At 44.9% G+C, this 72,089-nt stretch overlaps 2 protein-coding genes across 3 annotated transcripts; both read left to right on the forward strand.

Moving 5' to 3' along the window:
- Positions 1-33,956: 33,956 nt before the first annotated feature.
- LOC123123265 (vacuolar protein sorting-associated protein 35B) lies at positions 33,957-42,768 on the forward strand. 2 transcript variants are annotated; one of them, XM_044543743.1, is made up of 22 exons: positions 33,957-34,261; positions 34,351-34,447; positions 34,543-34,669; positions 36,425-36,610; positions 37,341-37,428; positions 37,683-37,739; positions 37,822-37,911; positions 37,993-38,115; positions 38,642-38,716; positions 38,785-38,844; positions 39,201-39,317; positions 39,417-39,656; positions 39,739-39,804; positions 39,945-40,034; positions 40,547-40,636; positions 40,837-40,926; positions 41,009-41,077; positions 41,147-41,227; positions 41,376-41,483; positions 41,587-41,690; positions 41,932-42,045; positions 42,131-42,768. In XM_044543743.1, exons 1-22 carry the CDS (start codon positions 34,166-34,168, stop codon positions 42,342-42,344), a joined length of 2,382 nt encoding a protein of 793 aa, XP_044399678.1. In that variant the 5' UTR covers positions 33,957-34,165; the 3' UTR covers positions 42,345-42,768. The 2 variants fall into 2 exon arrangements, with proteins under 2 accessions (XP_044399678.1, XP_044399677.1); XM_044543742.1 differs by having other exon boundaries at positions 41,009-41,227.
- Positions 42,769-43,251: 483 nt separating this feature from the next.
- Positions 43,252-46,854, forward strand: LOC123123266 (probable metal-nicotianamine transporter YSL3). Its single transcript, XM_044543744.1, has 3 exons — positions 43,252-43,749; positions 44,011-44,177; positions 46,361-46,854. The coding sequence occupies exons 1-3, from the start codon at positions 43,410-43,412 to the stop codon at positions 46,394-46,396; spliced, it is 543 nt and encodes a 180-aa protein (XP_044399679.1). The 5' UTR covers positions 43,252-43,409; the 3' UTR covers positions 46,397-46,854.
- Positions 46,855-72,089: the final 25,235 nt, after the last annotated feature.

The raw sequence follows: 72,089 nt of genomic DNA on the forward strand, positions 1-72,089 counted from the left end.
TGCTCTATGGGACGTCGCGAGTGCAACGGACGCACGCGCGGGGCCATTTGGTCGCCGGAGCCACGGCGGCGACGAGCTCATGCGGCGGCGAGCTTCGGGCACGGTGGCTAGTCTAGCTAGAGCTCGAAATCGAGCACGGGAGTAGGGGGAAACGGTTCAGGGGCTCACAGTGATTCCGTAGGGTAGGTCAGTGGCCTCGGGGACGGCTTTGGACGAGGCGGATCGACGCCGGCGATCTCCGGCCAGAGGCGGCGGGGACGAGCTCGATGGCGACGCTTCCGGGCGTCGGCGCTTGCTTCCTTCGTCGAGGAGACGTAGGAGACGATGGCGGTGCTGCTGGACATCCTAGCTAGGCGAGGGGGGCTCGGTGGCCACGACGAACGGCGACGGCGACGGCGAACGCGCTCGGTGGTGCTGCGGGAGAGAGCAGAGGAGGGGGAGGGGGTCCAGGGAGAGAGCGAGGGGGTCGAGAGGGAGTGCGTGGCGTCTCCGGGGACGTCCAGGGGGAAGCGGCAAGCAGGAGGTGGCCGGGGCGCGTGCCGGCGTGCGGCGAACACACGCCTCGCGTCCTTCTGGCGCAGGGTGGGAGACGACTGGCAGATGGGCCTGGTGGGCTGCTACAGTGCCAGGCCAGCCAGGTAAGCGCCAGGTATTCTCTCTCTTTTTTTTATGTTAATGTTTTTCTATTTTTCTGTAACTTCGGGGCTTTATTAAAAATACCAAAACGTTTTCAAAAATCCTGAAAATTAATTGTGGGCTCTGTTTGGATTATTCCTAACAGCCCTCACTTAAGTTCAGAATTAATTGAGCACTTAAAATAATATACAACATTTAAATGCCCAATTGCAAATAGCATATGATTTAAATCAGAGCCCAAATATGTCATGGAAAAATGTGCATCACCTCTGGTTACTGTTTCCAGCATTTTCCAAGAATGATGAACATTTTTGAAAGCCATTTGGATTTACTGGAAATATTTTGGTTGAACCTAGTGAATTCCTTTAATGCCAGGGTTTAGGCAATCCCCATTTCAAGTTTCTTTCAAAGTTTAAACATGATGCACACATGAAGTTAGCCTAGTGCAATGTCAGAAGCTAGGGATGTGACACTCGCCAGGGTCTGGTGGTTTGCCTGGAGGTGGAGAAAGGGGGAGAGGAGGCCGGGGCTGCTCGAATTTGAGCCGAGCACCGCGGCGGCTACGGCGGCCCTGGAGGGGCAGGGGAGCAGGTCGAGCTCATTTGAGAGGGTGGGCGGGGCTAGTAGAGGTGCAGGAGACGAGTGGTGGGGTCAAGAGGCCTAGGAGTGGGCTTATATAGCCACGGGGCAAGGAGGCCGAGCTGTCGTCGCCGCGGACGCATGGCCGGCACCGCGAACGCGTGTGCACGCGCATGATCTCGGAAGCAGGCAACGAGGGAGGCACAGGGGAGAGCTCACGGGGAAGAGGAGGCCAAAGGAACGTAGGGAGGATGATGACGGCGATGAACCGAGCCAAATCGCCACTTTCGTCCGTGGGCACACGGCGGCTTGTGTCGGTGAGGAAGCGGACGGAGGGGGAGAGGGGTCCAGGGGAATGACGACGACGAGATGCAGCTACTGGACATGCTCACGAGCTCTAAGACGACGAGAGGGAGCGGTGCCAAAGCACAAACGGTGCTCTGGACACGACACAGCGCACAGAGCGTGTGCACAGGCACGCCATTGTCGTAGTCACCGCGTGCACTGGCATGTAGCGGGGGAGATGGGCTGGAAATTATTGTCTATGGGTAAGTTCTTCCAGGGTAGGTCTCAACTATGGTGGTAGTTTGGTGAAAACGGCTCTGGTTAAAAGGTAATCACCCTCTGAAGTTTACTGCAGTAAACTTGGGTGAGCACTGGTGATCAACAGGAAGGTGATTGGGAGAAATGGAGTTGTCTGGGAGGTTTAGGGTAAGAAGGACTTTCATCCTGGTAACTTTGAGGATATTTGAATCAAGATTTAATGTAGTTGCTTTGCAACTGACCAAAATGGTCCAGAAACTAGATTAGGATGATGCACTCACATGGTGATTCCACTTGAGCTCAAATTTGGCAAGGCTTGATGATTTAAACATATAGAGATGCTGTAAGAATTTCAAACCAATTGGATTCACCAAAATGGTACTTCCTTCACAGCTATTCTCTCTGTCCATAAACTTGCAAGAATTTTTGAGAAATATTGGCTAGGTGAAATGGTGCCAAATTTGGTGGAGAGAAGTTATATAGGTAGGAGGATGATCTGGTAATTTATCAGGATTTTTGAAGCAATATAAAATGCACTTGCTTCACAACCTGAAAATTTTGCCAGAATCTAAGATTTGCTCCTGTGCTCACATAGATGATTGGATGAGGCTGAAAATGGGTGGAGGGGGTTATATGAGCACATGAAGGAGTGTGCAAAAGTTTAACTCATTTGGATACTCCTAGCTAGTACTTCCTTCACAAAGCCTTCTGTCTGACAGAAACTTTGAAAATTCACTGAGGAAGATTGGCTAGGCAAATAAAGTTGAACTTGTGCATGAGGCAATGATTTGGACATAAAAGAATGCCCAAGGAGTTTGGGAGCAACTAGGAAAATATAAATGGCACTTCCTTCACAAAGTGCCATTTAGGGCAGAATAGAAGAATAATTATTGGGGAATTATTTTTGAGCTAGGATAGGAAAGTTTGGGCATATTTGAGGAACATATGACCCAAAGGAATTTTAAGAATTATATGGGAATTTTTGGATGGACAGAAATATAGGTTGCTTCACAACCTAGGGCAGTTGAGGTTATTCCTTTAATGAAAAAAGAATTTTCCCCAAGAAAAGAATATTGGGATTTGGGCTAGGATGGGAATGGCATGACCTTGGGAAAGATTCGAGGATGACGAGCCACTTGGGAGAAGAATTGAAGATGATTTCCCAAGTGACAAGGCCACAGAACCACTCCAAAAAAGAAAAACAGAGCAAAAACCAAATAAATCAAAAGAAAAAGAAAAGGGCCAAAATCCAAGCTGTTACATACTTGGTTGTAAGGGCTGCCAACCAACTCCATTGGGTCATGGGCCGAGTTAAAAGCCCGGTTTATCCAGAATTTTAAAGATACGTGCAAGCAGCCTATGTCAATTGTGGATTTGGCCTCCTGTGTCCAAGAAGAGGGTGAGTCTACAACCCATTGGGTGCGCCGGGTCTCAGCAATCCTGCACTCGATGGATCGCATCAATGCCGATTCAGCAGTCTTAATGTTGGAGAACAATTATCGTTTCACGCCCCTGAAGTAGAAATTAGGGCGGCTCAAATGCCACTGCAATGATATGGGGACACTCATGGCGGCTCTGGTTAAATATGCCGACTCTGATAGTACCAAGGATCCCGAGTCTGATGAGGAAAAGCCGGGTAAGGTAAAGAAGAGTAGCAGTGTGAAAGGGCAACAGGGTGGCAATGGTAAATGTAGAGCTGACGGGAATTTGGACTTCGTGGCTAACACTGGCGCGCGGAATTATAACCCAGCCCAGCGGCGCAAGGGAAGGCCGGCTCAGGCTGAAGGATCAAAAATCAACCTCGAAGCATTGTTGAATCAGCCGTGTCCGAAGCACGGATCACGTGAGAAGTCGTCCTCTCATCTATGGAAGGATTGCAACATCATGAAAGAATTCAAGAATTCCCATTTTTTCCGGGATAATCATGGGCCGGGCGGCGGCTCAGGTTCCGGCTCTCATGGTCCGGGTTATGGTGGTGGCGGTTCTAACTCCGGTTTTCAAGGCCAAGGTAATCAGGGTGGTTACAACCAACAGAGCAATCAGGGGAATCAGCAGCAGCAATCTGGCTATCAGAGTAACCTGAAGCAGTTGAATAGTGGGCAGTACCACATTTTCACCACAAGTTTATGCAAGCGAGATCAGAAGCTCCATAAGAGGGCAGTGAACGCCGTTGAGCCGGTGGTTCCCCGTTACTTGCGATGGTCTGAACAGTCCATTGTGTGGAGTCGTGAGGATCACCCGCCCCGGGTTGAAAATCCGGGTCACTTGGCGCTGGTGGTGGCGCCTCAAGTTGGAGGATACAAATTCACCAAGGTGCTCATGGATGGAGGCAGCAACATTAATATCCTTTACTATGAAACTTTCCGTCGCATGGGATTGACTGACAAAAATCTTAAGCCGTCGAATACTATTTTTCACGGTGTGGTGCCTGGCAAGTCGGCATATCCGGTTGGTAAAATATCTCTGGAGGTTGCTTTTGGAGATGATTATGATTCCAGATATGAGATGTTGATCTTTGAAGTGGTTAAAATCAAGAGCCCGTATCATGCTTTGTTTGGGCGGCCGGCTTATGCTAAGTTCATGGCAAGGCCTTGTTGTGTTTATTTGCAGCTAAAGATGCCGGGTCACAAGGGCACTATAACAGTACATGGGAGTCGCAAGGTAGCCTTGGAGTGTGAAGAAGGCGATGCTGCTTATGCTGAGTCTGTTTGTGCGACAGAGGAGTTGAAGTTTTACAAGGATAATGTTGACCCGACGGATATGACATCTTTAAAGAAGCCAACCACAGAGCATGACCCTTTGTTGAAGTTTAAGTCGGCAGATGACACCAAGCTGGTTGACTTTGTTCCTGGCGACTCATCCAAGCAGTTCAGTATCAGTGCTAATCTGGATTCAAAATAGGAAAGCGCGCTCATCGAGTTCATCCATGAGAACCGGGACATCTTTGCATGGAAACCTTCTGACATGCCAGGTATACCGAGGGAACTCGTTGAGCACACTCTTAATATTGATCCAAAGTTTAAACCAGTCAAGCAATTCCTTCGCCGTTTCTATGAAGAGAGGCGTAAGGCTATTGGTGAGGAGGTCGCCGGGCTCTTGGCGGTAGGATTCATCGTTGAAGTTTTTCATCCTGAGTGATTGGCTAACCCGGTGTTAGTACTTAAGAAGAATGGCACTTGGCGTATGTGTGTGGATTACACAGATTTAAACAAGGCTTGTCCGGCTGATCCTTTTGCTCTCCCTCGTATTGATCAGATTACTGATGCTACGGCGGGTTGTGAGCGTTTGAGCTTTTTGGATGCTTATTCTGGTTATCATCAGATCAAGATGGCAGTTAAGGACCAGGAGAAGACAGCTTTCATCACTCCGTTTGGAGCCTTGTGCTATGTGTCTATGCCTTTTCGACTCGAGAGCGCCCAGGCGACTTACCAGCGATGTGTGCAGAATTGTCTTCATGATCATATTGGGCGCAATGTTCATGCCTATGTGGATGATATTGTGGTGAAGTCCAAGAAGAAGGAGACCCTGATTGATGACTTGAAGGAAACCTTTGACAATCTCCGGGTTTATAAGATGATGCTTGATACGTCTCCAACGTATCTACAATTTTTTATTGTTCCATGCTATATTATATTCTGTTTTGGACATTATTGGGCTTTATTATACACTTTTATATAATTTTTGGGACTAACCTATTAACCGGAGGCCCAGCCCAGAATTGTTGTTTTTTGCCTATTTCAGAGTTCCGCAGAAAAAGAATATCAAACGCAGTCCAAACGGAATGAAACCTTCGGGAACGTGATTTCCGGAACGAACGTGATCCAGAGGACTTGGACCCTGCGTCAAGACATCAACCAGGAGGTCACGAGGTAGGGGGGCGCGCCCTCCACCCTCGTGGGCCCCCTGATGCTCCACCGACGTACTCCTTCCTCCTATATATACCTACGTACCCCCAAACTACCAGATACGGAGCCAAAAACCTAATTCCACCGCCGCAACCTTCTGTACCCGTGAGATCCCATCTTGGGGCCTGTTCCGGAGCTCCGCCAGAGGGGGCATCGATCACGGAGGGCTTCTACATCAACACCATAGCCTCTCCGATGATGTGTGAGTAGTTTACCTCAGACCTTCGGGTCCATAGTTATTAGCTAGATGGCTTCTTCTCTCTTTTTGGATCTCAATACAATGTTCTCCCCCTCTCTCGTGGAGATCTATTCGATGTAATCTTCTTTTGCGGTGTGTTTGTTGAGACCGATGAATTGTGGGTTTATGATCAAGTTTATCTATGAACAATATTTGAATCTTCTCTGAATTCTTTTATGTATGATTGGTTGTCTTTGCAAGTCTCTTCGAATTATCAGTCTGGTTCGGCCTACTAGATTGATCTTTCTTGCAATGGGAGAAGTGCTTAGCTTTGGGTTCAATCTTGCGGTGTCCTTTCCCAGTGACAGTAGGGGCAGCAAGGCACGTATTGTATTGTTGCCATCGAGGATAACAAGATGGGGTTTATATCATATTGCATGAGTTTATCCCTCTACATCATGTCATCTTGCTTAAAGCGTTACTCTATTCTTACGAACTTAATACTCTAGATGCATGCTGGACAGCGGTGGATGTGTGGAGTAATAGTATTAGATGCAGGCAGGAGTCGGTCTACTTGTTTCGGACGTGATGCCTATATACATGATCATACCTAGATATTCTCATAACTATCCTCAATTCTGTCAATTGCTCAACAGTAATTTGTTCACCCACCATAAATACTTATTCTCTTGAGAGAAGCCACTAGTGAAACCTATGGCCCCCGGGTCTATTTTCCATCATATTAATCTTCCAACACTTAGTTATTTTTATTGCCTTTTATTTTACTTTGCATCTTTATCATAAAAAATACCAAAAATATTATCTTATCATATCTATCAGATCTCACTCTCGTAAGTGACCGTGTAGGGATTGATAACCCCTTATCGCGTTGGTTGCGAGGATTTATTTGTTTGTGTAGGTGCGAGGGACTCGTGCGTGGCCTCCTACTGGATTGATACCTTGGTTCTCAAAAACTGAGGGAAATACTTATGCTACTTTGCTGCATCACCCTTTCCTCTTCAAGGGAAAACCAACGCAGTGCTCAAGAGGTAGCAAGAAGGATTTCTGGCGCCGTTGTCGGGGAGGTCTACGCAAAAGTCAACATACCAAGTACCCATCACAAACCCTTATCTCCCGCATTACATTATTTGCCATTTGCCTCTCGTTTTCCTCTCCCCCACTTCACCCTTGCCGTTTTATTCGCCCTCTCTTTTCCGTTCGCCTCTTTTTCGTTTGCTTGTCGTTATGGCTAGTCCCCTATCTGTTCCTTTGTCCCTTGAGTTTGAAGTTCTTCACGTTAAACAAAGACAAGGAGAAAATTCAAAAGATGCTTCGTATAGGATGATGGAATCTTATCGTAATTGCACCTTAGAGGTGAGTTTTAGAATTTTGCTTCGCAGTTTTTACGTTGGACTAAAAATGTCCAATAGACAACTCTTGGATTGTGTTGCCAAAGGAAATTTTATTGAAATTGATCCCAGTGTTGCGCATGAGATCATAGAGGGGGTAGTGGGAACACTGCCTCAACAAAAGGGGCCACAACATACCCAGGAAGAGACACAAGTTTTTGAAAAAATTTGTGAAGTAACTAAGATTTTACAAAAGTCTCTTGAACCTCTTAAGAGTGTTAGCGGAAATATTCACCGCATGAATATGTTGATTACCCTTTGCAACAAGCGGTTGGATTCTTTAGATCTAAAAATTTCCGAATATGAAGGGAAACGTAAAGAACCACCCAGATTCGAGCTTGATTCCGCTAAAAAATTGAAACCCAAAGATGGCAATACCTAGATCTATCCTTGCTTTTTATGTCTAGCTAGGGGCGTTAAACGATAGCGCTTGTTGGGAGGCAACCCAATTTTATTTTTAGTTTTTTTTGCTTTTTGCTTCTATTTAGGAATACATCTTTGATGTAGCCTCTGGTTAGATGTCTTTTTATGTTTTAATTAGTGTTTGTGCCAAGTTAAACCTATAGGATCTTCTTGGATGATAGTTATTTGATCTTGCTGAAAATTCCAGAAACTTTCTGTTCATGAAAATAATTGTTAAAAATCACCAGAACGTGATAAAATATTGATTCCAATTGCTTCTGATCAATAAACAAATTGTCTAGGTCTTCCCATTTTGGCTGAATTTTTGGAGTTTCAGAAGTTTGCGTTAGTTACAGATTACTACAGACTGTTCTGTTTTTGACAGATTCTGTTTTTCGTGTGTTGTTTGCTTATTTTGATGAATCTATGGCTAGTAAAATAGTTTATAAACCATAGAGAAGTTGGAATACAGTAGGTTTAACACCAAAATAAATAAAGAATGAGTTCATTACAGTACTTTGAAGTGGTGTTTTGTTTTGTTTTGCTAACGGAGCTCACGAGATTTTCTGTTAAGTTTTGTGTTGTGAAGTTTTCAAGTTTTGGGTGAAAGATTTGATGGATTATGGAACAAGGAGTGGCAAGAGCCTAAGGCTGGGGATGCCCAAGGCACCCCAATATAATCTAAGGACACCTAAAATCCAACGTTTGGGGATGCCCCGGAAGGCATCCCCTCTTTCGTCTACTTCCATCGGTAACTTTACTTGGAGCTATATTTTTATTCACCACATGATATGTGTTTTGCTTGGAGCGTCTTGTATTATTTGAGTCTTTGATTTTTAGTTTACCACAATCATCCTTGCTGTACACACCTTTTGAGAGAGACACACATGATTCAGAAATTATTAGAATACTCTATGTGCTTCACTTATATCTTTTGAGTTATATAGTTTTTGCTCTAGTACTTCACTTATATCTTTTAGAGCACGGTGGTGGTTTTGTTTTATAGAAACTATTATTCTCTCATGCTTCACTTAGATTATTTTGAGAGTCTTAAATAGCATGGTAATTTACTTAAATAATCCTAATGTGCTAGGTATTCAATACTAGTAAAAACTTTCTTATGAGTGTGTTGAATACTAAGAGAAGTTTGATGCTTGATGATTGTTTTGAGACATGGAGGTAGTGATATCAAAGTTGTGCTAGTTGAGTAGTTCTGAATTTGAAAAATACTTGTGTTGAAGTTTGCAAGTCTCGTAGCATGCACGTATGGTAAACGTTATGTAACAAATTTGAAACATGAGGTGTTCTTTGATTGTCCTCCTTATGAGTTGCGGTCGGGGACGAGCGATGGTCTTTTCCTACCAATCTATCCCCCATAGGAGCATGCGCGTAGTGCTTGGTTTTTGATGACTTGTAGATTTTTGCAATAAGTATGTGAGTTCTTTATGACTAATGTTGTGTCCATGGATTATACGCACTCTCACCTTTCCATCATTGCTAGCCTCTTCGGTACCGTGCATTGCCCTTTCTCACATTGAGAGTTGGTGCAAACTTCGCCGGTGCATCCAAACCTCGTGATATGATACGCTCTTTCACACATAAACCTCCTTATATCTTCCTCAAAACAGCCACCATACCTACCTATTATGGCATTCCCATAGCCATTCGGAGATATATTGCCATGCAACTTTCCACCGTTCCGTTTATCATGACGCATTCATCATTGTCATATTGCTTTGCATGATCATGTGGTTGACATAGTATTTGTGGCAATGCTTAACCCGGCCAAGTGTTTTTTGGTGTACCAGCTGGTAAGCTTTTGGGTTTTCTGGTTTTGGAACGCGGTATTGAAGCTAACCCAAAGAAGATAAAGGCTATCACCTCTCTGGCTAAACTGGTGTGTATCAATGATTTCCAGCGTCTGGCGGGTCGTATTGCGGCCTTAAGCCGGTTCATAAGCCGATTGGGTGAGAAGGCTATTACTCTTTACCAGACGATGAAGAAGACAGATCACTTTGTTTGGAGTGATGCTGCTAATCAAGCGTTTGAGGACTTGAAGAAACAGTTGGCTGAGCCGCCCGTTCTTGCTACTCCCATTGACAAGGAGCCTTTTGCTGTTATATGTGGCTGCCAATAGCAGAGCTGTTAGTGTAGCCATTGTGGTGGAAAGGAAGGAAGCAAGCAAAGAATACCCGGTTCAACAGCCGGTTTATTACATCAGTCAGGTCCTTATTGAGTCCAAACAGAGGTATTTGCATTGGTAGAAGCTTGTATATGGGGTTTTTATGGCTAGCCGGAAGCTTAAGCAGTATTTTCTGGGCCATCCCATCACTGTGGTTAGTTCTGCCCCTTTAGGGGATATCATTCAAAACAGATAAGCCACTGGTCGGGTAGCCAAATGGGCTATTGAGCTTGGACCTAATGGTTTAAAGTATGTGCCCCGTACAACCATTAAGTCTCAAGCACTTGTGGATTTTATCAATGAGTGGACAGAGTTGCACATGCCTGAGGAGAAGCCGGATAACACATATTGGACTATTCACTTTGATGGGTCCAGGCAGTTGGAAGGCTCGGGGGCTGGAGTTGTATTGACTTCCCCGCGAGGTGATAAATTTTCTTATGTTCTCTGGTTGATGTTCCCTTGTACTAACAATGCAGCTGAGTATGAGGCCTTGATCCATGGTCTTCGGATGGCTAAGGAGATGAACTTAAGCCGGGTGAGGTGCTTCGGCGACTCAGATCTGGTAGCTCAGCAAGTTTCTGGCACTTGGGATTCTAAGGATCCACTCATGGCGGCTTACCGTCGAGAGGTTGATGCTATTGCGGGTCACTTCAAGGGTTATCAAGTTGAACATGTTGATCGTAGAAAAATGAGGCGGCTGATGCTTTAAGCCGGTTAGGGTCTCAGCGTAAGCCGGTGCCACCTAACACTTTCCTGGATATTCTACATAACCCTTCTGTCAAATTGCCTACAGAGGAGGATTTTGCTATTCCTGACCCGGAAGCACAACTGGTGGCGGCTCTTCATGCTATTCCTGATTGGACAGTTCCCTATTTGGCTTATATTGCCCGGGGCGAGTTACCTGAGGATGAAACTTTGGCCAGGCAGATAATCCGGCGGTCTAAGTCAATGACTATTGTCAATGGAGAGTTGCATCATCGCAGTGTTACTGGGGCGTTTCAGCGTTGTGTTTCTCCTGAAGAAGGTTGTGAAATTCTGCGAGAGATTCATGAAGGAGATTGTGGTCATCATGCCGGCTCTAAATCTCTGGTAGCCAAGGCTTTCCATCACGGGTTTTATTGGCTAACGGCTCACGCTGACGCTAAAGATCTAGTCAGTAAATGTGATGGGTGTCAGAAGTTTTCACGCCGGGCCCATGTGTCGGCTCAAGAATTGAGGATAATTCCAATTACTTGGCCGTTTGTAGTCTACGGGCTTGATATGGTTGGACCTTTCAAAAGGTCCAAAGATAAAAAGACACACCTCCTGGTGGCGGTTGACAAGTTCACAAAGTGGGTTGAGGCGGAGCCGGTCAGTAAATGTGACGCGGAGACGGCGGTTCAATTAATCAAAAAGGTGATTTTTCGTTTTGGTTTTCCCCACAACATTATAACTGATAATGGCACTAATCTATACAAGGGTGCTATGGAAGAATTTTGTCAACGTGAGCATATCCGGCTTGATGTATCATCAGTAGCTCACCCCCAGTCTAATGGTCAAGCTGAGAGAGCCAATCAAGAGATCCTGAGAGGCATCAAGCCCCGGCTTATGGTTCCTTTGCATAGGACACCGGGTTGTTGGGTGGAGGAGTTTACCCTCAGTATTATGGAGTATCAATACTACCCCAACAGATCTACGGGTTACACGCCTTTCTTCATGGTTTACGGAGCGGAGGCGGTGATACGTCTCCAACGTATCTATAATTATTGTTCCATGCTATTATATTATCTGTTTTGGATGTTTAATGGGCTTTATTATACACTTTTATATTATTTTTTGGACTAACCTACTAACCGAAGGCCCAGTGCAAATTGCTGTTTTTTTGCCTATATCAGTGTTTCGTAGAAAAGGAATATCAAACGGAATCCAAACGGAATGAAACCTTCGGGAGAGTTATTTTTGGAACAAACGTGATCCAGGGGACTTGGAGTGGACGTCAAGAAAGAAGCAAGGAGGCCACAAGGCAGGGAGGCGTGCCTGCCCCCCTTGGCGCGCCCCCCACCCTCATGGGCCCCTCGCAGCTCCATCGACCTACTTCTTCCTCCTATATATACCCATATACCCCAAAAACATCCAGGAGCACCACGAAACCCTATTTCCACCGCCGCAACCTTCTATACCCGTGAGATCCCATCTTGGGGCCTTTTCCGGCGCTCCGCCGGAGGGGGAATCGATCATGGAGGGCTTCTACATCAACACCATAGTCTCTCCGATGATGTGTGAGTAGTTTACCACAGACCTTCGGGTCCATAGTTATTAGCTAGATGGCTTCTTCTCTCTCTTTGGATCTCAATACAAAGTTCTCCTCGATCTTCTTGGAGATCTATTCGATGTAACTCTTTTCGTGGTGTGTTTGTCGAGATCCAATGAATTGTGGGTTTATGGTCAAGATTACAAGATTATCTATGAACAATATTTGAATCTCCACTGAATTCTTTTATGTATGATTTGTTATCTTTGCAAGTCTCTTCGAATTATCAGTTTGGTTTGGCCTACTAGATTGATCTTTCTTGCAATGGGAGAAGTGCTTAGCTTTGGGTTCAATCTTGCGGTGTCCTTTCCCAGTGACAACAGGGGCAGCAAGGCACGTATTGTATTGTTGCCATCGAGGATAAAAAGATGGGGTTTATATCATATTGGTTGAGTTTATCCCTCTACATCATGTCATCTTGCCTAATGCGTTACTCTGTTCTTATGAACTTAATACTCTAGATGCATGCTGGATAGTGGTCGATGTGTGGAGTAATAGTAGTAGATACAGAATCGTTTTGGTCTACTTGTCGCTGACGTGATGCCTATATACATGATCATGCCTAGATATTCTCACAATTATGCACTTTTTTTTCAATTGCTCGACAGTAATTTGTTCACTCACCGTAATACTTATGCTATCTTGAGAGAAGCCACTTGATACGTCTCCAACGTATCTATAATTTTTTATTGTTCCATGCTATTATATTATCTGTTTTGGATGTTTAATGGGCTTTATTATACACTTATTATTTTTGGGACTAACCTACTAACCGAAGGCCCAGTGCAAATTGCTGTTTTTTTGCCTATTTCAGTGTTTCGCAGAAAAGGAATATCAAACGGAATCCAAACGGAGTGAAACCTTCGGGAGAGTTATTTTTTGAACAAACGTGATACAGGGGACTTGAAGTGGACGTCAAGAAAGAGGCGATGAGGCCACGAGGCAGGGGGGCACGCCTGCCCCCTGGGCGCGCCCCCACCCTCGTGGGCCCCTCGCAGCTCCACCGACCTACTTCTTCCTCCTATATATACCCATATACCCCAAAAACATCCAGGAGCACCACGAAACCCGATTTCCACCACCGCAACCTTCTGTGCCCGTGAGATCCCATCTTGGGGCCTTTTCCGGCGCTCCGCCGGAGGGGGAATCGATCATGGAGGGCTTCTACATCAACACCATAGCCTCTCCGATGATGTGTGAGTAGTTTACCACAGACCTTCGGGTCCATAGTTATTAGCTAGATGGCTTCTTCTCTCTCTTTTTATCTCAATACAAAGTTCTCCTCGATCTTCTTGGAGATCTATTCGATGTAACTCTTTTTGCGGTGTGTTTGTCGAGATCCGATGAATTGTGGGTTTATGATCAAGATTATCTATGAACAATATTTGAATCTCCTCTTAATTCTTTTATGTATGATTTGTTATCTTTGCAAGTCTCTTCGAATTATCAGTTTGGTTTGGCCTGCTAGATTGATCTTTCTTTCAATGGAAGAAGTGCTTAGCTTTGGGTTCAATCTTGCGGTGTCCTTTCCCAGTGACAGCAGGGGCAGCAAGGCACGTATTGTATTGTTGCCATCGAGGATAAAAAGATGGGGTTTATATCATATTGCATGAGTTTATCCCTCTACATCATGTCATCTTGCCTAATGCGTTACTCTGTTCTTATGAACTTAATACTCTAGATGCATGCTGGATAGTGGTCGATGTGTGGAGTAATAGTAGTAGATACAGAATCGTTTCGGTCTACTTGTCACGGACGTGATGCCTATATATATGATCATGCCTAGATATTCTCATAACTATGCACTTTTCTATCAATTGCTCGATAGTAATTTGTTCACCCACCGTAATACTTATGCTATCTTGAGAGAAGCCACTAGTGAAACCTATGGCCCCGGGTCTATTCTCCATCATATAAGTTTCCAATCTATTTTACTTTGCAATCTTTACTTTCAGTTTATATCATAAAAATACCAAAAATATTTATTTATCTTATTATCTCTATCAGATCTCACTTTTGCAAGTGGCCGTGAAGGGATTGACAACCCCTTTATCGCGTTGGTTGCAAGGTTCTTATTTGTTTGTGTAGGTACGAGGTGACTTGCGTGTAGTCTCCTACTGGATTGATACCTTGGTTCTCAAAAACTGAGGGAAATACTTACGCTACTTTGCTGCATCACCCTTTCCTCTTCAAGGGAAAACCAACACATGCTCAAGAGGTAGCAAGAAGGATTTTTGGCGCCGTTGCCGGGGAGATCTACGCCAAGTCAAGACATACCAAGTACCCATCACAACTCTTATCCCTCGCATTACATTATTTGCCATTTGCCTCTCGTTTTCCTCTCCCCGACTTCACCGTTGCCGTTTTATTCTCCCTCTTTTGCGTTCGCCTCTTTTTCGCTTGCCTCTTGTGTGCTTGTGTGTTGGATTGTTTGTCACGATGGCTCAAGATAATACCAAATTGTGTGATTTTTCCAATACTAACAATAATGATTTTCTTAGCACTCCGATTGCTCCTATTACCGATGCTGAATCTTGTGAAATTAATGCTGCCTTGCTGAATCTTGTCATGAAAGATCAATTTCTGGCCTTCCTAGTGAAGGTGCCGCTACACATCTAAACAACTTTGTTGATTTGTGTGATATGCAAAAGAAGAAAGACGTGGATAATGATATTGTTAAATTGAAGCTATTTTCGTTTTCGCTTAGAGATCGTGCTAAAACTTGGTTTTCGTCTTTGCCTAAAAACAGTATTGATTCCTGGAATAAGTGCAAAGATTCTTTTATCTCTAAGTATTTTCCTCCCGCTAAGATCATCTTTTTTAGAAACGATATTATGAATTTTAAGCTACTTGATCATGAACATGTTGCACAATCTTGGGAGAGGATGAAATTAATGATACGTAATTGCCCTACACATGGTTTGAACTTATGGATGATTATACAAAAATTTTATGCCGGATTGAATTTTGCTTCTAGAAATCTTTTAGATTCGGCCGCGGGAGGCACTTTTATGGAAATCACTTTAGCAGAAGCTACTAAACTCCTAGATAATATTATGGTCAATTATTCTCAATGGCACACCGAAAGATCTACTACTAAAAAGGTTCATGCGATAGAAGAAATTAATGTTTTAAGTGGAAAGTGTTGGGAAACGTAGTAATTTCAAAACAATTCCTACGCACACGCAAGATCATGGTGATGCATAGCAACGAGAGGGGAGAGTGTTGTCTACGTACCCTCGTAGACCGTAAGCGTAAGGGTTATAACAACGCGGTTGATATAGTCGTACGTCTTCACGATTGACCGATCCTCAGTACCGAACGTACGGCACCTCCGCGTTCAGCACACGTTCAGCTCGGTGACGTCCCGCGAACTCACGATCCAGTAGAGCTCCGGGGAAGAGCTTCGTCAGCACGACGGTGTGGTGACGATGATGATGATGCTACCGACGCAGGGCTTCGCCTAAGCACCGCTATGATATTACCGAGGTGGATTATGGTGGAGGGGGGCACCGCACACGGCTAAGAGATCAATGATCAATTGTTGTGTCTCCAAGGGGTGCCCCTTCCCTGTATATAAAGGAGTGGAGGAGGGGGAGGGGGCCGGCCTTCTATGGCGCGCCCCATGAGGAGTCCTACTCCACCGGGAGTAGGACTCCCCCTTCCAAGTAGGAGTAGGAGAGGAGAAGGAAGGGAGAGAAGGAAAGGGGGGCGCCACCCCCCCTCCTTGTCCAATTTAGACTAGAGGGGGAGGGGGCGTGCGGCTGCCCTGGCCACCCCTCCTCTTCTCCCACCAGGGCTCATTAGGCCCAATATACTCCGCAGGGGGTTCCGGTAACCCCCCGGTACTCCGATATATGTCTGATACCTCCCGAAACACTTCCGGTGTCCGACCATAGTCGTCCAATATATCGATCTTTACGTCTCGACCATTTCGAGACTCCTTGACATGTCCGTGATCATATCCGGGACTCCGAACTACCTTCGGTACATCAAAACACAAAAACTCATAATACCAATCGTCCCAGAACTTTAAGCGTGCGGACCCTACGGGTTCAAGAACTATGTAGACATGACCGAGACACGTCTCCGGTCAATAACCAATAGCGGAACCTGGATGCTCATATTGGCTCCCACATATTCTACGAAGATCTCTATCGGTCAAACCGCATAACAACATACGTTGTTCCCTTTGTCATCGGTATGTTACTTGCCCGAGATTCGATCGTCGGTATCTCAATACCTAGTTTAATCTCATTACCGGCAAGTCTCTTTACTCGTTCTATAATACATCATCCCGCAACTAACTCATTAGTTACATTGCTTGCGAGGCTTATAGTGATGTGTATTACCGAGAGGGCCCAGAGATACCTCTCCGACAATCGGAGTGACAAATCCTATTCTCGATCTATGCCAACTCAACGAACACCATCGGAGACACCTGCAGAGCACCTTTATAATCACCCAGTTATGTTGTGACGTTTGGTAGCACACAAAGTGTTCCTTCGGTATTCGGGAGTTGCATAATCTCATAGTCATAGGAACATGTATAAGTCATGGAGAAAAAAATAGCAGTAAACTAAACGATCAAGTGCTACGCTAACGGAATGGGTCATGTCAATCACATCATTCTCCTAATGATGTGATCCCGTTTAATCAAATGACAACTCATATCTATGACTAGGAAACTCAACCATCTTTGATCAACGAGGTAGTCAAGTAGAGGCATACTAGTGACACTATGTTTGTCTATGTATTCACACATGTATTATGTTTTCGGTTAATACAATTCTAGCATGAATAATAAACATTTATCATGATATGAGGAAATAAATAATAACTTTATTATTGCCTCTAGGGCATATTTCCTTCAGTCTCCCACTTGCACTAGAGTCAATAATCTAGATTACATAGTAATGATTCTAACACCCATGGAGTCTTGGTGTTGATCATGTTTTTCTCGTGGAAGAGGCTTAGCCAACGGGTCTGCAACATTCAGATCCGTATGTATCTTGCAAATCTCTGTGTCTCCCATCTGGACTTGATCCCGGATGGAATTGAAGTGTCTCTTGATGTGCTTGGTTCTCTTGTGAAATCTGGATTCCTTTGCCAAGGCAATTGCACCAGTATTGTCACAAAAGATTTTCATTGGACCCGATGCACTAGGTATGACACCTAGATCGGATATGAACTCCTTCATCCAGACTCCTTCATTTGCTGCTTCCGAAGCAGCCATGTACTCCGCTTCACACGTAGATCTCGCCACGACGCTTTGTTTAGAACTGCACCAACTGATGGCTCCACCGTTTAATATAAACACGTATTCGGTTTGCGATTTAGAATCGTCCGGATCAGTGTTAAAGCTTGCATCAACGTAACCATTTACCACGAGCTCTTTGTCACCTCCATATACGAGAAACATATCCTTAGTCCTTTTTAGGTATTTCAGGATGTTCTTGACCGCTGTCCAGTGATCCACTCCTGGATTACTTTGGTACCTCCCTGCTAAGCTTATAGCAAGGCACACATCAGGTCTGGTACACAGCATTGCATACATGATAGAGCCTATGGCTGAAGCACAGGGAACATTTTTCATTTTCTCTCTATCGTCTGCAGTGGTCGGGCATTGAGTCTGACTCAACTTCACACCTTGTAACAAAGGCAAGAACCCTTTCTTTGCCTGATCCATTTTGAACTTTTTCAAAACTTTATCAAGGTATGTGCTTTGTGAAAGTCCAATTAAGCGTCTTGATCTATCTCTATAGATCTTGATGCCCAATATATAAGCAGCTTCACCGAGGTCTTTCATTGAAAAACTCTTATTCAAGTATCCTTTTATGCTATCCAGAAATTCTATATCATTTCCAATCAACAATATGTCATCCACATATAATATTAGAAATGCTACAGAGCTCCCACTCACTTTCTTGTAAATACAGGCTTCTCCAAAAGTCTGTATAAAACCATATGGTTTGATCACACTATCAAAACGTTTATTCCAACTCCGAGAGGCTTGCACCAGTCCATAAATGGATCGCTGGAGTTTGCACACTTTGTTAGCACACTTTGGATCGACAAAACCTTCTGGTTGCATCATATACAACTCTTCTTCCAGAAATCCATTTAGGAATGCAGTTTTGACATCCATTTGCCAAATTTCATAATCATAAAATGCGGCAATTGCTAACATGATTCGGACAGACTTTAAGCATCGCTACGGGTGAGAAAGTCTCATCGTAGTCAATCCCTTGAACTTGTCGAAAACCTTTCACAACAAGTCGAGCTTTGTAGACAGTAACGTTACCGTCGGCGTCAGACTTCTTCTTGAAGATCCATTTATTCTCTATGGCTTGCCGATCATCGGGCAAGTTAACCAAAGTCCGCACTTTGTTCTCATACATGGATCCCATCTCAGATTTCATGGCCTCAAGCCATTTTGCAGAATCTGGGTTCACCATCGCTTCTTCATAGTTCGTAGGTTCACTATGGTCAAGTAACATGACTTCCAAAATAGGATTACCGTACCACTCTGGTGCGGATCTTACTCTGGTTGACCTACGAGGTTTGGTAGTAACTTGATCTGAAGATTCATGATCAACATCATTAGCTTCCTCACTAATTGGTGTAGGTGTCACATGAACCGGTTTCTGTGATGAACTACTTTCCAATAAGGGAGTAGGTACAGTTACCTCATCAAGTTCTACTTTCGTCCCACTCACTTCTTTCGAGAGAAACTCCTTCTCTAGAAAGGATTCATTCTTAGCAATGAATGTCTTGCCTTTGGATCTGTGATAGAAGGTGTACCCAACAGTCTCCTTTGGGTATCCTATGAAGACACATTTCTCCGATTTGGGTTCGAGCTTATCAGGTTGAAGCTTTTTCACATACGCATCGCAGCCCCAAACTTTAAGAAACGACAACTTTGGTTTCTTGCCAAACCACAGTTCATAAGGCGCCGTCTCAACGGATTTTGATGGTGCCCTATTTAACGTGAATGCAGCCGTCTCTAAAGCATAACCCCAAAACGATAGCGGTAAATCAGTAAGAGACAACATAGATCGCACCATATCTAGTAAAGTACGATTACGATGTTCGGACACACCATTATGTTGTGGTGTTCCGGGTGGCGTGAGTTGCGAAACTATTCCGTATTGTTTCAAATGTAGACCAAACTCGTAACTCAAATATTCTCCTCCACGACCAGATCGTAGAAACTTTATTTTCTTGTTACGATGATTTTCTACTTCACTCTGAAATTCTTTGAACTTTTCAAATGTTTCAGACTTACGTTTCATTAAGTTGATATACCCATATCTGCTCAAATCATCTGTGAAGGTGAGAAAATAACGATACCCGTCGCGAGCCTCAATATTCATTGGACCACATACATCAGTATGTATGATTTCCAACAAATCTGTCGCTCGCTCCATTGTTCTGGAGAACGGCGTTTTAGTCATCTTGCCCATGAGGCATGGTTCACAAGTACCAAGTGATTCATATCAAGTGATTCCAGAAGTCCATCAGTATGGAGTTTCTTCATGCGCTTTACACCAATATGACCCAAACGGCAGTGCCACAAATAAGTTGCACTATCATTATCAACTCTGCATCTTTTGGCTTCAACATTATGAATATGTGTATTACTACTATCGAGATTCAACACAAATAGACCACACTTCAAGGGTGCATGACCATAAAAGATATTACTCATATAAATAGAACAACCATTATTCTTAGATTTAAATGAATAATCGTCTCGCATCAAACAAGATCCAGATATAATGTTCATGCTTAATGCTGGCACCAAATAACAATTATTCTGGTCTAAAATTAATCCCGAAGGTAGATGTAGAGGTAGCTTGCCGACGACGATCACATCGACTTTGGAACCATTTCCCACGCGCATCGTCACCTCATCCTTAGCCAATCTTCGCTCAATCTGTAGTCCCTGTTTTGAGTTGCAAATATTAGCAACAGAACCAGTATCAAATACCCAGGTGCTACTGCGAGCTTTAGTAAGGTACACATCAATAACATGTATATCACATATACCTTTGTTCACCTTGCCATCCTTCTTATCCGCCAAATACTTGGGGCAGTTCCGCTTCCAGTGACCAGTATGTTTGCAGTAGAAGCACTCAGTCTCAGGCTTAGGTCCAGACTTGGGCTTCTTCTCCTGAGCAGCAACTTGTTTGCTGTTCTTCTTGAAGTTCCCCTTCTTCTTCCCTTTACCCTTTTTCTTGAAACTGGTGGTCTTGTTGACCATCAACACTTGATGCTCCTTTTTGATTTCTACCTCTGCAGCCTTTAGCATCGCGAAGAGCTCAGGAATTGTCTTATCCATCCCTTGCATGTTATAGTTCATCACGAAGCTCTTGTAGCTTGGTGGCAGTGATTGAAGAATTCTGTCAATGACACTATCAACTGGAAGATTAACTCCCAGTTTGTATCAAGTGATTGTTATACCCAGACATTTTGAGTATATGCTCACTGACAGAACTATTCTCCTCCATCTTGCAGCTGTAGAACTTATTGGAGACTTCATATCTCTCAATCCGGGCATTTGCTTGAAATATTAACTTCAACTCCTGGAACATCTCATATGCTCCATGACGTTCAAAACGTCGTTGAAGTCCCGGTTCTAAGCCGTAAAGCATGGCACACTGAACTATCGAGTAGTCATCAGCTTTGCTCTGCCAGACGTTCTTAACATCATCAGTAGCATCTACAGCAGGCCTGGCACCCAGCGGTGCTTCCAGGACGTAATTCTTCTGTGCAGCAATGAGGATAATCCTCAAGTTACGGACCCAGTCCGTGTAATTGCTACCATCATGTTTCAACTTTGCTTTCTCAAGGAACGCATTAAAATTCAACGGAACAATAGCACGGGCCATCTATCTACAACAACATAGACAGGCAAAATACTATCAGGTACTAAGTTCATGATAAATTTAAGTTCAATTAATCATATTACTTAAGAACTCCCACTTAGATAGACATCTCTCTTATCATCTAAGTGATCACGTGATCCAAATCAACTAAACCATAACCGATCATCACGTGAAATGGAGTAGTTTTCAATGGTGAACATCACTATGTTGATCATATCTACTATATGATTCACATTCGACCTTTCGGTCTTAGTGTTCCGAGGCCATATCTGCATATGCTAGGCTCGTCAAGTTTAACCCGAGTATTCTGCGTGTGCAAAACTGGCTTGCACCCGTTGTATAAGAACATTGAGCTTATCACACCCGATCATCACGTGGTGTCTTGGCACGACGAACTTTGGCAATGGTGCATACTCAGGGAGAACACTTGTACCTTGAAATTTTAGTGAGAGATCATCTTATAATGCTACCGTCAATCAAAGCAGAATAAGATGCATAAAGGATAAACATCACATGCAATCAATATAAGTGATATGATATGGCCATCATCATCTTGTGCCTTTGATATCCATCTCCAAAGCACCGTCATGATCACCATCATCACCGACGCGACACCTTGATCTCCATCGTAGCATCGTTGTCGTCTCGCCAACTATTGCTTCTACGACTATCGCTACCGCTTAGTGATAAAGTAAAGCAATTACATGGCGATTGCATTTCATACAATAAAGCGACAACCATATGGCTCCTGCCAGTTGCCGATAACTCCGTTACAAAACATGATCATCTCATACAATAAAATATAGCATCATGTCTTGACCATATCACATCACAACATGCCCTGCAAAAACAAGTTGGACGTCCTCTACTTTGTTGTTGCAAGTTTTACGTGGCTGCTACGGGCTGAGCAAGAACCGTTCTCACCTACGCATCAAAACCACAACGATATTTTGTCAAGTTAGTGCTGTTTTAACCTTCAACAAGGACCAGGCGTAGTCACACTCGGTTCAACTAAAGTTGGAGAAACTGGCACCCACCAGCCACCTGTGTGCAAAGCAAGTCGGTAGAACAAGTCTCGCGTAAGCGTACGCGTAATGTCGGTGCGGGCCGCTTCATCCAACAATACCGCCGAACCAAAGTATGACATGCTGGTAAGCAGTATGACTTGTATCGCCCACAACTCACTTGTGTTCTACTCGTGCATATAACATCTATGCATAAACCTAGCTCGGATGCCACTGTTGGGAAACGTAGTAATTTAAAAAAAATTCATACGCACACGCAAGATCATGGTGATGCATAGCAACGAGAGGGGAGAGTGTCGTCTACATACCCTCGTAGACCGTAAGCGGAAGCGTTATAACAACGCGGTTGATGTAGTCGTACGTCTTCACGATCGACCGATCCTCAGTACCGAACATACGGCACCTCCGTGTTCAGCACACGTTCAGCTCGGTGACCTCCCGCGAACTCACGATCCAGTAGAGCTTCGGGGAAGAGCTTCGTCAGCACGACGGCGTGGTGATGGTGATGATGATGCTACCGACGCAGGGCTTTGCCTAAGCACCGCTATGATATTACCGAGGTGGATTATGGCGGAGGGGGGCACCGCACACGGGTAAGAGATCAATGATCAATTGTTGTGTCTCCAAGGGGTGCCCCCTTCCCCGTATATAAAGGAGCGGAGGAGGGGGAGGGGGGCCGGCCTTCTATGGCCCGCCCCATGAGGAGTCCTACTCCCACCGGGAGTAGGACTCCCCCCTTCCAAGTAGGAGTAGGAGAGGAGAAGGAAGGGAGAGAAGGAGAGAAGGAAAGGGGGTGCCGCCCCCCTCCTTGTCCAATTCGGACTAGAGGGGTAGGGGGCGCGCGGCTGCCCTGGCCGCCCCTCCTCTTCTCCCACCAGGGCCCATTAGGCCCAATATACTCCCCGGGGGGTTCCGGTAACCCCCCGGTACTCGGATATATGTCCGATACCTCCCAAACACTTCCGGTGTCCGAACATAGTCGTCCAATATATCGATCTTTATGTCTCGACCATTTTGAGACTCCTCGTCATGTCTGTGATCATATTCGGGACTCCGAACTACCTTCGGTACATCAAAACACAAAAACTCATATACCGATCGTCACAGAACTTTAAGCGTGCGGACCCTACGGGTTCGAGAACTATGTAGACATGACCGAGACACGTCTACGGTCAATAACCAATAGCAGAACCTGGATGCTCATATTGGCTCCCACATATTCTACGAAGATCTTTATCGGTCAAACCGCATAACAACATACGTTGTTCCCTTTGTCATCGGTATGTTACTTGCCCGAGATTCGATCGTCGGTATCTCAATACCTAGTTCAATCTCATTACCAGCAAGTCTCTTTACTCGTTCCGTAATACATCATCCCGCAACTAACTCATTAGTTACATTGCTTGCAAGGCTTATAGTGATGTGTATTACCGAGAGGGCCCAGAGATACCTCTCCGACAATCGGAGTGACAAATCCTATTCTCGATCTATGCCAACTCAACGAACACCATCGGAGACACCTGTAGAGCACCTTTATAATCACCCAGTTACGTTGTGACATTTGGTAGCACACAAAGTGTTCCTTCGGTATTCGGGAGTTGCATAATCTCATAGTCATAGGAACATGTATAAGTCATGGAGAAAGCAATAGCAGTAAACTAAATGATCAAGTGCTACGCTAACGGAATGGGTCATGTCAATCACATCATTCTCCTAATGATGTGATCCTGTTTAATCAAATGACAACTCACGTCTATGGCTAGGAAACTCAACCATCTTTGATCAATGAGCTAGTCAAGTAGAGGCATACTAGTGTCACTATGTTTGTCTATGTATTCACACATGTATTATGTTTCCGGTTAATACAATTCTAGCATGAATAATAAACATTTATCATGATATGAGGAAATAAATAATAACTTTATTATTGCCTCTAGGGCATATTTCCTTCAGAAAGATGGATGAACTTATGAAATTGTTTGCTAATAAGGGTGTTTCTTCTGATCCTAATGATATGCCTTTGTCTACTTTGATTGAGAATAATAATGAATCTATGGATGTGAATTTTGTTGGTAGGAACAATTTTGGTAACAACGCTTATAGAGGAAACTTTAATCCTAGGGCGTTCCCTAGTAATTCCTCTAATAATTATGGTAATTCCTACAACAACTCTTATGGAAATTTTATTAAGATGCCCTCTGATTTTGAGACTAGTGTTAAAGAATTTATGATTTCTCAAAAGAATTTCAATGCTTTGCTTGAAGAAAAATTGCCTAAGATTGATGAGTTGGCTAGGAACGTGGATAGAATTTCTCTTGATGTTGATTCTTTGAAACTTAGATCTATTCCACCCAAGCATGATATCAATGAGTCTCCCAAATCTATGAGAATTTCCATTGATGAGTGCAAGGAAAGAACCGCTAGGATGCGTGCTAAGAAAGATTGCTTTGTAAAAGCGTGTTCTTCTAGTTTTCATGATAATAGGGATGAAGATCTAAAAGTGATTGATGTGTCTCCTATTAAATCTTTGTTTTGCAATATGAATCTTGATAATGATGGGACTGGAGATGAGTCAACTTTAGTTAAAAGGCGTCCCAATGATTCGGAGTTTTTAGATCTTGATGCAAAAATTGGTAAAAGTGGGATTGAAGAGGTCAAAACTTTACATAGCAATGAAACCACTATTTTGGATTTCAAGGAATTTAATTATGATAATTGTTCTTTAATGGATTGTATTTCCTTGTTGCAATCCGTGTTAAATTCTCCTCATTCTTATAGTCAAAATAAAGCTTTTACCAAACATAACGTTGATGCTTTAATGGAATCTTATGAAGAAAAGCTTGAATTAGAAGTTTCTATCCCTAGAAAACTTTATGATGAGTGGGAACCTACTATTAAAATTAATATTAAAGATCATGAATGCTATGCTTTGTGTGATTTGGGTGCTAGTGTTTCCACGATTCCAAAAACTTTGTGTGATGTGTTAGGTTTCCACGATTCTGTTTTTCCTGTGTTGTTTGCTTATTTTGATGAATCTATGGCTAGTATCGGAGGGTATGAACCATAGAGAAGTTGGAATACATTAGGTTTAACACCAATATAAATAAAGAATGAGTTAATTACAATACCTTATGATGGTGATTTGCTTTCTTATACTAACGGAGCTCATGAGATTTTCTGTTGAGTTTTGTGTTGTGAAGTTTTCAAGTTTGGGGTAAAAGATTTGATGGATTATGGAATAAGGAGTGGCAAGAGCCTAAGCTTGGGGATGCCCAAGGCAACCTAAGGTAAAATTCAAGGACAACCAAAAGCTTAAGCTTGGGGATGCCCCGGAAGGCATCCCCTCTTTCGTCTTCTTCCATCGATAACTTTACTTGATGCTATATTTTTATTCACCACATGATATGTGTTTTGCTTGGAGCGTCTTGTATGATTTGAGTATTTGATTTTTAGTTTACCACAATCATCCTTGCTGGACACACCTTTTGGGAGAGACACACATGAATCGCAATTTATTAGAATACTCTATGTGCTTCACTTATACCTTTTGAGCTATATAATTATACTCTATGTGCTTCACTTATATCTTATAGAGCACGGTGGTGGTTTTACTTTATAGAAGTTATTGATCTCTCATGCTTCACTTATATTATTTTGAGAGTCCTTTAGAACAACATGGTAGTTTGCTTTGGCTATAAAATTAGTCCTAATATGATAGGCATCCAAGATCGGTATAATAAAAACTTTCATAAAAAGTGCATTGAATACTATGAGAAATTTGATACTTGATGATTGTTTTGAGATATGAAGATGGTAATATTAGAGTCGTGCTAGTTGAGTAGTTGTGAATTTGAGAGATACTTGTGTTGAAGTTTGCAAGTCCCGTAGCATGCACGTATGGTAAACATTGTGTAACAAATTTGAAGCATGAGGTGTTTCTTTGACTCTCCTCCTTATGAGTGGCGGTCGGGGACGAGCGATGGTCTTTTCCTACCAATCTATCCCCCTAGGAGCATGCGCGTAGTGCTTGGTTTTTGATGACTTGTAGATTTTTGCAATAAGTATGTGAGTTCTTTATGACTAATGTTGAGTCCATGGATTATACGCACTCTCACCCTTCCATCATTGCTAGCCTCTTCGGTACCGTGCATTGCCCTTTCTCACCTTGAGAGTTGGTGCAAACTTCGCCGGTGCAAACCCCGTGATACGATACGCTCTATGACACATAAACCTCCTTATATCTTCCTCAAAACAGCCACCATACCTACCTATTATGGCATTTCCATAGCCATTCCGAGATATATTGCCATGCAACTTTCCATCGTTTCATTTATTATGACACGCTTCATTATTGTCATATTGCCTTGCATGATCATGTAGGCATCACGTCCGCAACAAGTAGACCGAAACGATTCTGCATCTACTACTATTACTCCACACATCGACCGCTATCTAACATGCATCTAGAGTATTAAGTTCATAAGAACAGAGTAACACATTAGGCAAGATGACATGATGTAGAGGGATAAACTCAAGCAATATGATATAAACCCCATCTTTTTATCCTCGATGGCAACAATATAATACGTGCCTTGCTGCCCCTGCTGTCACTGGGAAAGGACACCGCAAGATTGAACCCAAAGCTAAGCACTTCTCCCATTGCAAGAAAGATCAATCTAGTAGGCCAAACCAAACTTATAATTCGAAGAGACTTGCAAAGATAACAAATCATACATAAAAAGAATTCAGAGGATATTCAAATATTGTTCATAGATAATCTTGCTCATAAACCCACAATTCATCGGGTCTCGACAAACACACCGCCAAAAGAGTTACATCGAATAGATCTCCAAGAAGATCGAGGAGAACTTTGTATTGAGATCCAAAGAGAGAGAAGAAGCCATCTAGCTAATAACTATGGACCCGAAGGTCTGTGGTAAACTACTCACACATCATCGGAGAGGCTATGGTGTTGATGTAGAAGCCCTCCGTGATCGATTCCCCCTCCAGCGGAGCACCGGAAAAGGCCCCAAGATGGGATCTCACGGGTACAGAAGGTTGTGGCGGTGGAAATGGGGTTTCGTGGTGCTCCTGGATGTTTTTGGGGTATATGGGTATATATAAGAGGAAGAAGTAGGTCGGTGGAGCTGCGAGGGGCCCACGAGGGTGGGGGGCACGCCCAGGGAGGGCAGGCGCGCCTCCCTGCCTCGTGGCCTCCTCGCTTCTTTCTTGACGTCCACTCCAAGTCCCCTGGATCATGTTTATTCCAAAAATAACTCTCCCGAAGGTTTCATTCCGTTTGGACTCCGTTTGATATTCCTTTTCTGCGAAACACTGAAATAGGCAAAAAAACAGCAATTTGCACCGGGCCTTCGGTTAGTAGGTTAGTCCTAAAAATAATATAAAAGTGTATAATAAAGCCCATTAAACATCCAAAGCAGATAATATAATAGCATGGAAACATAAAAAATTATAGATACGTTGGAGACGTATCAAGGTGTTCTTTGATTGTCATTGTTATGAGTGGTGGTCGGGGACGAGCGATGGTCTTTTCCTACCAATCTATCCCCCTAGGAGCATGCGCGTAGTGCTTGGTTTTTGATGACTTGTAGATTTTTGCAATAAGTATGTGAGTTCTTTATGACTAATGTTGAGTCCATGGATTATACGCACTCTCACCCTTCCATCATTGCTAGCCTCTTCGGTACCGTGCATTGCCCTTTCTCACCTTGAGAGTTGGTGCAAACTTCGCCGGTGCATCCAAACCCCGTGATACGATACGCTCTATCACACATAAACCTCCTTATATCTTCCTCAAAACAGCCACCATATCTACCTATTATGGCATTTCCATAGCCATTCCGAGATATATTGCCATGCAACTTTCCACCTTTTCATTTATTATGACATGCTTCATCATTGTCATATTGCCTTGCATGATCATGTAGTTGACATCGTATATGTGGCAAAGCCACCATGCATAATTTATCATACATGTCACTCTTGATTCATTGCCCATCCCGGTACACCGCCGGAGGCATTTATATAGAGTCATATTTTGTTCTAGTATCGAGTTGTAATAATTGAGTTGTAAATAAATAGAAGTGTGATGATCATCATTAATAGAGAATTGTCCCAAAAAAAGAGAAAGGCCAAAAAAAAGAAAGCCCAAAAAAGGGGGGGAAAGAAATAAAAAGGGACAATGCTACTATCCTTTTTCCACACTTGTGCTTCAAAGTAGCACCATGATCTTTATGATAGAGAGTCTCTTGTTTTGTCACTTTCATATACTAGTGGGAATTTTTCATTATAGAACTTGGCTTGTATATTCCAACAATGGGCTTCCTCAAATGCCCTAGGTCTTCGTGAGCAAGCAAGTTGGATGCACACCCACTTAGTTTCTTTTGTTGAGCTTTCATATATTTATAGCGTGCATCCGTTGCATGGCAATCCCTACTCCTTGCATTGACATCAATTGATGGGCATCTCCCTAGCCCGTTGATTAGCCGCGTCAATGTGAGACTTTCTCCTTTTTTGTCTTCTCCACATAACCCCCATCATTATATTCTATTCCACCCATAGTGCTATATCCATGGCTCACACTCATGTATTGCGTGAAAGTTGATTTTTTTTAGAGTACTAAAGTATGAAACAATTGCTTGGCCTGTCATCGGGGTTCTGCATGATGAGAGCATTCTTGTGTGACGAAAATGGAGCATGACCAAACTATATGATTTTGTAGGGATGAACTTTCTTTGGCCATGTTATTTTGAGAAGACATGATTGCTTAGTTAGTATGATTGAAGTATTATTATTTTTATGTCAATATTAAACTTTTGTCTTGAATCTTTCGGATCTGAACATTCATGCCACAATAAAGAGAATTACATTAAGAATTATGCTAGGTAGCATTCCACATCAAAAATTCTGTTTTTATCATTTACCTACTCGACGACGAGCAGGAATTAAGCTTGGGGATGCTTGATACGTCTCCAACGTATCTATAATTTTTTATTGTTCCATGCTATTATATTATCTGTTTTGGATGTTTAATGGGCTTTATTATACACTTTTATATTATTTTTGGGACTAACCTACTAACCGAAGGCCTAGTGCAAATTGTTGTTTTTTTGCCTATTTCAGTGTTTTGCAGAAAAAGAATATCAAATGGAATCCAAACGGAATGAAACCTTCGGGAGAGTTATTTTTGGAACAAACATGATCCAGAGGACTTGGAGTGGACATCAAGAAAGAAGCAACGATGCCACGAGGCAGGGAGGCGTGCCTGCCCCCCTGGGCGCGCCCCCACCCCCGTGGGTCCCTCGCAGCTCCACCGACCTACTTCTTCCTCCTATATATACCCATATACCCCAAAAACATCCAGGAGCACCACGAAACCCTATTTCCACCGCCGCAACCTTCTGTACCCGTGAGATCCCATCTTGGGGTCTTTTCTGGCACCCCGCCGGAGGGGGAATCGATCACGGAAGGCTTCTACATCAACACCATAGCCTCTCCGATGATGTGTGAGTAGTTTACCACAGACCTTCGGGTCCATAGTTATTAGCTAGATGGCTTCTTCTATCTCTTTGGATCTCAATACAAAGTTCTCCTCGATCTTCTTGGAGATCTATTCGATGTAACTCTTTTTGCGGTGTGTTTGTCGAGATCCGACGAATTGTGGGTTTATGATCAAGATTATCTATGAACAATATTTGAATCTCCTCTGAATTCTTTTATGTATGATTTTTTATCTTTGCAAGTCTCTTCGAATTATCAGTTTGGTTTGGCCTACTAGATTGATCTTTCTTTCAATGGGAGAAGTGCTTAGCTTTGGGTTCAATCTTGCGGCGTCCTTTCCCAGTGACAGCAGGGGCATCAAGGCACATATTGTATTGTTGCCATCGAGGATAAAAAGATGGGGTTTATATCATATTGCTTGAGTTTATCCCTATACATCATGTCATCTTGCCTAATGCGTTACTCTGTTCTTATGAACTTAATACTCTAGATGCATGCTGGATAGCGGTCAATGTGTGGAGTAATAGTAGTAGATGCAGAATCGTTTCGGTCTACTTGTTGCGGACGTGATGCCTATATACATGATCATGCCTAGATATTCTCATAATTTTGCACTTTTCTATCAATTGCTCGACAGTAATTTGTTCATCCACCATAATACTTATGCTATCTTGAGAGAAGCCACTAGTGAAACCTATGGCCCCTGGGTCTATTTTCCATCATATAAGTTTCCAATCTATTTTACTTTGCAATCTTTACTTTCAGTTTATATCATAAAAATACCAAAAATATTTATCTTATTATCTATATCAGATCTCACTTTTGCAAGTGGACGTGAAGGAATTGACAACCCCTTTATCGCGTTGGTTGCAAGGTTCTTATTTGTTTGTGTTGGTACGAGGTGACTTGCGTGTAGTCTCCTATTGGATTGATACATTGGTTCTCAAAAACTGAGGGAAATACTTACGCTACTTTGCTGCATCACCCTTTCCTCTTCAAGGGAAAACCAACGCATGCTCAAGAGGTAGCAGTCGCCGCTCGGCTGCGGGGGCTCTCCACTCCTGTACAGTGACGGGTCCTCCGAGGGAGCCCACCCCCGTGCGGACGTCTCCCCCCGCCGGTGTAGCCGCCGGGATCGCCGCCGCCTTCTCACCCACACACTCTCTCTGGCAAGGAAGATCATGATGATGAGCTTGACGCAATGTCGAAGAGGTAAACTTCTCAAATCCTCTTTTCCCCTCAAATGCCTGGTGATGTATTGCAAGTGTAGTGTTGGACTCATGTGATGCTCAAACATGTTGATGGTTTTGCCATTGTAGTGTGCAAAACAAGCCGAATGAGTTGTAAATTTTAATGTCTCAACTTGACACAATTAACACCATCGACCTCAAGGACATTGTTTTGTCTATGGCTGATGAAAGCCAAGGAGAGGGGGAGGTAGCCCAAAAGTGGAAGAGATCGATGCACAAACTATGACGAAGAAGCTAACAAGGGCTGTGAACTATAAGGAGCACGGGACATAACTTTGCGTGATGTTTGGATGAATCTCTCTTGATGAGTCAGTTGGAACCGATCAAACCATGGAAACATTTTGGAGTAGGATTGAGGAGTATTATACACTCAATGTTCTGGTTCCCTCCAACTGCACACAAGAATCTCGTTCTCACCTTTGGGGTGTCCATCACATTGACCAAGTGAACATTGCACCATCAAGTGGAGTGCCAACAATCGAGTATGTGCCTATCACCCAAGAGCTAAGCAAGCAACAGAATAGAAGGGGTGGGAACAAACAAATTACTTCACACCACTTGTTACAAGGTGCTCCAAGTAAATGAGAAGCGGCCTAGAAGAAAGTGTGTGACAACACGGAGGAAGTCAAGATTGAGCATCTCTCTCGGCTGGATGGGAAAATTGATCTCAAAGGATAGGATAAGAATGATAGAGTTGACGCTTACAAAGAAGAGCTCATTGCAATGATCGAGACAAAGAAAGTGTTGGTTTCTGAATGCAAGGAAGAGAAGATGGCGGGGTGGATGGAGCTCAAAACGATGAAGGATGAGAGGTTGAGAGCAAAGACCATGGATGGAAGAAGGAAGTTGCAATCGAGGAACAACACCTTGCAATGGAGGTCATGGAGCAAATGACCAAGAGGAAGGATGACGAGTGCCAAATCATGTTCATGAATGCGAGTACGATGGATGAAACACATGGTGTATGCACTAGGCTTTTGATGAACTATGTTGCGGGCGGTGGTTTTTGGATGAACTACGTTTTATACTTGTCGTTGAATTGTTGGATGTAGTGCATTTAGATTGTCGTTAAAATGCTATATAAATGTTTGAAATGGTTGTGAAAGTGATGGAAGGAACATGCTATTTTTTAAAGTGAGTTTAGTTTGAGAAAGTGGTTTAAGGAGCAGAATGACTAGAGATGATCTTATTTAAGGAATATAGAGTATATGCTCGCGAGTACATATTTTTTTAGAAAAGGAAGAGGACCCTCGGCCTGCATTTGGGTGATCCATGCAGCCACTTTATTAATTATTCACACAAGACCTTACAAAGTCATACAACAGTAAAATTAAAGCCACCGTCTAGGCAACATCTGTCGCTAATCCTATTCAATTGATGAAGGGATGCTGATGGTCTGGGCCTAATACCAAACAGACCTTGCAGCCAAACCTAACATATAAGACCTGAGGTCCCAACCAGGACGCCTGCCAGGTATGGGGTACCCACCAGTTCGGCACACCCCTCAACCAGGACGCCTGCCGGGTATGAGGCAGCCACAGCCACCAATCCATCCTCAGTGCTGTACTGCCGCATCTACCTTGCCCGGTCCAGCTGCCGTCAACGCCACCACGACGCCAGACAACGCCACCATCCTAGGCTCGTCCATCATCACACGCCCACCGGCGAGACCCCGCTGCTCCATGCCGCTGAGACCCGCCGTTGTTGACGTGCCCGATGCCACACCGCTCCTCCATCGTGAACACCACCTGCTGCCACTGGCCCCATCCCCTCCGCCTGCAGTTCCTTTAACCGAGCACCCAAACGCCCCAGGCGGCGCCTCCAAGAAGGGTACGATACAGGCAGTGCCGTCGCTGCCCAATCTAAGGAGATTTTGGGTTTTCACCCAGGCATGGGGTCGGGGTGGAGGGCAGGGACCTCGACAGCGCCTGCAAGGAGGAGAACGGCGACCCTGGTCGTCGGCACCGTCAGGATGAACGAGCCATCCAGAGTTTTCTCCGGTCCGATGTCACCTCGACCAGCCCCCGCGAACGCACCGAGGCCGACGACCGCGATCATAAGCCACCAAGTGCAGCGGGAGAGAGCCTGCAACGCAGAGGAGATCCACCAGCAACTCACCGCCCACGCGGTCAAGACGCCGTCCATCCACCCCTCGCGAACGTGGCCAGCCGAGGGCGCCGTTGCCATGCCTAACGGGGCCGCCGCCCCAGGTCCAGGTTCCTCCACGATGGCTGGAGTGGCGAGATCTGCCACGAGCGACGAGATCCGGCACCGCGCGGCCGACGCCATCCCAAGCCCGCCGTCGACCGATCCCGCCGCCACCGGGAGCCTGCACGCTGCCGGGAATCCCATCTGGGCGCCCGTGCACCGTCGCGAGCCCGCCGCCTCCGGGATCCGCCACACCGTTGGGAGGGCCGCACCCCGCGGATCAGGAAGCCCGCGCCACCGCGGATCCGGGAGAGGGAGGAGAGATCCTCCGCCGTCGTCGTCGCACGCACGGGCTTTGCCCGGCGCCGACTATTGGCAGCGGTGGAGGGAGAGAAGGGCGCAGGAGGGTTACGCGGCGGCGACGGCGGCTGAGCCCTCCCGAGCGGCCCGCGGGGGAGGTGACGCGAGAGGGGCGAGAGATCTTTTTTTTGGGAGGCAGCCCCCGCGAGTACATATGGACCTGTATGAATAGTAAATTCAAAACAAATGGTAAAAAGTTCAAAGATTTTTGATTTTTTTGGCAAGACTCTTGAATGTCTCGAGTGCTTCCAAAGTTTCATGATGAAATGACATTCGTGGGATATGGACCCAGATGAATAGTAAATTCAAAACAAATGGTAATGAATTAAAAAAATCTATTTTTTTATCATGAAACTTTGCAACCACTCCAAACATTTAACAATGTTTCCCACAAATAAATCAGTGTTTTTTGAATTTTTTATCATTTGTTTTGAATTTAGTGTTCAGGACTAATGCATCTGTGCTCGCGATGTTACTTAAGAGTCAATAGAACTCATGCTATGTTATAAAAAAGAAGAAGAATACAACTAGTAATATCGAAGAAATTACATACCAGGCCACTCGTGAGATCTACTTCATGGGTAAGTCAGCCCCTGCCAGACCAGCCGGTCAATTGTATGCATCGGTTCCGATCGAAACCATTCGGGATCCGGGGAAAAGGTATCAATCGAAGCACAGAGATAAACTGAACATAAACAAACACGCGAAGAACACAGACACCCGCACGCAGCCAAACCCGAGGGCGCAGAGCCACGCGCGACGAGATCCCCAACCCACCGAGCCAGAGTCGCCGCCGCCGACCAGATCCGCCGCCCCCCGTAGGCGGCCAACACGGCGGCCGCCAGGATGCTGCCCGACGGCGGCGGCGACGACGAGGAGCGCTGGCTCGCCGAGGGCATCGCCGGCGTCCAGCAGAACGCCTTCTACATGCACCGCGCCCTCGTAAGCCCCGCCCCCTCCCGCGGAACCCTAGCTCCCCCGGTCGCTAGCTTACCCCCGCCTCGATCGGCGATTTCGTGGGTGGATTGCAGGACTCGAACAACCTCAAGGACGCGCTCAAGTACTCGGCGCAGATGCTCTCGGAGCTGCGCACCTCCAGGCTCTCCCCGCACAAGTACTACGAGCTATGTGAGTGGGGTGTTCTCCGGGCGCCGTTGAATTCCGCGAGTGTGTGTGGGTTCGGCTGGGGTTTGACAGGATTTCACTTTGTTGGGCTGCTGCAGACATGAGGGCGTTCGACGAGATGCGGAAGCTGGAGATGTTCTTCAGGGAGGAGACCCGCCGGGGGAGCTGCTCCGTGGTTGATCTCTACGAGCTTGTTCAGCATGCTGGCAACGTATTGCCGAGACTGTAAGGCTCGTGGCCCCCTTTAAACTCTTACAGAGATTGATGCTAGTTCGATTTTACTTGCTCGGAAGAGATTGGGAGTGGCTATCATTCCAATCGGTGGGATATTCTCAGTAAATGACATGCCATGTCCACATTAACAACCACGAGAATCGTGTTGATTAGACTAGTTTGAATGAAGTGCAAATTCTATGGAGACATATATGAATAAAAGACTTATTGCTCTGCAGTTCCACACATTTGAACAGTAGACAGTGATATGTTATTCCATTCTGCCACCACCAGTTATTCCTCGTTGTATTGTAGATTAGTTCCCAATAGTGCAAAATGGACACAGTTTATTATTTGTTATTTTTCACTAAGACATTTCAGGCCATTCAACATGTGCTATATCATATTGTACTGTCATTCGTGAAGTACCATATTAGTTAGAAGTTACTGTACTGATTTGTATGGTTGTATCAACTCAACTGCACCTGCAACCATGGGAAAATTACAACCAGCATCGTATTCAGAGTTTGCTTGGTAGTGGGACCACTCAATACTTTTAGCTGTTTCTAGCAAGTTCAAACACAATCGAGGAAACTTTATTCTTAGCCACATCTCAGTTGCTTGCAAAGAGTGTGGAATGATATGTCAGGACTAGACTCTCCAATGATACTTCTGTCTAAACTTGTTTGTACATAAATCATGAACTAAGTCTAGGCATTATTTCATCTTTGTGGAACTTAAGTTGTAAATGAAGTCTAAAGGTCATTTAATCAAACTTAATTACTAAGCCTTTTGTCCCAAACAAGTTGGGGTAGGCTAGATATGAAACCCTTTCACGAGGACTTCACAGGAGGTCACCCATCCTAGTACTACTCTCGCCCAAATGGGTTTCATACCCAAAGGACTGGCTAGTTTTTACGTTGGCTCGCCAAGCCTATCACAACCCTTAGATATGAAACCCTTTCACGAGGACTTCCCAGGAGGTCACCCATCCTAGTAAATATTCTCGCTCAAATGGGTTTCATACCCATGGGACTGGCTAGTTTTTATGTTGGCTCGCCAAGCCTATCACAACCCTCCTCCTTTACCCGGGCTTGGGACCGGCTATGCCTAGAAGACATAGGCGGAGTTAAAGGTCATTTAATCAAAACTTCACATAATTGCGATCCACCTTTTAGCCAAACCTGCTGCTTCTTTCAGGTTTTAGACCCAATTAATTTGAGTTCTTGTCCACATAACTCATAATGCGTTTACTATCAGGAATATTGCAGCTGCTTATATTCTGGCATGGACTTGTCTTTGAACCTTGCATGATAGAACTTTGACTCGCATAAAGCAGTTTCTGAACCCCCCTACAAATTTTATGTAACTTTAAACTGTCGTCGTTTGAATTTACTGTCATGTTAAGTTTCAACTTAACTCAACACTTGCCTGTATGTTTGGCCCTGGCGCTCAGCCATTAATTTATATGTTACTGCTTATCACTGTGTTTTTAGAACATGATAATTGTTTATTAGCTTGGAACATTGTATAAATAAGATGGTGCGTCCATGATCAAGTCCCGAGTTCAGCTTAGATCCCGACTGCCAGGCCCCATAATTATTCTGTTCTTTTATTATCTATTTTATTGTAACTGAACCGTGTAAAATTAATATATGTAAATACCAAGCTAGCTGTTTACCATGCCATCTGTACAACACTGTAATTTCTTTCAATTTAAAGAACTTATGAATAGTATTATCTGATCTTATGTTGTTCATGTGCTAGTTATCTGCTCTGCACAGTAGGATCTGTGTACATTAAATCGAAAGAGGCTCCCGCTAAAGATGTTCTGAAAGACCTTGTTGAAATGTGTCGAGGCATTCAACATCCTCTTCGTGGACTTTTCCTAAGAAGTTACCTCTCTCAGATAAGCCGAGACAAGCTACCTGATATTGGTTCAGAGTATGAAGGGTACTGTGCATCATTCTAAATTTTTAACTATTTTCAGTTTGTTTTGCTTTCATTAATATGCGTGTACCAATGGCAATTTCGAGCTCACAAATAAAACACTAACTTTAGGAAGAATTAGCTTATTCTCCAATTCTGTTACATAAGTATGTACTACAAATTTTCTTGTAAAAATGTACTACAAATTTCTTGTAAAATGTAGCATGTGCTATAATTAAAAAATAATCACGTTACATTGAGTCATTGACTTTGTATAACAGGATACTTAGTACTGAAACTGAAACAAGCTAATCTTTCATGTAAACATGATGTCTTGGTTAGCAACCTAGACAGTATTTTTACAAATTTACATGATGCGCTAGTAACACTAGTGTTACTAGTTCCCTTTTCTCTTCATTTTGTACAGCTCCGGCAATATTAATAATCACTTGGGTGCCGGGACTTGATATTCATTATTTGCTGGTACTTCGTCATCAACCCTGCTTTGTCATTAACTAATATAGGATTTAATCAATCTTAGTCGCATGCAATTGTATTACTATACGCTCCAGTGACCTCACTTGATTTTGGTTCATGTTGAAATGATCTGTAGTTAGTTTAGCTCACTATAGTTGGTTGCTGGGACATTGGAAATGAGTTGTCCAGATAGTGTTTTGCCATTTTCTTTGTAATTATTTTTCTTCAACAATTTCCTTATATTCCATCTTTTGTTTTTTCAACTTCCATCACGCAGGGATGCTGATAGCATTAATGATGCAGTTGAATTTGTTCTTCAGAATTTCATAGAAATGAACAAACTCTGGGTCCGGATGCAGCATCAGGTTTGTTTGCTAGCTGTTTAACCTTAAGACACAACTTTATTTATTTACTTTCCTTTATTATCATGCATTTACCATGTTAGTCTGCTCTACATTCATACCAAATCACATATGTTGCACAGAAAAAGATCATTTACCACATATACAGTCATCTGGAAACTTAGTTCTGGACATTTACAGAACTTAGTGATTATAAGACATTGACATGTTTAGATGATCCTGAGCTGAAACCTGAAAATGATGACCCTGGTCTGCAGGGGCCTGTTCGGGAGAAGGACAAGCGGGGGAAGGAAAGAAATGAACTGCGTGATCTGGTAAATTAATTACCATCTACAGATTCTCCTTGACTGTTATTTGGAGTCATTTTAATGACACGAGTTCTTTTGAACTTTCCAGGTAGGCAAAAACCTTCACGTTCTAAGCCAAATCGAAGGCGTTGACCTTGAAATGTACAAAGAGAATGTTCTTCCAAGGATATCAGAACAGGTTTGAAGTTAGATATATTGATATAAAATGACAATGTACATCCATGATGTCGTGGAACCTGAAGCTGAAATATATTGGCAGGTAGTTAATTGTAAGGACGATCTTGCACAGTTCTACCTGATGGACTGCATAATCCAAGTCTTTCCAGATGAATACCATCTACAGACATTGGAAACATTGTTGAGCGCATTTCCCCAGCTACAGGTTGGCAACCTCACCTTTTCTAGCTTGCTTCCCTGCTGTAGTTTCCCAGTTTATGCTGTTCCATGCAGATAATTGCATAACAGAGGTTAATTCTGTCAATCATTCAACTTGCAAGTGATCCTCATGCCTTTGATCCACTTGGTTGGTTTACCTGATGTTTATTATCTAGAAAACTAAATAGTGTTATTTTCTCCTGTGCTTCACCACTGAAAGAAAGGATTAACATATAGGTTCAGGCACACTTTTTTTGTCTTCACCTGATTGAAAATTATCATGTTAGCTAAGGGACTTTTGAGGGCAAAGCACACTATTATATAGTTATGGTTTGTTATTTTATCGTGGTGCCATAGTTAGATTATGAACCTACACTTTCGTAAATTCAGGGTATAACATGGTAAAGCTTGACAATGCAAGTACAATGAAGTACAGAGTTCTAGTACTACGAATCTCGATCGATCTTATTAACTGATATGCAGTTTCTGTTTTATTTTACTATGAAGCAAGTCATCACAAAATTCTCTTGCAGCCAAGTGTTGATATCAAAACGGTGCTATCTCAACTCATGGACAGATTGTCAAACTATGCTGCCACAAGTCCTGAAGTGAGCATCCCCTAGACCACTTTATCAGATGTAATCCGTATATGCTTTTACATTAATGAATTGTGCAGGTACTGCCGGAGTTTTTGCAAGTTGAAGCTTTTGCGAAGTTCAGCAATGCTATTGGAAAGGTATCACTTAAATTGCCGCTTATCACTAATTAGAAATATGCAATCACATAGGTCATACATGTCCACTGCGTCCTTATTTTCTAACCATGAATATGCATTTGATCTAAACTACAGTTTCCACGGTTACTATGTACGTAAGTGTGCCAATGTGCATGGAAATTACCATAGAAATACATGCACCTTTTATATTCCTTTACAATAAGATCGATGTGCGTTCATAGCAGTACCAATGTACAATGTACAATATATTAGACATATATTGTGCCAATGTACAATATATGCAGTTTCAGTTACATAGCTGGTTGCTGCTATTGTACAGGTAAAACTGAAACAACTGACACCTGGTTTGTTGACAGGTGATAGAAGCTCAAGTTGACATGCCGGTTGTTGGAGCAGTAACTTTATATGTATCACTCCTCACATTTACTCTCCGTGTGCATCCAGATCGGCTTGATTATGTTGACCAAGTGCTGGTAAGTCTTACTTTGACAAAGAGATATGCTATTACCCTTTTAGTTTGATAGTTGATGTAGATGTGCGTTCTAGCTCACGTTATGTCTAATATTGTACAGGGTGCATGCGTGAAGAAACTTTCTGGCAAGGAAAAACTTGAAGATAGCAGAGCAACAAAGCAAATTGTTGCACTTCTTAGTGCTCCCCTGGAGAAATATAGTAATATTGTTACTGCATTGGAGCTTTCAAATTATCCCCGGGTTATGGATTATCTGGATAATGCTACAACGAAAGTGATGGCTCTGGTAATAATTCAAAGCATAATGAAGAACACAACCTGCATATCTACTTCCGACAAGGTAATATTTCACATTACACTGTTTCTGTATCTATTACTGCTATTTAAATCACACCATGAGATTCTGTCGCTATTTCCTGCAGATCGAGGCTCTTTTTGATTTGATTAAGGGCCTTATAAAAGATATGGATGGGGCTCAAGATGACGAGGTAAGATCATACACTTGATTTTTCAACTCTCTTCAACTTGTTTTTATACTTTTTATGCTGCTGTTTGATCAGTCACGGAATATTCTAGTTCCTCAGCAAGCTTACCCACACTGCTAACATGTTAAATTTTGTTGCATTAGCTTGATGAAGAGGATTTTAAGGAGGAGCAGAATTCTGTAGCACGCCTTATTCACATGTTGCACAATGATGATCACGACGAGATGTTGAAGGTACATTTGTTGATACACTGAATTTGCTGAGAGCTTGCGAACTTTTTTTTAGTCTTTGTTACATTTTCCTCCCCCTTTACTTCAGTTCTCGTTACAGCCTCCATTATATGTCTGTGTTATATGTCCATTTTACACTAGCGATGGGCAGGTGGAGTTCTGAGCTAGTGTTTTGCCCTCCTAATAAGGTTACATAATAAGCAACTGAACTTCAGTTTCTAGGAAATTGATGTCGTAAGTTATCACCTATAGACATTATTCTCATACCGACTTGCTTACTCTGAACCATCATTTTGTTAAATCTTATTTGTAGAGCCTACAATAGGTAATGAACCATGCCCTGGTAGTATATGATTATGAATGAAACTAGGGCCATTTATCTTTCTCCATGCTAGATTGACAAACCAAGCACCTGCTCTTGAGTTTTGGTTACTTGGCAGCATTTAATCTGGGTACTTATCTCGCCATTTTCCAATTTTGAAAATGCTGATAGGAAATACTTGTCAATCTTTCAGATCTTATGTACTGTTCAGAAGCATATACTTCAGGGAGGTCCCAAGCGTCTACCTTTCACTGTGCCGTCCTTAGTATTCTCCGCTCTCAAGGTATAGTGAACAGTATCCTGGAATAAGAAGCTTACATATTTCTTGATGTATTCGTACACAATGTTGTCAAAAAACATGAACTGTATGGTTGCACATGCTGCTTTGTAGTAGGCATGATAATACTGGGTAGGTGCTTTGCTTTGTTTTGGCTTACCAATTCTAACAGTTGAGTTACACTGGATGTTTTTTCTTGCCTGCAGTTGGTCAGACGATTACAAGGTCAAGATGGAGATGTCACTGGGGAGGAAGTTCCCGCAACTCCTAAGAAGATATTTCAGATCTTGCATCAGGTTTTTATTCTCATACATTTTAACTTGTCCAGAATTTTCCATTATTAACTCTTCAATGTTCTCATCATTTTTCATTTTTCAGACCATTGAAGCACTCCAATGTATTCCTTGCCCAGAATTGTCTCTCAGACTATATCTACAATGCGCAGAGGTATTCTTGGCGCAACTGATTGATTCTTTTTACACTTCTTCCTATTGTGTGACAGCATTTCTTATTCAGGCTGCCAATGATTGTGATTTGGAACCGGTTGCTTATGAGTTCTTTACTCAAGCATTCATCTTATATGAAGAAGAAATAGCGGTATGAAACCCCACCTGACTCCCCGTTCCTCTATGCCTGATCTGGACCATATCATAAATGTCATGTGCCATGCTTTTATTGAGACATTGAAGTGCTTTTGTACTTCTGTTATTATATTTTTGCCTTAACGACTATGTGACACAAGCAGGATTCTAAGGCTCAAATTACTGCACTTCACCTAATAATTGGAACCCTTCAGCGGATGAATATATTTGGGGTGGAAAATAGAGACACCCTCACTCATAAGACAACAGGGGTAATAGTTCCTTGCTTCGTTGTTGCATCCTTGAAATCTCTTATGGCCCAAAGCTGTTGCTTCTAGTACACATTTTAAATGATATCATTTCGGTTTTGTGCAGTACTCAGCAAAACTTCTAAAGAAGCCTGATCAATGCCGGGCAGTCTATGCATGTTCGCACCTTTTCTGGACTGATGACCAAGATGGAATCATGGATGGTGAAAGGTGAACCTATCGAGATACTCATTTTAAATTTTGTTCACTTTGCAAAAAAGTGATAAGACATTGTTTCCTGAGACAATGAAAGAAAATTCTCTTATCACAAATTTGTGGTCGGTCCTAATTGCGTGATATCTCTTGGGCTACTATGTCTAGTCCTTTATAGGCAAGTTTAGGCAGTAACTTTGGGCCTGCTGTCGAATCATATCTGAAGTACCTCTTTTGCTTGATCAAAATTTTGTTACAGGGTCCTCCTTTGCTTAAAGCGTGCCTTGAGAATTGCAAATGCTGCTCAACAAATGGCCAATGTATCAAAGGGAAGCAGCGGATCTGTCATTCTATTCATTGAAATTTTGAACAAGTAAATGCTTTATACCTGATATCTTTTCTGGTGCTTATATGATTAATTGCTGCAATTGTAGTTCTCATACTTGTATTATCTTCAGGTATCTGTACTTCTTTGAGAAAGGAATTCCACAAATCACGAACACTGTCATCCAAGATTTGATCGAACTGATCAGGACAGAGAAGCAAAATGACAGCAGTGCATCTGATCCATCTGCCGAAGCTTTCTTTGCAAGCACTCTACGATACATCGCATTCCAGAAGCAGAAAGGTGGAAGCATAGGAGAAAAGTATGAACAGATAAAAGCTTCGTAACTCGAGACAAGTAGGGCATTGCGACAAGGGGTTTCCATTTTGTCTGAGAGAAAGCAAGCTCATTTTTTTGGTGATGTGTTGAGTAAAAACACAACCTGATGGTTTCAGCTGCCTCCGACCGGGAGATGTTTGCACAGTTGTGGTTTCTGAATCTCATGCTCAAATCGGTGCATGCCCACCCTTTAGCTACAATGTTTGGGTTACTTACTACAGTTGATCAGGTGGTAATAAGCTGTACTCTTTGGGAAGCTCAGGTCTGTACAGGATACTTGTGTACCGGAGTGCCATTGTTGTATATTCCTTTTTCTTCTAGTTATTTCGCAAAGCGTGTGAATTTTAGGTGGACACTCGGAGTACATATTTATATTTATCAGACTTGTGTTTTGATTAATTTATAGTGATGAAGGCATTGAATTTAGAACTACTCCCTGTGTTCCCAAATGTAAGTCTTTTTAGAGATTAGAGATTCTAACAAGGGACTACATACGAAGCAAAATGAGTTAATCTACATTCTAAAATATGTCTATATACATCCGTATGTTGTAGTCCATTTGAAATCTTTAAAAAGACTTATATTTAGGAACGGAGGGAGTATATATTTATCTGTTGTGCTTAAGACCATAGTTGTGTCGAGCTTTATGCTTTTGGTTGCAAGAAACGCTGACCAAAAGTTGCGTAGCATTTTCATTTTGATCTGACCAAAAGATCACATCCTGCTCTGCACACCAGATTATATTTGACCAAAATCAGGAGGACGAAGACAAACAAGCACCAACTCCCGAAAGATTATTATAGTGTAGTTATAATGTTATACATTTGTCTTCCAACATTGCTCACCTCCAATTCCGATTCCTCTCACAACGAGCACTACTACGTGTCAACTGATGTCTGTTCTGATGCATCCTATTTTTTTGCTCCTCCCTACACTCCCTCCCCACCTTTCACCACTTCCACCTGCATGCGCCACCCGTTGAGAAATGAGAAACTAACCAAGATCACACCACCACTCCTCCGTCCACACCCAGAGCCCCCAACCGAAGTCGCCAGAGCTCCGGCCCCTCGCCCATGGACGCGACTATCGGAGATGTGAGCGTGGCGTCGTCGGTGGAGCGGGTCTTCGAGAGCCAGCCGCCGCTGCCGGGGACATGGGGCCAGGTGACGCTGCGGTCGATGGCCATCTCGGTGGTCCTCGGCACCGTATTCAGCTTCGTCGGGCTGCGCATCATGATGAAGGCCGGCATCATACAGGCGCTCAATCTGCCCATCAACGTCCTCAGCTTCTTCTTCCTCAAGTGGCTCATCAACCTCCAGCGGGCCGCGGGGTTCACCACGCTGCCCTTCTCGCGCCAGGAGAACGTCCTGATCCTCACCACCGTCACCACCTGCCTCAACACAGCAATATGTGGTAAGGATCATACACACCTTGGTATTAGCCCTTTATCAAAAAATGTAAACAAAATGCATGCATATTACTCCGCCCCTTCAATGATAAGTGAAATGTGGAGTTAGCAATTTCGGTGCACATATATGAGTGAGCTCATCCATCAGATACATATATATCCGAGGAACAAAAACTTTAGTACTCTGTCCCAAGACACTTCAACCTAGTGATCATGATTGGCAATCACACTGACAAATTTATTTTGACTTTACCTCTGTTCTTCAGGTGGCTTTGCAAATTATGTAGTTGGAATGACTTCTGGTGTAGCCAAATCACTGGGAGAAAATCCAGATCCAAGAGATATTGTTGACAATATACCGACTGGACGATGGATGTTGTTCCTTTTCCTGATTGGTATGGTGGGAGTAACAGCTAGCGTGCCACTGAACCAGGTAATCCACCATTTACATATACTAGCTGAATTCACGTGCGGTGCATTGCCATGAAATAACGATAAACACAATGATTAAATTATTGTACTAAATCATAAATGTGTGCCATCGTCTCTACTACTGAAGGGGAGGCCGCGGTCGTGATGGTACGTCGTGGTTTGGTTTGGTTTCATACATTTGTTGGTTTCATGTTAGTTATGAAGAGTATCATTCTTTGGACTGGAGGATATGGAGAGTATCATTCTTTGAACGGGTAAATCATGTTAATTATGGAAAGTATCATCGAGCGTTAGACGGGGGTGGTCGTGTTAATTATGGAGAGTATCATTCTATGGATGGGAGGATCACATTAGTTATGGAGAGGATCATTCTTTGGACGGATCACATTAATTATGAAAAGTATGATCGAGCGGGAGGATCACATTAATTATGGAGAGTTTCACTCTTTGGGCGGGTGGATCACGTTACTTATGGAGAGTATCATTCTTTGGATGGGAGGATCACGTTAATTATGAAAAGTATCGTCGAGCGTTGGACGGGAGGATCACGTTAATTATGAAAAGTATCATCGAGCGTTGGACGGGAAGATCACGTTACTTATGTAGAGGATCATTGTTTGGATGGATCACATTAATTATGAAAAGTATGATTGAGGGTTGGACGGGAGGAACACGTTAATTATGGAGAGTATCACTTTTTGGACGGGTGGATCAAGTTACTTATGTAGAGTATCATTCTTTGAACGGGAGGATCATGCTAATTATGAAAAGTATCATCGAGCGTTGGACGGGAGGATCACTAGAATATTTTTTTGAGGGATATGATCACTAGAATATGTATGCCCTCGTTGCAACGCATGGGCAATTAGCAATTAGCTAGTACAGTCCTCGACACTCATTGTGAATACTTAACCACCCTCTCCTTGCAAGAAGATAAACCAACGTTTTCCCCTCCAACACTACTTCCTCTCTAGCTTTCTTTTGGACACTTTTCTAAGCATCTTTTAAAAATATTTTGTATATGTACATATTAAAAAACTGCCAATATCGATCCAGTCTCCGATCTTGTTCTAAGGGTTATGTTCTGTAGACATCAAGATGTTTTGACTTGTGACCTATGGATGATTTCAACTGAGATCGTGTGTTGAAGCATATTCCTGAAGAGATAAGCTCTCTGGATTGGCATTGGATTCCACCATTCCCCTCATGAACTTGCGGACTTAGTATGTTGTCTGTTTGGTCGACAAGCAAATCATTGTTTACTGGCCTCGCCTTTAACTGTTCTCGTTGACGAGGATATGCATTTTCTTGATCAAACCCGCACACACGCACACACGCACACACGCACACCTTGCCACATATTTGTGAACCACCTCCGGGATCAACATACTCGCTCTGACCCACCCCCAAAACAACTGAAGAAGTCTTGGTAATATCCTCAGTATCCTTTATGATGGGTATCTGCAGAGCGACATGCAATTCCCCCAACAACCTTAAATCCTGCCAAATATTACAGTACATGGGTAGCTTGTAAGTGTGCAAAAATCATGTATTTTCTCTAGCCTGGGTACGACAGTGGAGACGAGGAATAAAATTTGCATTACTTTGGACATTTTCACAAAATCTCTATCCGATGCATATTTGGGGCTACCTACCCATGTTGGAGCGGAACCGTCAGATTGTTTTCAAACCTTTATGAGAGATTGCATTTGACAAATAGGTGATGGTTCAAAGGTTAAATTTTGGGAGAATCCATATGGAATCCCGATGGCCCTTCATGTTGTTTTGACACATGTCAATGATCTCATTAACTCGCAGTCCGAGCGGTGGGATGAAGTTGATCCATGATATTCTTTGGCCAATCGATGCACAAACTATTCTCCATATCATAGTTATGGACACTAAGAATTTTATGGCATGGAAGTTTACAAAGATGGGGACCTTTTCTGTACAGTTGGCATATTATGCTGAGTGGGAGCATCACCACAGGAAGAAGTTGTGAAGGAACATGGACACAGAGAACTATGTCATCAACCCGGTCTAGTCAAAGCTTTGGGACATAAAGTTACCAATAATAATAAAAAATAATAATGTGGAAAGCTATGTGTAACACGCTAACGTGTAGGTCAATTCTATTTAACCATCATGTCAAGGTGAGCGCTTAATGCTATTTTTGTCTCGCAGGGGCAGATGATATTAAGCTTGCCTTGCTCACTTTAGTTCATGAATAATCAGCATGGAAAGATTTAGGACTCCAAGATGTTATCATTGAAGCATGCATGGTGGATCGAGCCCTCCCACAGTCGTAACATGTCGGCTTACCTTCAGATTCATGCCTGGAACGCCTCCTATGTCTGAATGAAATCGTTCCCCAATGATTGGTCATGCTGATCTTAACATCATGATCATGGTTGCTCCTTGGTACGTGTGGTGAGAAAGGCGATAATCTATCACTAGGGAACGCGTTCAAACCCCAAGTCATTCGGCAGGGCCATCATTATTTTGATTTGAACAATGAGAGAGCTTCAACTAGATCTTGTAGCGTCCGACATCATGGCTGGGAAAGACCGCTAAAATGTTATGTCAAACTTATGTGGATGCGTATTTTGACGAGGACATGAATCATGGAACTTCTAGAGCTATCCTTCTTGATGGCCGCAGATTTTTTATTGTCATAACAACCCAATTAATCGGTCAAGTATATGATGGTGGTACGACTGAAGCATATGCTATTCTTCATGGTCTTATCCTTGTGGATCATATGGACTGCAATAGGATCATTGTTAACTTTGATTGTATGGTAGAAATCTCTACACCGCAGTAGGATGCACAAGTACATAACGGGCTTTGGAGGTTGTTTTTCGTCCATGGAGCTGATGCGGTTTTGCATTTTGCCACTAGGCTAGCTAATACTCAAACTATCAGATGTGCTTTTAAAACCACCTCGAATGCCTTAAGGTCCTTGGTGATTCCCTAAATAGAACTACTTTTAATGTTTACATTGTAGGCGCTTCTGTCACTGAATCGCCCAGAATACCTTATCATTTGAAGTGGAACCACCCAGAATACATTATCATTTGAAGCAATTTTTAGTTCAGAACCACTCCCATTTCTTATTCATACATGGTATTTTAATTATTTTTAGCTAACCCTACGATTGAAATTCAAAGAGAACATTCCCACATACACATTAGACACAATCATACACATTCTCATTCATTGCATACAAACCAAAGTTATAAAATCCAGAGATTTATATACTCCACACCATCTCGAGTAGTCTACCCATCTCACCTCTTCATGTTGCCTTTTCATCTTGAGTAGTATACACATCCCGCCTTTTCCTTTCACCTTTTGGCTCGATTAGTCTACACATCTCAACTCATCATGTTGACTTTTGGACTGATCACCGCAAGATATCTTCTTCATGGGGGTCATAGATTTTTCAGTTCAAATTAATTTTCACTTAAACATATATGAGTACATATGTTGAGTAGAGCTAGTTCCGGTGCAACTAAAATCGATCTACATGTGGGAAATATGGTCAGCTTATTGAAAATCAAATATGGGGAAACTCAAGTAATAGTTAAACATAAACTGAAATTAACACACACTAGCTCAATCTAAACTCCAATCACCAGTGCAACCAGCGCTGCCGTAGCTGTTTATACTAACCCCATTATGATAAGTTTGTAATGCCAGTGTTGGAAATATGCCCTAGAGGCAATAATAAATGGTTATTATTATATTTCTTTGTTCATGATAATCGTCTATTGTTCATGCTATAATTGTATTGTCCAAAAATCGTAATACATGTGTGAATACATAGACCACAACGTGTCCCTAGTAAGCCTCTAGTTGACTAGCTCGTTGATCAACAGATAGTCATGGTTTCCTGACTATGGACATTGGATGTCATTGATAACGGGATCACATCATTAGGAGAATGATGTGATGGACAAGACCCAATCCTAAGCATAGCATAAAAGATCGTGTAGTTTCGTTTGCTAGAGCTTTTCCAATGTCAAGTATCTTTTCCTTAGACCATGAGATCGTGCAACTCCCGGATACCGTAGGAGTGCTTTGGGTGTGCCAAACGTCACAACGTAACTGGGTGACTATAAAGGTGCACTACGGGTATCTCCGAAAGTGTCTGTTGGGTTGGCACGGATCGAGACTGGGATTTGTCACTCCGTGTGACGGAGAGGTATCTCTGGGCCCACTCGGTAATGCATCATCATAATGAGCTCTATGTGACTAAGGCGTTAGTCACGGGATCATGCATTGCGGTACGAGTAAAGAGACTTGCCGGTAACGAGATTGAACAAGGTATTGGGATACCGACGATCGAATCTCGGGCAAGTAACATACCGATTGACAAAGGGAATTGCATACGGGATTGATTGAATCCTCGACACCGTGGTTCATCCGATGAGATCATCGTGGAACATGTGGGAGCCAACATGGGTATCCAGATCCCGCTGTTGGTTATTGACCGGAGAGGCGTCTCGGTCATGTCTGCATGTCTCCCGAACCCGTAGGGTCTACACACTTAAGGTTCGGTGACGCTAGGGTTGTAGAGATATGTGTATGCGGAAACCCGAAAGTTGTTCGGAGTCCCGGATGAGATCCCGGACGTCACGAGAGGTTCCGGAATGGTCCGGAGGTGAAGAATTATATATAGGAAGTCAAGTTTCGGCCACCGGGAAAGTTTCGGGGGTTACCGGTATTGTACCGGGACCACCGGAAGGGTCCCGGGGGTCCACCGGGTGGGGCCACCTATCCTGGAGGGCCCCGTGGGCTGAAGTGGGAAGGGAACCAGCCCCTAGTGGGCTGGGCGCCCCCCCATGGGCCTCCCCCCATGCGCCTAGGGTTGCAAACCCTAGGGTGGGGGGGCTTCCCACTTGCCTTGGGGGGCAAGGCACCCCCCTTGGCCGCCGCCCCCACCCTAGATGGGTTTGGCCGGCTCCCCCCTCCCAAGGGGGCCTATATAAAGGAGGGGGGAGGGAGGGCAGCAATATGACAGCCTTGGGCGCCTCCCTCCTCCCCTGCTACACCTCTCCGTCTCGCAGAAACTCGGCGAAGCCCTGCCGAGACCCGCTACATCCACCACCACGCCGTCGTGCTGCTGGATCTCCATCAACCTCTCCTTCCCCCTTGCTGGATCAAGAAGGAGGAGACGTCGCTGCACCGTACGTGTGTTGAACGCGGAGGTGCCGTCCGTTCGGTACTCGGTCATCGGTGATTTGGATCACGGCGAGTACGACTCCGTCATCCACGTTCATTGGAACGCTTCCGCTCGCGATCTACAAGGGTATGTAGATGCACTCCTTTCCCCTCGTTGCTAGTATACTCCATAGATGCATCTTGGTGAGCGTAGGAAAATTTTAACTTATGCTACGATTCCCAACAGTGGCATCATGAGCCAGGCCTATGCGTAGTTACTATGCACGAGTAGAACACAAAGCAGTTGTGGGCGTTGAGTTTGCCAATTCTTCTTGCCGCTACTAGTCTTTTCTTGTTTCGGCGGCATTGTAGGATGAAGCGGCCCGGACCGACCTTACACGTACGCTTACGTGAGACAGGTTCCACCGATTGACATGCACTAGTTGCATAAGGTGGCTAGCGGGTGTCTGTCTCTCCTACTTTAGTCGGAACGGATTCGATGAAAAGGGTCCTTATGAAGGGTAAATAGAAATTGGCAAATCACGTTGTGGTCATACGTAGGTAAGAAACGTTCTTGCTAGAAACCTACAAACCACGTAAAAACTTGCAACAACAATTAGAGGACGTCTAACTTGTTTTTGCAGCAAGTGCTATGTGATGTGATATGGCCAGAAGATGTGATGAATGATATATGTGATGTATGAGATTGATCATATTCTTGTAATAGGAATCACGACTTGCATGTCGATGAGTATGACAACCGGCAGGAGCCATAGGAGTTGTCTTTATTATTTTGTATGACCTGCGTGTCATTGAATAACGCCATGTAATTTACTTTACTTTGTTGCTAAACGCGTTAGCCATAGAAGTAGAAGTAATCGTTGGCGTGACGACTTCATGAAGACACAATGATGGAGATCATGGTGTCATGCCGGTGACGAAGATGATCATGGTGCCCCGAAGATGGAGATCAAAGGAGCATAATGATATTGGCCATATCATGTCACTATTTGATTGCATGTGATGTTTATCATGTTTTTGCATCTTATTTGCTTAGAACGACGGTAGTAAGTAAGATGATCCCTTATGATAATTTCAAGAAAGTGTTCACCCTAACTGTGCACCGTTGCGAAGGTTCGTTGTTTCGAAGCACCACGTGATGATCGGGTGTGATAGATTCTAACGTTCGAATACAACGGGTGTTGACGAGCCTAGCATGTACAGACATGGCCTCGGAACACACGCAATACACTTAGGTTGACTTGACGAGCCTAGCATGTACAGACATGGCCTCGGAACACGGAGGACCGAAAGGTCGAGCATGAGTCGTATAGAAGATACGATCAACATGGAGATGTTCACCGATCTTGACTAGTCCGTCTCACGTGATGATCGGACACGGCCTAGTTAAACTCGGATCATGTTTCACTTAGATGACTAGAGGGATGTCTATCTGAGTGGGAGTTCATTAAATAATTTGATTAGATGAACTTAATTATCATGAACTTAGTCTAAAATCTTTACACTATGTCTTGTAGATCAAATGGCCAACGTTGTCCTCAATTTCAACGCGTTCCTAGAGAAAACCAAGCTGAAAGATGATGGCAGCAACTATACGGACTGGGTCCGGAACCTGAGGATCATCCTCATAGTAGCCAAGAAAGATTATGTCTTAGAAGCACCGCTAGGTGAAGCACCAATCCCACAGAACCAAGACGTTATGAACGCTTGGCAGCAGCGTGCTGATGATTACTCCCTCGTTCAGTGCAGCATGCTTTACAGCTTAGAACCGGGTCTCCAAAAGCGTTTTGAGAAACATGGAGCATATGAGATGTTCGAGGAGCTGAAATTGGTTTTCCAAGCTCATGCCCGGGTCGAGAGATATGATGTCTCCGACAAGTTCTTCAGCTGTAAAATGGAGGAGAATAGTTCTGTTAGTGAGCACATACTCAGAATGTCTGGGTTGCACAACCGCTTGACTCAGCTGGGAGTTAATCTCCCGGATGACGCGGTCATTGACAGAATCCTTCAGTCGCTTCCACCAAGCTTCAAGAGCTTTGTGATGAACTACAATATGCAGGGGATGGAAAAGACCATTCCTGAGGTATATTCGATGCTGAAATCAGCGGAGGTGGAAATCAGAAAAGAACATCAAGTGTTGATGGTGAATAAAACCACTAAGTTCAAGAAGGGCAAGGGTAAGAAGAACTTCAAGAAGGACGGCAAGGGAGTTGCCGCGCCCGGTAAACCAGTTACTGGGAAGAAGTCAAAGAATGGACCCAAGCCTGAAACTGAGTGCTTTTATTGCAAGGGAAGTGGTCACTGGAAGCGGAACTGCCCCAAATACTTAGCGGACAAGAAGAAGGCCGGCAACACCAAAGGTATATGTGATATACATGTAATTGATGTGTACCTTACCAGTACTCGTAGTAGCTCCTGGGTATTTGATACCGGTGCGGTTGCTCATATTTGTAACTCAAAACAGGAACTACGGAATAAACGGAGACTGGCGAAGGACGAGGTGACGATGCGCGTCGGGAATGGTTCCAAGGTCGATGTGATCGCCGTCGGCACGCTACCTCTGCATCTACCCTACGGGATTAGTTTTAAACCTCAATAATTGTTATTTAGTGCCAGCTTTGAGCATGAACATTGTATCTGGATCTCGTTTAATTCGAGATGGCTACTCATTTAAATCCGAGAATAATGGTTGTTCTATTTATTTGAGAGATATGTTTTATGGTCATGCCCCGCTGGTCAATGGTTTATTTTTGATGAATCTCGAACGTGATGTTACACATGTTCATAGTGTGAATACCAAAAGATGTAAAGTTGATAACGATAGTCCCACATACTTGTGGCACTGCCGCCTTGGTCACATTGGTGTCAAGCGCATGAAGAAGCTCCATGCAGATGGACTTTTGGAGTCTCTTGATTACGAATCATTTGACACGTGCGAACCATGCCTCATGGGTAAGATGACCAAGACTCCGTTCTCCGGAACAATGGAGCGAGCAACCAACTTATTGGAAATCATACATACCGATGTGTGTGGTCCAATGAGTGTTGAGGCTCGCGGAGGATATCGTTATGTTCTCACTCTCACTGATGATTTAAGTAGATATGGGTATGTCTACCTAATGAAACACAAGTCTGAAACCTTTGAAAAGTTCAAGGAATTTCAGAGTGAAGTTGAGAATCAACGTGACAGGAAAATAAAATTCTTACGATCAGATCGTGGTGGAGAATATTTAAGTCACGAATTTGGTACACACTTAAGGAAATGTGGAATAGTTTCACAACTCACGCCGCCTGGAACACCTCAGAGAAATGGTGTGTCCGAACGTCGTAATCGCACTCTATTGGATATGGTGCGATCTATGATGTCTCTTACCGATTTACCGCTCTCATTTTGGGGCTATGCTTTAGAGACTGCCGCATTCACTTTAAATAGGGCTCCGTCGAAATCCGTTGAGACGACACCGTATGAATTATGGTTTGGGAAGAAACCTAAGCTGTCGTTTCTAAAAGTTTGGGGATGCGATGCTTATGTCAAGAAACTTCAACCTGAAAAGCTCGAACCCAAGTCGGAAAAATGCGTCTTCATAGGATACCCTAAGGAAACTATTGGGTATACCTTCTACCTCAGATCCGAAGGCAAGATCTTCGTTGCCAAGAACGGGTCCTTTCTGGAGAAGGAGTTTCTCTCGAAAGAATTGAGTGGGAGGAAAGTGGAACTTGATGAGGTGATAGTCACCCCTTCGGAACCGGAAAGTAGCGCAGCGCGGGAAAATGTTCCTGTGGTGCCTACACCGACTGGGGAGGAAGTTAATGATGATGATCATGAAGCTTCAGATCAAGTTACTGAACTTCGTAGGTCCACAAGGACACGTTCCGCACCAGAGTGGTACGGCAACCCTGTCCTGGAAATCATGTTGTTAGACAACGGTGAACCTTCGAACTATGAAGAAGCGATGGCGGGCCCGGATTCCGACAAATGGCTAGAAGCCATGAAATCCGAGATAGGATCCATGTATGAAAACGAAGTATGGACTTTGACTGACTTGCCCGATGATCGGCGAGCCATAGAAAACAAATGGATCTTTAAGAAGAAGACGGACGCGGATGGTAATGTGACCATCTATAAGGCTCGACTTGTCGCTAAGGGTTATCGACAAGTTCAAGGGGTTGACTACGATGAGACTTTCTCACCCGTAGCGAAGCTGAAGTCCGTCCGAATCATGTTAGCAATTGCCGCATACTATGATTATGAGATATGGCAGATGGACGTCAAAACGGCATTCCTTAACGGCTTCCTTAAGGAAGAGTTGTATATGATGCAGCCGGAAGGTTTTGTCGATCCTAAGAATGCTAACAAAGTATGCAAGCTCCAGCGCTCAATCTATGGGCTGGTGCAAGCATCTCGGAGTTGGAACATTCGCTTTGATGAGATGATCAAAGCGTTTGGGTTTACACAGACTTATGGAGAAGCCTGTGTTTACAAGAAAGTGAGTGGGAGCTCTGTAGCATTTCTCATATTATATGTGGATGACATACTATTGATGGGAAATGATATAGAATTCTTGGAAAGTATAAAGGCCTATTTGAATAAGTGTTTTTCAATGAAGGACCTTGGAGAAGCTGCTTATATATTAGGCATCAAGATCTATAGAGATAGATCAAGACGCCTCATTGGTCTTTCACAGAGTACATACCTTGACAAGATATTGAAGAAGTTCAATATGGATCAGTCCAAGAAGGGGTTCTTGCCTGTATTGCAAGGTGTGCAGTTGAGCACGGCTCAATGCCCGACCACGGCAGAAGATATAGAAAAGATGAGTGTCATCCCCTATGCCTCGGCCATAGGGTCTATTATGTATGCCATGCTGTGTACCAGACCTGATGTAAACCTTGCCGTAAGTTTGGTAGGAAGGTACCAAAGTAATCCCGGCATGGAACACTGGACAGCGGTCAAGAATATCCTGAAGTACCTGAAGAGGACTAAGGATATGTTTCTCGTTTATGGAGGTGACGAAGAGCTCGTCGTAAAGGGTTACGTCGACGCTAGCTTCGACACAGATCTGGATGACTCGAAGTCACAAACCGGATACGTGTATATTTTGAATGGAGGAGCAGTAAGCTGGTGCAGTTGCAAGCAAAGCGTCGTGGCGGGATCTACATGTGAAGCGGAGTACATGGCAGCCTCGGAGGCAGCACAGGAAGCAGTCTGGATGAAGGAGTTCATTACCGACCTAGGGGTGATTCCCAATGCGTCGGGCCCAATGACTCTCTTCTGTGACAACACTGGAGCTATTGCCCTTGCGAAGGAGCCCAGGTTTCACAGGAAGACCAGGCATATCAAGCGTCGCTTCAACTCCATTCGTGAAAGTGTTCAAAATGGAGACATAGATATTTGTAAAGTACATACGGACCTGAATGTAGCAGATCCGTTGACTAAACCTCTCCCTAGAGCAAAACATGATCAACACCAGGACGCAACGGGTGTTCGATTCATCACAATGTAACTAGATTATTGACTCTAGTGCAAGTGGGAGACTGTTGGAAATATTCCCTAGAGGCAATAATAAATGGTTATTATTATATTTCTTTGTTCATGATAATCGTCTATTGTTCATGCTATAATTGTATTGTGCGGAAATCGTAATACATGTGTGAATACATAGACCACAACGTGTCCCTAGTAAGCCTCTAGTTGACTAGCTCGTTGATCAACAGATAGTCATGGTTTCCTGACTATGGACATTGGATGTCATTGATAATGGGATCACATCATTAGGAGAATGATGTGATGGACAAGATCCAATCCTAAGCATAGCATAAAAGATCGTGTAGTTTCGTTTGCTAGAGCTTTTCCAATGTCAAGTATCTTTTCCTTAGACCATGAGATCGTGCAACTCCCGGATACCGTAGGAGTGCTTTCGGTGTGCCAAACGTCACAACGTAACTGGGTGACTATAAAGGTGCACTACGGGTATCTCCGAAAGTGTCTGTTGGGTTGGCACGGATCGAGACTGGGATTTGTCACTCCGTGTGACGGAGAGGTATCTCTGGGCCCACTCGGTAATGCATCATCATAATGAGCTCTATGTGACTAAGGCGTTAGTCACGGGATCATGCATTGCGGTACGAGTAAAGAGACTTGCCGGTAACGAGATTGAACAAGGTATTGGGATACCGACGATCGAATCTCGGGCAAGTAACATACCGATTGACAAAGGGAATTGCATACGGGATTGATTGAATCCTCGACACCGTGGTTCATCCGATGAGATCATCGTGGAACATGTGGGAGCCAACATGGGTATCCAGATCCCGCTGTTGGTTATTGACCGGAGAGGCGTCTCGGTCATGTCTGCATGTCTCCCGAACCCGTAAGGTTCGGTGACGCTAGGGTTGTAGAGATATGTGTATGCGGAAACCCGAAAGTTGTTCGGAGTCCCGGATGAGATCCCGGACGTCACGAGAGGTTCCGGAATGGTCCGGAGGTGAAGAATTATATATAGGAAGTCAAGTTTCGGCCACCGGGAAAGTTTCGGGGGTTACCGGTATTGTACCGGGACCACCGGAAGGGTCCCGGGGGTCCACCGGGTGGGGCCACCTATCCCGGAGGGCCCCGTGGGCTGAAGTGGGAAGGGAACCAGCCCCTAGTGGGCTGGGCGCCCCCCCATGGGCCTCCCCCCATGCGCCTAGGGTTGCAAACCCTAGGGTGGGGGGGCTTCCCACTTGCCTTGGGGGGCAAGGCACCCCCCTTGGCCGCCGCCCCCACCCTAGATGGGTTTGGCCGGCTCCCCCCCTCCCAAGGGGGACTATATAAAGGGGGGGGGGAGGGAGGGCAGCAATATGACAGCCTTGGGCGCCTCCCTCCTCCCCTGCTACACCTCTCCGTCTCGCAGAAGCTCGGCGAAGCCCTGCCGAGACCCGCTACATCCACCACCACGCCGTCGTGCTGCTGGATCTCCATCAACCTCTCCTTCCCCCTTGCTGGATCAAGAAGGAGGAGACGTCGCTGCACCATACGTGTGTTGAACGCGGAGGTGCCGTCCGTTCGGCACTCGGTCATCGGTGATTTGGATCACGGCGAGTACGACTCCGTCATCCACGTTCATTGGAACGCTTCCGCTCGCGATCTACAAGGGTATGTAGATGCACTCCCTTCCCCTCGTTGCTAGTATACTCCATAGATGCATCTTGGTGAGCGTAGGAAAATTTTAAATTATGCTACGATTCCCAACAGCCAGTGGTGTCTTATTTTTTGCTGTGCAACTAAAACATAAGACAACCTTGTGATATACATATCGATTTATATGATAAATTTCACATGTACTTGAAAAAATCATACCCAACTTGGTGGTCGTATGTTCAGGACAACCATCACTCCGAGTTTGTCCAGATCATGTTCACCATTTGTCAAGTAGAGATCTGGTACACACTAGAAACGTTGCCATCCCATCTTTGAATGCACTCCCAACTTCTCCAAGAAAAGAAACAAAGTATGGTGACTTTCCTGGCATCTCCAAGAAGCGGGAGGTGGCGACAAACCGTATAGACTATGTTGGTTTCATTGATGCTTGTTATGATAAAATCTCTATCACGATACATAAAATCTGTAACCTCATTTTTTGGCGTGCCAGTAAAACAGGGTAAATATCTCTTTAAAAACACATTTTATCAAGTTCTAATCAATGATGGGAAATAAATTAATTAATTTAGAGATGAGAGGGAAAAAGGCATGTGAAACTTTGATGAGGGAGATATAGAAGAATTTCTAGCTCCTCCATTAGTTCTGGTTGCCAAGCCGACATACAAAACCCTTACTCATCATAGTAACATAACAAGGGCAGGTCCAACTATCCACCTATATGTTCTATAAATTGTCTTGTAATTATTCCTTCAAAACAATTATCACGAGAAGAAAACTTTGTAAGTGTTGTATTTTCTCGACATACATTAAGTTACCTACTATCTCTAAGTTACGTTACTCATTTGTCACATACACCAATGCATAATTATAAACAAATTTTGGTGCCCAAAAAATCTCATACAACTTAATTAAACTAGATCATGAGCTTAATTAAGAAACCTAATCCTCGACATCATCAAAGGAGATGTCGACGATGTCCTTGACAATGTCGGATCTCGAGGCCCTCGACAACAGAATCATCGCTGGATGAATTCATTGCACTGGCTTCTGGCCATGCGTGCAACTCCCCCATCACTTTCTGTTGGGTAACGTAGTAATAATTCAAAATTTTCCTACGTGTCACCAAGATCAATCTAGGAGATGCTAGCAATGAGAGCGAGGGAGTGCATCTTCGTACCCTTGAAGATGGCTAAGCGGAAGCGTTACAAGAACGCTATTGATGGAGTCGTACTCGCGGCGATTCAAATCGCGGAAGATCCGATCCAAGCGCCGAACGGACGGCGCCTCCGCGTTCAACACACGTACAACCCGGGGACGTCTCCTCCTTCTGGATCCAGCAAGGGGAGAGGAGAAGTTGAGGGAGAAGTCCGGCAGCACGACGGCGTGGTGGTGGAGCTCGTGGTTCTCCAGCAGAGCTTCGCTAAGCACTACGGAGGAGGAGGAGTTGGAAGGGAAAAGGGTTGCGCCAGGGGAAGGGTCGTTGCATCCCTCTCTCTCCCTCACTATATATAGGGGAAGGGGGGAGGAGGAGGCGCCCTAGGGTTTCCCTAGGGGAGGGCCTGAGGGAGTCCTAGACTAAGGGGTCCTCGGGCGTCCGGCCTGTTAGCCATGGGCCGGACTGATGGGCTGTGAAGATACGAAGACTGCACTCGTGTCCGGATGGGACTCTCCTTGCGTGGAAGGCAAGCTTGGCGACCGAATATGTAGATTCCTTTCTTTGTAACCGACCTTGTGTAACCCTAGATCTCCCCCGTGTCTATATAAACCGGAGGACTTAGTCCGGAAAGGAGATACTCATTACCATAGTCACACAGGCTAGGCTTTTAGGGTTTAGCCATCTCGATCTCGTGGTAGATCAACTCTTGTAATACTCATATTCATCAAGATCAATCAAGCAGGAAGTAGGGTATTACCTCCATAGAGAGGGCCCGAACCTGGGTAAACATCATGTCCCTTGTATCCTGTTACCGTTGACCTTAGACGCACAGTTCGGGACCCCCTACCCGAGATCCGCCGGTTTTGACACCGACATTGGTGCTTTCATTGAGAGTTCCACTGTGTCATCCCCAAAAGGTTTCGATGGCCCCTTCAATCATCTACAATGACGCTGTCCAAGGAGAAACCTTTCTCCCCGGATAGATCTTCGTGTTCGGCGGCTTCACACCGCGGGCCAACTCGTTTGGCCATCTGGAACAGATCGATAGCTACGCCCCTGGCCATCAGGTCAGATTTGGAAGCTTGAACTACGTTGCGGACATCCGTGGAGACTTGATCTTCGCCGGATTCGAAACCGCAGCAGCCGCTCCCTGTCACACTGATGCACACGATCTAAATCTGTCGTCGGACCACACTCAGGAGATCGCTCCCGTAACTGCTCTGGCCTTAGATCCGGAGCAGATCGTGTCGTCTGAGGACGGGAAGCTCAACCCCACCATGGAGGCCACAGATTCCATGGCATTGGAGCCGAACGTAGACCTAAAGCCACACGGCGCCTTTGTCACTGAAACTCCGGACTCATTTCTAGTCATGAATTCTGAGCCACGTGCATCCGCGAACGCCGAACTTGACCGCTTATCGATCTTTGAGTTTAGCGCCGCAGACATCTTCCAACATTCGCCCTTTGGCGATGTGCTAAACTCATTAAAGAATCTGTCCTTGGCGGGGGACTCACAACCAAACTATGTACGGTTCGAACTAGAGGCTGAATTCGGCCCCTATAGCTGTTTCATAGACATACCTCGGCATAACCTGCCAGGGACTCGGTATGGGAACAAATGAGTTGCCAACAAAGTCCGAACAACTTTATAGCGTACTTCGGCGTCGCGAGTTTGGCCTTATATGCATCAGCTCCGAATCATGTCTTGGGTTAATGGTTGGGTTGCCCGGCTCCTGTGCTTGCTACCTTACGTTCCGCTCTATCGGCTAAGGTAGTAAAGGGAGAACTACTGCAATTGTGCTTCCGGTTCATCTGGTCAAGCACCTCAGTAGAGAAAGCTGAAAACCGACTGTCATGATGCTGCGAGAGCTGGTCAACCACTCGATGACTTATCGGAATCTGTCGCGATTCCCTTCGTAGCACACGAAGGACCTTTTTTCTTTAGGTCATATGTAACGCACCATATTGGAATAAGGCGTACACATACCAGGGGCTATATCATAGTCCCCCCTATAAAACTCCTATGGCTAAGTGAAAGTGTTAACGCCCTATAGTCTGATTGCCTGGTTCGCCGCATTATCACCTCCTTCATGGACCAAGACGCTGGGTCAAGAGTGATCAAATGCTTTTCCGAACACCCCCGTACTTCCTGCGAGGGGGCTGAAGCCGACGACTGGAAAACTTTCAGATTATATAAAACGGCCGCACAGGAGGAACACAAGCTTTCGAGCAAAACATAAAAATAGAGTAACTATAAATTTGTCCTTTACAATTCCCATACACCTCACTCGAATATTATGTCTTTCAAGCATTGACCCTCTATCAAGCGGGCGGCCTCTAAGACGTCTTCAAAATAATGCTCCGGTGCGTGACGGTCCTTGCCCTTGGGTGGACTCTTCGCCGCAACATCGATGTCCTTCATCTTCCCCCAGAATGTCTTGATACGGGCAAAGGCCATCTGTGCACCCTCAATGCACGCCGACCGCTTCACAGCGTCGATACGTGGCACCGCATCAACAAGCCGCTGCAACAAGACGAAGTAGCTATTCGGAAAGGCTCAGCGCCAGATTATGACGTTCTTCATGGCAACGCCGGATATCCTATGAAGCTCGGCCCATTAGGACATCTATTCATTCAGCAACAGAGGGCGCTTTGATGCGCCAAATTGTGACCAGAAAAGCTTCTCCGTTGCATACCCCTCTCGCGCTTGGTAAAACTGCGCCGCATCAGAAGAACTCTTCGGCAAGTCTAAAAAATCGTCCGGAGAACTCCACACTTGGTTAAGCTGAGCATAGTTCGGATCGCCGAACTTAGCCTGTAGCAAAAAGGGCTTACTGGCCGCAATCTCCCCAGCTTGCCGGATCTCCTCACGGGCTGCTCTGGATTCAGACCGCGCTTCTCTCGCCTCTCGTAAGGCCTTGTCAAGTTCAACCGTTTTGGCTTCATTCTCCTTCTCAAGAAATTCACAGCGGCCAGTAGCATTTTTTAGTTCGAGCGCCATCGTTGATATCTTCTCCTCGTCTTGGCGCCGAGCAGCTTGTTCGGCCTTTAACTCAGCCGATGCCTTTTCGGCAGCCGCATTACTAAACCGGGCCTGCTCCTTGGCCCGGGCCAGCTCCGCCCGAAGAATCTCAACGGCGGCAGCACCATCTGCAGCCATACATATCCCAGTATATAACTTTCAACGTCATGCTTATATTACAAAAATGTATGTGTAAGGACTGCTTCGAATACATACCTTGAGACTCGTCAAGACGCATATTGATTAACGCAATGTCATCCCCTGCCACATCAAGCTTCCGCTGCAGCTCGGCAAAATCCGTAGTCCGGGAAGTAGCCAGGGGGGAAGCAGCCTGTGTTCCAGTTAATCAGATTAGTCCTTGAGTATTTCTTCTTGATCCTCCGTTCGCCTCCTATGGGAAGCCAACCCGAGTCTCAGGGGCTACTACCTATACACAGGTGCATCTTTGCAAATAAAATATAGTTGAAAACATTACATCACAAACCTCGAAGCCTCTTAGCAGGCTCATGAAGGCTTCATTCAATCCGCTCTTCGCGGACAGAATCTTCTCAACCATCGTACCCATCAAGGTACGCTGTTCCCCCGAGACAGATGCTTTTCGCAGCATATCCCTCAATATATCCGGCGCCGCCGGTTCTCCGAAAGCCGCTGTAGGAGCACGACCATCCTTTGAAGGAACCCGTTCACCCGTCTCCAGAATCATCGTTGGCTGAAATCCGGATAGTCCGGGGCCTTCATTATTGGCCCCCGAATCCCGAACGATCGGAGGTCCACCTTCGGGTACTGCCTCTTTCATCCCCTGCACCGCTTGTTGATCAAGAAAAACCTTCTGAGATGATACTTCGGAGTCGTCCGCCTTATTGGGCGAGGAGGTCGAGGGAGGCGTCTCGCTTTCCATCATCTATGGGAGGAGATCTCCCGAAGAAGAGGATTGCCCAGAAAAACTCTGTGCCGAACTGTAAAAATACACAGGCACGTTACATGTCTCTTCGGTAACAGGGGAGGAGCGGGATGCTATCAAAGCACCCCGGATTCACTTATGATTTGGTTGAGGGCTTGTCCTCATGACGGATCTGTTCAACGGCGTCGCCTTCCAATCCCGAGCCGCTCGACGGTGGCATCTTGCCCCTCTTAGGAGACCGCCCCTCCCAACCTTCGGAGGCGGCCCTTTTCTTCCTGAATAGAGAAGGGATACTTGCTTCTCTTTCGCCTTTGTCTTCGGGCGAGGAAATGTCGATTTCTCCGGACTCAGTATCTAAGTTACCTCCGGAACGAAGGTCACCCCGGGTCTTCTCACTCTCCACCTTGCCCTCCCCTACCGGCGCCTGGTACGGTGCCGGTGCCAGCATCCTTGTTAACACGGGGTCCGCTGAGTCTTCGGGAAGAGGGGCCGGACACCTAATCCGTTCCTCGTTCTTTATCCAGCCCTGGAAAAAGATGGTTTGATCAGTGTCTTACCACAAGATATCTGATTATGAAGTGTTCGGCGGACGAGTACTTACCATGGTGTCCGGATGGTTACAGTCTAGGCCAATATCTTCGATGGTGTCCGGCCATTGTTTTCGTTCCCGAAAAATAATTTCCACATTCCTTCGTGTGTAGTGCCGAAGAAGTGCTGAAGAGTCCGTGGCCCTTCTGGGTTAAACTCCCACAGGCAGAGAGGCCGTCGCTGGCACGGCAGGGTCCGGCGGACTAGCATTACCTGAATAACATTGACAATATCGATATCCTTCTCAATGAGGCTTCGGATGCGACTTTGCAGAGTCCGCACCTCGTCAACTGATCCCCAGTCCAACCCCTTATTAATCCACAATGCAAGCTGAATTGGGGGGCTGGATCGAAATGCAGGCGCAGCTACCCACTTGGAACTGTGGGGCTCGGTGATATAGAACCACTCCTGCTGCCATAAGTCGGAAGATTCTTTGAAAGATCCTTTTAGCCAAATAGCGCTGCTAAGCTTGCTCACTGAGGCACCACCACACTCCGCCTGCTCCCCCTCTATCATTTGCGTTTTCACATTGAAGGTCTTGAGCCACAACCGAAGTGTGGAGGAGTTCGGAGGAAGGCTTCGCACGTGACGATAAACGCCGAGATGAGAAGAACAGAGTTCGGGGCGAGATCATGAAAATCTAGTCCATAGTAGAACATGAGCCCCCGGACGAAGGGATTGAGGGCGAACCCTAATCCTCGGAGGAAGTGGGAAACGAACATGACCCTCTCGCCAGATCTAGGGGTAGGGATAATCTGCCCCTCCGCGGGAAGCCGATGGAGGATTTCTGCGGTCAGATATCTTGCCGCCCGAAGCTTCGCGATATCCTCCTCTGTGACAGAAGAAGCCACCCACCGGCCTTGACAGCTGGATCCGTACATGACTGAGGCTTACGGAGGGTGCAACCTGGGTGTTGGAACTCGAGGTAGTAAGAGTCGAGGAAGAAGCAAGCGTGGAGAGGAAAGGCGGGTATGTGCCCCTTTATAAAGGCCGAGAATATCGAACGCCTCCTCCCGGGCCTTAAAATTTGCCTATTCCCAAGGAGTTGTACCCTAAGGACGGTTGGGTTACCCACGTCTGTGTCGCTAAAAGAATCCCTTAATAAGGGGACACGATCTCTGCTTGGATAAGACGTGCCAATGATAACCGCGTCTTGGAACGTGGGGCCGCAGGCGAAACAACGGTTCGAAATAATGACCGGACTGACATGATGTAATGTTGTAAAAAGTTGCCAGAGGATTGGACTTATAAATTATTATACCCTCTGTGGAAGTATATGCTGCTCGTGCTGCCGAGCCGAACTCAATCGTCCGAAGACCATTGTGAAGTATCCGGAAAGAAGGGAACCCGCCTTGCAATGCCGAAGACAAATCAGCGCGCCGGACTCCTCGTCATTGAAGCCAGGTTCAGGGGCTACTGAGGGAGTCCTAGACTAAGGGGTCCTCGGGCGTCCGGCCTGTTAGCCATGGGCCGGACTGATGGGCTGTGAAGATACGAAGACTGAAGACTGCACCTGTGTCCGGATGGGACTCTCCTTGGCATGGAAGGCAAGCTTGGCGACCGAATATGTAGATTCCTTTCTTTGTAACCGACCTTGTGTAACCCTAGATCTCCCCGGTGTCTATATAAACCGGAGGACTTAGTCTGGAAAGGAGATACTCATTACCATAGTCATACAGGCTAGGCTTTTAGGGTTTAGCCATCTCGATCTCATGGTAGATCATTTCTTGTAATACTCATATTCATCAAGATCAATCAAGCAGGAAGTAGGGTATTACCTCCATAGAGAGGGCCCGAACCTGGGTAAACATTGTGTCCCTTGTCTCCTGTTACCATCGACCTTAGACGCACAGTTCAGGACCCCCTACCCGAGATCCGCCGGTTTTGACACCGACAAGGGCGGTGGCCACAGGGGAAACCCTAGATGGGTTTGAGCGCCCCCACCCCTAGGAAACTTGGCCCCCAAGCCGGGAGGGGCGGCTGCCCTAGGGGACGCGCCCCCACCTCTCCAGGTTACGTGAGATGGGGTGGGAGGGGTGCACAGCCCCTTAGTGGGCTGGTGTGCCCTCTCCCCTTGGCCCATAAGCCCCCCAAACGCTTGCCAGGGCCTCCGAAACTCCTTCCGATCACGCTGGTCGTCACCCGGTACTCCTGGAACAATTCCGGACTCCAATACCCTGCGTCCAATATATCGATCTTCACCTCCGGACCATTCTGGAGTTCCTCGTCATGTCCGGGATCTCACCCGGGACTCCGAACAACCTTCGTTAACCACATACTATTCCCATTACAACTCTAGCATCACCGAATCTTAAGTGTGTAGACCCTACGGGTTCGGGAACCATGCAGACATGACCGAGATACCTCTCCGGCCAATAACCAATAGCAGGATCTGGATACCCATATTGGATCCCACATGTTCCACGATGATATCATCGGATGAACGACAATGTCGTGGATTCAATCAATCCCGTATACAATTCCCTTTGTCCATCAGTATGTTACTTGCCCGAGATTCGATCGTCGGTATCCCTATACCTTGTTCAATCTCGTTACCGGCAAGCCTCTTTACTCGTTCCGTAACACATGATACCATGACTAACTCCTTAGTCACATTGAGCTCATTATGATGATGCATTACCGAGTGGGCCCAGAGATACCTCTCCGTCATACGGAGTGACAAATCCCAGTCTAGATTCGTGCCAACCCAACAGACACTTTGGGAGATACCTGTAGTGCACCTTTATGGTCACCCAGTTATGTTGTGACGTTTGATACACCCAAAGCATTCCTGCAGTATCCGGGAGTTGCAAAATCTCATGGTCTAAGGAAATGATACTTGACATTAGAAAAGCTCTAGCAAACAAACTACATGATCTTGTGCTACGCTTAGGATTGGGTCTTGTCCATCACATCGTTCTCCTAATGATGTGATCCCGTTATCAACGACATCCAATGTCCATGATCAGGAAACCATAACCATCTATTGATCAACGAGCTAGTCAACTAGAGGCTCACTAGGGACATGTTGTGGTCTATGTATTCACACATGTATTATGGTTTCCGGTTAATATAATTATAGCATGAACAATAGACAATTATCATGAACAAGGAAATATAATAATAATCATTTTATTATTGCCTCTAGGGCATATTTCCAGCAGTCTCCCACTTGCACTAGAGTCAATAATCTAGTTACATTGTGATGAATCGAACACCCATAGAGTTCTGGTGCTGATCATGTTTTGCTCGTGGACGAGGTTTAGTCAATGGATCTGCGACATTGTAACAGCCCAAAAATTGGGTTATCAATTTTTGTGCTGTTATTCTCTCCTGGCACTCATTTTCAAAATCTTTCTCTTGAGTTTGTTGGATGACTCTGAGGATTCTTGTCATTTCCAACCTTTCAAAACCTTGCTCATGTCTTTGTCAGTGGGCAAGACCTCTTTTGAATCATCTCAAATCCTCTCAAACCTTAATTCTAAATTTTTGGAATTTGAATGTGGCCTTTGTGATTACAAAGGAGTCATCATTTTCCTTGATCTGTTGATCATCCCATCTGTTCCCAGAGACCCTCCTATCCTCCTAACCCTTGGAAATGCAAAAATATTGCCAAGTCCCATGCAATATTTTGAATTATGATTTATTCCTTTTCTTGCCTTTTTGAGGAATAAAAATCCAAAGGCATAGCTAGCCATCTCCTAAATTCATGAGAATTGGTGGAGTTGATATTTATGCCTAATCCAAGCTTTGGCAAATATATTGGCCATAACTAAATAAGGAAAATTGCCTTTTCTTATTTAATGCCAATATTTCATTTCTGCCACTTCCTAAAGGAACTACTATTTTTATAGCAGAGAAAATTCCCACATAAATTGTGGAGCTTGTCCTTGCTATATAATCACTAGTTCCATCCTTATCTCATGATTCTACAGTTCAAAATTGGGCACATGATCCAATGCAAGTTTCTACCTTCTCTGAAATTTTGCAAAGGAAGTGCTTTATTCCTAATTCAAATTGAGCTGCAATTTGGCAGGGTGATTGACATGGATAAATAACCCATGGATACCAAAGATGAGCTCAATCCCTTCCCCCTAGCTCCCTGTGCAATTTTTCAAAGTTTCTGACCAGATTGCAACTTGGTGAAGGAAGTACCTTCATAGAGTTTCCAAATGGGATGAAACTTTTCCATCTTCTCACTCAAATCATTAGCCTCCACCTAAATTCATTTCATTTCATTGAACTATGTAAGCACATGAGCAATTCTTGTTTTTTGTCCAAATTTTCAGTTTGTGATGCAAGTATATTTTATGTTGCTCCATTATGGTTGAAAATATTTCCAAGCCTTCTCCTATCCATATAACCCACCTAAACAAGAGTTTGGCTCATTTCATTTAGCCAATATTTTCCTAGAAGTTTTCCAAGTTTCTGGTTAGATGTGATGCTTGTGAAACAAGTGCCAATTTGGAAAGTCCATTTGGTATGATCTTTTTGCAGCATCTACATATGACTAAATCATCAAGATTTTCCAAGTGGCATCCCTATCCAACACTCCTAGTGAGTGCTCCTTCCTCATTTGTTTTCTGGACCAATTTTAGCAGTTGCAAAGCAACTATGCTAAATCCTTGCCCAAATCCCTTCCAACTTTCCAGGACTATAGTCTTTGCTTCCCTAAGCATCCCAGACATCAAGTTTAGTCCTTAAGCTCACTATGTTGATCACCAAGATGTGGCCAAGTTTGCAACAACAAACTTGTCGAGCTTGTTTCCATCTGCTCCCTACATTTCTGCCCGTGCCATCACCTCATCTTTAATGAGCTTTGGAAGGACTTCTCCGCTGACATGGTTTGGCACGGCGTAGCAGGCCAGAGCGCGCCTTGTCCGTGGTGACCACGGGTGTAGCCGTCCCAAAATGGTGGTCTAGTTCCTGTTCTCGTCGGCAGCCCTGCTCCGGCCGGACTTGGTTCGTCCGAGAGTGCCCAACTGCCTCCCCGCGTCGTCGCCTTCCCCCTGGAGCTCATTTCCCCTTCGTTTTCTTCCTCGTTGAGCCATCGCCGTCGCCGAGCACAGTGCGCTCCTGTGTGCACCGTCGTTTCCTCTCTCCTATCCTCTTCTCCCTCTCGTCCCCGTGTGCAGCTCGACTCCGTGACCCCCTGGCGCTCGTCCGCGTCCCCCTCGTCGCCTTGCCGCCCCTCCCCATGACCCTTGGCCGCGCGTGCACGTTGCTGGAGCGCGGTCACGTAGCCGCGCGCGTGCCACCTCGCCCCCTTCGCGAGCTCTCCTCGCTTGGCTATAAATAGCCCATCCGCGACCCAACCGAGCTCACCAGCAACTCTCCCGCCCTCCTCTACGCCTCCCCGAGCAGCTCATTCATCCCCGGAGCTCCTCTACGACCCCGCCATCGCCATGGCCGCCGCCTCGGTTCCCTTTGAGGTCGGAGCCACCGAGAGCTCCCCCCTCCTTGATTCCACCACCAGCGAACCCCCAGACCACCGGCTATCCTTCCGGACCCGCCGCCCATCCATTTCCCCCACCGGAGCTAGCTAATCTCTCGACGCCGCCGCAGAGCTCTCTGCTTCCCTGCCCATCGCAGCTGCAGATCTCCCCGGCGCTCGTTTCTCCTTGGGATGGACGCGGTGTCCCTCCCTGAGCCCACCGCCGTCTTCGCCCTAGTTGGAGGTGGCCGGAGCCGGCCGGCCCATCGCCGGCGACGCGCCCGGCCTCGCCTCCTCTGTGCGCGTCGGGAGAAAGGAAGGAGGAGGAGTGAAGGAGAGAGAAGAAGTACGCGGGCCCCACCTGGCAGCGACCCAGGCGCATTGACCTAGTCCTGCCAGCATGGATAAGTGATGGGCCCCACCCCACGCAGGGCCCACACGTCAGTAGCCCCACCTGTCATAGACCGAAGCCGCCACGTCCGCGTAAGTGGAAGCGCCCCCAGCTAGTTTACATTTTCTGCTAAGTGAAAACGTATTTTCTGAAATACATTTCCTCTGCTCTGGAAATGTATTCTGAAGCTTACACTTTCTCTTTTTCATCCGCCCGCCGAAAAGGTTAAATTGTGAACGTTCACTGTTTAAGCCACTTTTCTGCCTAAAAAGTGAACGGCCACAACTTTGCAACTGTAACTCCGATTGAGGTGATTCCAACGCTCACGTTCTCTATTCGGTGAGCTCTTTTCGCTGGGATTATTTTCTTGATGGTTGCACATTATGAAAATGCCCATTTTGCCCTTGCCCTAATTCAGCCCCTTTGAGAGAGAACCGTTCTCTGGCAAATTTTTCCGAGAGTTGACCACACTCATTCCCGGAGTAATCCTCGACCCCAGGCAAGCCAACCTCTTATCATGAGCCCCGAACTTGCATGTTGACTTTGCTGGTACCTCGTGTGTGTGCTTAGTTGCAGTAGTTTTTGTCTGTTTCGTCTGCCGTTATTTCAGTTGTCCTATATGTTAGTACTGATTGTCGCATCAAGCTTGCCTTTCATGATAGCTTTTGCCATTCTAGTTATATTGTTGTCGATAATATCATACTCGTGCTTTGGTTAGTTTCATGCCAGTAGTTTTGATGTTATGATGATTTTGTTGCACCGTCAATAAGCTAGTATCCGGTATTGTCATGTTTATTATGCTATAATGGTTCCCTGGAAAAGACTGATATTTGTTAATGCATTTGTTTGCTGCATGTTCATTGTTGCATCCTTGTTAAATATGCTCATAATATTGATGATAACATGACTTAATAATAAACCTCCTCCGTCATCGATGGGATCGAGTCATAGTGCCACCAATTTGAGCTTTCTCCAGTGCAACCACATTTACCTTTATGGGAGGTCCTAGCTGGGTCTATTGTCATGCCTCTCGCCGGTGCCTCCAACAAGGGAAGGTTATGGGCGTGCGCTACCCTGATCAGGTAGGCGGACATAAGCCTTGTGTGCCCAGGTTTGTTTTTGAGCTCATGTCCCCGTTTGGGATCGTTTTTGTTTTGCCACGACGGTGGCCGTTGGTGCCTTTGGTAGGCACGGGGCCACCCAGGATTGAACCCAAAAGGGGTGTTGGTCGGAGTGGCCGGGAGAGTGTCATGGCAGTAGGTCGGTTTTGTCGGAACGTCGTGGTCCACACGTATGGGAGTGCGAGGCCATGGGTTCCGTGGTGTGGGTAAAGTGCGCTACCTCTGCAGAGTGTGGGTTTAATCTATCGATAGCCGCGTCCTCGATCATGGGCACAAGTTCGTAGTAGGTCACACTATCGGGTCTTGGTCGAAATGGAGGATAAATCTGCTAATAACTTGTGTGATAACTAAGATGTGTTAAATCATGTGGTGACTTGGACTATGGGAAAATCGTGAGAAGTCACGATGATGTGTTGATATGACCCCGAGACGAGGTCTCGGTAAGTCATGCGTGTGCCCCGAGGAGCCGTGGCAGAGTAAGTGATTGTTGCATAAGGTTATTATAATATGTCTTCACGGGAGGTAACTGGTAGTTTATTTCCAGCATAGTTTGATGCCATGTATTTGGTTGTCTTGCCAGTACATTCAATGTACTGACCTGGCATGTCATGCCAATTTTGTAGGTTGTGCCCAGATTGTTCATTTGTTCCGTCATGCTAGGTCGTAATCTTGCCAGTCCTGTGAGTTGTGGGGCCTAGCCAGAGTCGTCGAGCTGCCAAACCAAGACTTCCACCGCCATTTAGATAGCCTTAGAGCTATGCCACACATTGTATTCATCCATGATGTACTGTTCTATGTCATGTAATTGATGAATATCCTCGTACCTGGAATGCTGTATCATGGACCTGTCGTGCGTCAGGTGTTATCCTGGGCTGACGTGCGAAGGCCCTTGCTCCATGCGGATCGGGGTGCCACAGACATTCAGATCCGTATGCACTTCACAACTGCACCAGCTGACTGCCCCACCATTCAAAATATACACATATCCGGTTTGTGACTTGGAGTCACCCGGATCTGTGTCGAAGCTAGCATCGATGTAACCCTTTACGACAAGCTCTTCGGCACCTCCATAAACGAGAAACATATCCTTAGTCCTTCTCAGGTACTTCAGGATATTCTTGACCGCTGTCTAGTGTTCCATTTCGGGATCACTTTGGTACCTCCCTACCAAACTTATGGCAAGGTTCACATCAGGTCTGGTACACAACATGGCATACATAATAGAGCCTATGGCTGAGGCATAGGGGATGACACTCATCTTTTATCTTTCTTCTGCCGAGGTCGAGCGTTGAGCTGCGCTCAATCTCACACCTTGCAATACAGGCAAGAACCCCTTCTTGGACTGATCCATATTTAACTTCTTCAATATCTTGTCAAGGTATGTGCTTTGTGAAATACCAATGAGGCGTCTCGATCTATCTCTATATATCTTGATGCCTAATATGTAAGCAGCTTCTCCAAGGTCCTTCATTAAAGAACACTTATTCAAGTAGGCCTTTATGCTTTACAAAAGTTCAATATCATTTCCCATCAACAGTATGTCATCCACATATAATATGAGAAATGCTATAGAGCTCCCACTCACTTTCTTGTAAATACAAGCTTCTCCATAAGTCTGTATAAACCCAAACGCTTTGATCATTTCATCAAAGCGAATGTTCCAACTCCGAGATGCTTGCACCAGCCCATAGATGGAGCACTGGAGCTTGCATACCTTGTCAGCATTCTTAGGATCAACAAAACCTTCCGGCTGCATCATCTACAATTCTTCCTTAAGGAAACCGTTAAGGAATGCCGTTTTGACGTCCATTTGCCAGATCTCATAATCATAGTATGCGGCAATTGCTAACATGATTCAGAGGGACTTCAGTTCGCTACGGGTGAGAAGGTCTCATCGTAGTAAACTCCTTGAACTTGTCGATAACCCTTAGATGGTCACAATACCATCCGCATCAGTCTTCTTCTTAAAGATCCACTTATTCTCTATGGCTTGCCGATCATCGGGCAAGTCCACCAAAGTCCATACTTCCTTGTCATACATGGATCCTATCTCGGATTTCATGGCTTCAAGCCATTTGTTGGAACCCGGGCCCACCATCGCTTCTTCATAGTTCAAAGGTTCACCGTTGTCTAACAACATGATTTCCAGGACAGGGTTGTCGTACCACTCTTGTGCGGAACATGTCCTCGTGGACCTACCAAGTTCAGTAGCAACTTGATCCGAAGTTTCATGATCATCATCATTAACTTCCTCTCTAGTCGGTGCAGGCACCACAGAAACATTTTCCTGTGTTGCGCTACTCTTCGGTTCAAGAGGGGGTACCTCATCAAGTTCTACTTTCCTCCCACTTACTTATTTTGAGAGAAACTCTTTGTCTAGAAAGGATCCATTCTTGGCAACAAAGATCTTGCCTTCGGATCTGAGGTAGAAGGTATACCCAATAGTTTCCTTAGGGTATCCTATGAAGGCGCACATTTCCGATTTGGGTTCGAGCTTTTCAGGTTGAAGTTTCTTGACATAAGCATCGCATCCCCAAACTTTTAGAAACGACAGCTTAGGTTTCTTCCCAAACCATAATTCATAAGGTGTCGTCTCAATGGATTTAGACGGTGCCCTATTTAAAGTGAATGCGACAGTCTCTAAAGCATAACCTGATAACCCACAAGTATAGAGAATCAATTGTAGCCTCTTTCGATAAGTAAGAGTGTTGAACCCAATGAGGAGCTAAAGGTAGAACAAATATTCCCTCCAGTTCTATCAACCACCGATACAACTCTACGCACGCCTAACGTTCGCTTTACCTAGAACAAGTATGAAACTAGAAGTATTTTGTAGGTGTTGTTGGATAGGTTTGAAAGATAATAAAGAGCGCGTAAATAAAAACTAGGGTCTGTTTAGATAAAGAAATAACTAAGTTAGTCCTAGTAGAGAGCTTTTTGCCACAAGAAAGTTATTTGTCCCTAGGCAATCG

The sequence above is a fragment of the Triticum aestivum genome, chromosome 5D, assembly GCF_018294505.1.
Source record: "Triticum aestivum cultivar Chinese Spring chromosome 5D, IWGSC CS RefSeq v2.1, whole genome shotgun sequence".
Classification (NCBI taxonomy): Eukaryota; Viridiplantae; Streptophyta; class Magnoliopsida; order Poales; family Poaceae; genus Triticum; species Triticum aestivum.

Coding starts and splice junctions, on each gene's coding strand:
- LOC123123266 (XM_044543744.1), top strand. CDS start 43,410: ATGGACGCGACTATCGGAGATGTGAGCGTGGCGTCGTCGGTGGAGCGG. Junction 43,750..44,010: donor CCTCAACACAGCAATATGTG/GTAAGGATCATA, acceptor TCTGTTCTTCAG/GTGGCTTTGCAAATTATGTA. Junction 44,178..46,360: donor CTAGCGTGCCACTGAACCAG/GTAATCCACCAT, acceptor TTTGTCTCGCAG/GGGCAGATGATATTAAGCTT.
- LOC123123265 (XM_044543742.1), top strand. CDS start 34,166: ATGCTGCCCGACGGCGGCGGCGACGACGAGGAGCGCTGGCTCGCCGAG. Junction 34,448..34,542: donor GCACAAGTACTACGAGCTAT/GTGAGTGGGGTG, acceptor GGGCTGCTGCAG/ACATGAGGGCGTTCGACGAG. Junction 39,318..39,416: donor ATTATGTTGACCAAGTGCTG/GTAAGTCTTACT, acceptor AATATTGTACAG/GGTGCATGCGTGAAGAAACT.